This window comes from Triticum dicoccoides, chromosome 3A (assembly GCF_002162155.2).
Source record: "Triticum dicoccoides isolate Atlit2015 ecotype Zavitan chromosome 3A, WEW_v2.0, whole genome shotgun sequence".
Taxonomy (NCBI): domain Eukaryota; kingdom Viridiplantae; phylum Streptophyta; class Magnoliopsida; order Poales; family Poaceae; genus Triticum; species Triticum dicoccoides.
In genome coordinates this window covers 55,425,054-55,497,142 of record NC_041384.1, presented here as the reverse complement: position 1 = coordinate 55,497,142, position 72,089 = coordinate 55,425,054, and the positions used below count along the sequence as shown (strand labels likewise).

Here is a 72,089-nt window from a genome sequence, read left to right as displayed (position 1 = left end):
CAACAAACCAAAGTTGTCGTTTCTTAATGTTTGGGGATGCGATGCTTAGGGCTTCAGCTGGAGAAGCTCGAACCCAAAGCGGACAAACACATCTTCATAGGATACCCAAAGGTGACAGTTGGGTACACCTTCTATCTCAGATCCGAGGGCAAATTGTTTGTCACTAAGAACGGGTCCTTTCTCGAGAAGGAGTTTCTCTCGAAAGAATTGAGTGGGAGGAAGATAGAACTTGATGAGGTTGTCGAACCTTTACTTCAACCAGAGAGTGATGCAACACATAAAGATGTTTTCTGTGGAGCCTACGTCTATTGAATAGGAAGTTAATGATAGTGATCATGAAGCTTCAGATCAAGTTGCTATCGAACCTCGTAGGTCGACAAGGATATGTACTACTCCTGAGTGGTACGGTAATCCTGTCTTAGATATCATGTTGTTAGACAACAATGAACCTATGTGCTATGGAGAAGCGATGGTGGGCCCATATTCCGACAAATGGTTAGAAGCCATGAAATCCGAGATAGGATCCATGTATCAGAACAAAGTATGGACTTTGGTGGACTTGCCTGATGATCAGCGAGCCATTGAGATAAATGGATCTTTAAGAAGAAGACGGACGTGGGCGGTAATGTTACCGTCTATGAAGCTCGACTTGTGGGAAAGAGTCTTTTCACAAGTTCAAGAAGTTGACTACGATGAGAATTTCTCACCCGTAGCGATGCTTAAGTCTGTCGGAATCATGTTAGCATTAGCTATATTTTTCGATTATGAAATCTGACAGATGGATGTCAAAACAAGTTTTCCTACCAGTTTTCGTAAGAAAAGGTTGTATGTGATACAATAAAAGGTTTTGTCGATCCTAAGGATGCTAAAAGGTATGCTGGCTCCAGCAATCCTTCTATGGACTAGAGCAAGCATCTCGGAGTCGGAATATATGATTTGATGGAGTGGTCAAAGCTTTTAGGTTTATACAATGTTTGCTAGAAACTTGTATTTACAAGAAAGTGAGTGGGAGCACTACAACATTTCTGATAAGTATATGTGGATGACATATTGTTGATCCGAAATAATATAGAATTTCTGGAAAGCATAAACGGGTGTTTGAAGAGTGTTTTTTCAAAGGAAGACCTGGATAAAGCTGCTTACATATTGGGCATCAAGATCTATAGAGATAGATCAAGACACCTGATGGTACTTTCAAAGAACGCACACCTTGACATGTTTTTGAAGGAGTTCAAAATAGATCAGTCAAAGAAGGGGTTCTTACCTGAGTTGTAAGGTGTGAAGTTGAGTAAGACTCAAAGCTTGACCACGGCAGAAGAAAGAGGAAGGACGAAGGTCGTCCCCTATGCTTTTGTCATAGGCTCTATACGGTATGCCATGCTGAAGTACCACACCTGATGTGTGCCTTGCCACATGTCTGGCAAGAGGGTACAAAGGTGATCTAGGAGTAGATCACCAGATAGCGGTCAAAATTATCCTTAGAGGAATAAGGAAATGTTTCTCGGATATGGAGGTGATGAAGAGTTCGACGTAAAGAGTTACGTCGATGCAAGCTTAACACCTATCCGGATAGCTCTGAGTAGAGATACCGGATACGTGTAATGGAGCAACAATTTGGAATAGCTCCAAGTGGAACGTGGTAGCAGCATCTATGATATGACATAAAGTTTTGCGAAATACATAGGGATCTGAATATGGCAAGACCCGTTGACTACAACCTCTCTCACAAGCATAACATGATCAAACCCAGAACTCATCGAGTGTTAATCACATAGTGATGTGAACTAGATTATTGAGTCTAGTAAACTCTTTGGATGTTGGTCACATGGAGATGTGACCTGTGAGTGTTAATCACATGGCGACGTGAACTAGATTATTGACTCTAGTGCAAGTGGGAGACTGTTAGAAATATGCCGTAGAGGCAATAATAAATTAGTTATTATTATATCATATTTCATTGTTCATGATAATCGTTTATTATCCATGCTAGAATTGTATTGATAGGAAACTCAGATACATGTGTGGATACATAGACAACACCATGTCCCTAGTAAGCCTCTAGTTGACTAGCTGGTTGATCAATAGATGGTTACGGTTTCCTGACCATGGACATTGGATGTCGTTGATAACGGGATCACATCATTAGGAGAATGATGTGATGGACAAGACCCAATCCTAAGCCTAGCACAAGATCGTGTAGTTTGTAAGCTAAAGCTTTTCTAATGTCAAGTATCATTTCCTTAGACCATGAGATTGTGCAACTCCCGGATACCGTAGGAGTGCTTTGGGTGTGCCAAACGTGACAACGTAACTGGGTGGCTATAAAGGTTCACTACAGGTATCTCTAAAAGTGTCTGTTGGGTTGGCATGAATCGAGACTGGGATTTGTCACTCCGTGTAAACGGAGAGGTATCTCTAGGCCCACTCGGTAGGACATCATCATAATGTGCACAATGTGACCAAGGAGTTGATCACGGGATGATGTGTTACGGAACGAGTAAAGAGACTTGCCGGTAACGAGATTGAACAAGGTATCAGGATACCGACGATCGAATCTCGGGCAAGTATCATACCGATGGACAAAGGAAATTGTATACGGGATTGATTGAATCCTTGACATCGTGGTTCATCCGATGAGATCATTGTGGAGCATGCACTACTAGGAAAAGGGCTATAGATAGGATTGACACTAATGGCGCACCAGGGAAATAGTGCGCCATTACTATATACTAATGGCGCACCAGTTGGTGATGCGCCATTAGTGTGGAAGACACTAATGGCGCACCAGAAAATAGGTGCGCCACTAGTGATAATTTTTTTACATACATACTAATGGCGCATCCTACTGAAGTGCGCCATTACTAGTTCTAACTAGTAATGGCGCACCAGACATGGAGTGCGCCAGTACTGAACTTTTTTTATTCTTTTTTTTGCAAAACTACTAATGGCGCACCGCCTCACAGTGCGTCATTACTAGTTTAAACTACTAATGGCGCACCCTGTAAAAGTGCGCCATTAGTATATATATATATATATTTTTTACTTTTCTGCAAAACTACTAATGGCGCACCACCTGCAGGTGCGCCATTAGTAACCAGGTTTACTAATGGCGCATTTGTAGGTGGTGCGCCATTAGTAACCTGGGACCCCAACAAGATATTTTGGACAGCCCCACACCTACCCACTCACTTTCCCCACTTCATTTCCTCCACCTCCTTCTCCAAGCTTTCGGCTGCCTCCTCCTCCTCACCTCATTTCCACCATAGATTCATCAAAATTAAGTGGTGAAATTACCTTTTTTTTGATAGGTAAGTAAGGGGAAAGCTATCTTCATGATGTAGATCTACTTTTTTCTCCCTAGCTCGCTCCAACAACGTGCACATGCACTTTTTGTGGCCTAGCTAGATCTATGTATGTTTGTGGTGTTGCATGTGTTTGTGGTGTTGCATATATGTTTGTGTTTGCAGGTACCGGTATTTGAAATGCGATAGTTGCCAATATTTTGCCGGAATGTTGATTCATTTCCGTTACGGCGAGAATTTTGGCACTATGCATTCTTTTTGGTCCTATTTTTAGGGAAGGTCATGCCAAATTTTTTCTTGGTTCTAAAATATCGTTTTGCGCTACCCCGCAGGCGACCATGGTCCGCACGATGACCGAAGGCATCACGAATAGGTTTTTGAGCTCCGCGAAGGCCGAGATGCTTCAAAAGAACGAGACGGAAATAAGATGTCCGTGTCGAAGATGCAAGCTGAAGAGCCTTATTGCGGACCCGGATTCCGGGCAGGTGCGGGACCACCTGTTCTTGTGTGGTTTCATGGATGGCTATCGGTGGCAAGGTGATGAAGATGACTATGAAGTCGTCCATGGGGGCCGGGCAAGAAATGAGGAAGGGCAACAAGACAAGTACCACCGCGGCGAGGCCGGGCGAGAAGACGAAGAATCTCCAGGACATGATCACGACGGTGATGCTGTACATAGTCATCATGTAGAAGATGTCGTACATGATGATGAGGAAGATCAAGACGAAGGGCATGATCATGAAGATGAAGATGCCGGAGCAGACGACGATGGAGGCTGGGTGCAGGATCCTCATATTCAAGAGCTGCTTCTCAAGCAGACGGATAACGCAAGAGCTGCCGCCCGAGAGAAAGCCAAGCTGGATCAACTGGAGATAGACGCGGTTACTCCATTGTATGAAGGATGTAGGCCCGAGGATACCCGCCTAAAAGTAATGCTCATGGCTCTGGAGATGAAGGTAAAACACAAAATGACCGACGCATGCTTCAAAGAGAACATGTCATTCTGGCACGAACGTCTTTCCAAGGGGTACAAGTGCCCGACCAGTTTCGAGGAGGCAAAGAAAATCGTGTGTCCTCTGGATTTACCGCACATGAAATACCATGTGTGCATGAACAATTGCATCATTTATCGGGACGAGCACGTGGAGTCTACCATATGTCCGGTGTGCGGCGTCACTCGATACAAGAAGAGGAAGAAAGCTCCTCGAAAATCGGTGTGATACTTTCCGATCACTCCTCGTCTGCAGTGGTATTTCGCGGACCCTAAGGTAGCAAAGCTCCTGCGTTGGCACGCGGATAGGGAGGAGAAGAAGCGGGAAGATGACGGAAATGATCCGAAGATAAATAAAAAAGGCAAGATGTTGAGTCACCCTAAGGATGCGAGCCAGTGGCAAGCGTTGAACTTCGAATACCTAGAATTTGGGAAGGATCCAAGGAACATCGTGCTAGGTGCGAGCACCGATGTAGTCAATCCGTTTAGCAGCCAGAGAAGCACACATAGCACGTGGCCTATGTTTGTGTGGATGTACAACCTTCCCCCCTGGTTGTGCATGAAGAGGAAGTACATTCACATGAGTATGCTAATTGAAGGGCCGAAACAACCAGGGAACGACATCAATCTGTATCTGGGGCTGCTGAAAGAGGAGCTAGACAGGCTGTGGAAAACGCCAGCCAATACATGGGACGCCGCAGTGAAAGAATATTTCCCTATGAGAGCCGCACTGCTCATGACGGTGCACGACTATCTCGGTTACGGATATCTCGCGGGGTAGGTAGTCCACGGATTTTCTGGATGCGTAAGGTGCATGGATGACACAATGTATCGCCGGCTAGATAGAGATCCCGGGTCTTCGAAAACCGTGTTCATGGGACATCGAAGGTGGCTTCGCGACGATGGCCCGTGGAGGAAACGCAAGGATCTGTTCAATGGTGAAACCAAACCCCGAAAACGCCCGCGTACGAGGAGCGGCGAGGAAATAGACGAGCTGTTGAAAAATTGGAAAGATTGCCCACTATCGGGAAAGAAGCAAAAGGCGCTAGAGCCGGGAAAGAAGCGAAAGGCGCCAGAGCCGCCGCTGAAGGTATGGAAAACAAGGTTTGTTTTCTGGGACTTGCCGCACTGGAGATCCACTGTGTGCCTCACAGCCTTGATGCCATGCATATCACGAAGAACGTGTGCGAGAGTCTGCTTGGTACCCTTCTCAACATGCCAGAGAGGACCAAAGATGGGTCGAAAGCAAGGGCAGACTTGAAATCAATGGGCATCAGGCAGGAGCTTCACGCTAATGATGATGATGATGATGATGATGATGATGAGGTGAAGCAGGACACAGAAACTTGACGCAAAGGCAAAAAGGCCAAGAAGACCGGAAGTGACTACCCTCCCGCGTGCTTCACTCTAAGTCAGGAGGAGATCGAGCAGTTTTTCACCTGCCTCGTAGGAGTAAAACTTCCTTACGGTTACGCGGGGAAGATAAGCAGATACCTAGACCCAGCGAAGCAGAAGTTCAGCGGGATGAAGTCTCACGACTTTCACGTGCTGATGACGCAGATACTTCCAGTTGCAATCCGTGGGATCATGGACGCGCACATCCGTGAAACGCTATTTGGCCTTTGCAACTTTTTCGACGTCATCTCTCGGAAGTTGATTGGCGTGAGGCAACTCAGAAGGCTATAGGAAGAAATCGTGGTGATACTATGCGAGCTTGAGATGTACTTCCCGCCCGCATTCTTCGACGTTATGGTGCATCTGCTGGTCCATATCATGGAGGATATCATCCAACTTGGGCCAACGTTCCTACACAGCATGATGCCGTTCGAAAGGATGAATGGTGTCATCAAAGGATACGTTCGCAACATGTCACGTCCAGAGGGAAGTATAGCCAGGGGCTTTCTGGCCGAAGAGTGCATCTCCTACTGCATGAATTATCTAGGCATCGAGAACCCCGTTGGTCTGCCTGTCAACAGGCACCTCAGCAGGCTCGCTAGATGGGGTCACCGTGAGGGTCTCCGCGAAATGCATGTCGACTTCGAGGGTCGACTCGCCGACTTTGAAAGAGAAAACCTAGTCGCGCTACAACTCATAGACGTGGTCGATCCTTGGGTGGTAGAGCACAAAACCTTTATTGAGAAGACGTACAATGACCAAGGCCAACAGAGGACGGACGGAGATATAATCAAAGAGCACAACTCATGTTTCACGTGTTGGTTCAAGCAGAAGCTTCTGTCGTACCCTTTACATGAGGATTCTTCCGCGGAAGAACAACTCATATTCGCCTTGTCATAGGGCGCCGAGCACAACCTAATGACCTATGAGGCGTACGATATCAACGGCTACACATTCTACACTGAGGACAAGGACATGAAGAGCGATGGTTATCAGAACTCCGGGGTAACGATGGAATCCTACACTGGTAACGACAAGGACAGATACTACGGAAGGATCGAGGAGATCTGGGAGCTGAGCTACGCTGGAGAGAAGGTCCCGATGTTCCGTGTCAGATGGGCCAAGAGCGTCCTAAAAGAAGACCGGTATTTCACCACCATGGTTATACCCGAAGCCAAATCCAAGACCGCAGGCGCAAACGTCACCGTGAAAAATGAGCCATGGGTACTGGCTTCCCAAGTGGACCAATGCTTCTTCATTACCGACCCGTCAAAGCCCAGTCGTGTTGTCGTGAGGAGAGGCAAAAGGAAGATCATCGGAATGGATGGAGTAGCCAATGAGCAAGACTTCGACAAGTACGGCGGCCCGAAGATCGAACTAATGAAAAAAAGAAGTTACTAATGGCACACTAGAGGAGGGTGCGCCATTGCTATCAGAAAAAAAAAGTTACTAATGGCGCGCCAGAGGGGGTGCGCCATTGCTATCAGAAAAAAAACTACTAATGGCGCATGAGAGGAGGGTGCGCCATTACTAACATTCCAACCTCTAGCTGGATACCCCTTCGCCCGATCCCCCCTTCCCTCTCCCTCGCCAGATCCCCCTTCCCTCCCCCGCCACACCCGCTCCGACGACCCCCGCGCCCGCTCCACACCCGCTCCGGCTCCCCCGCGCCCGTTCTGACGACCCCCGCGCCCGCTCCACACCCTAGCACCTCCCCACTTCCCCTCCCCTCGCGCTGCTTCACCCGACTAGGTCGTCCCCGTCACCACATCGTCCCTGCGACCACCGTCGTCCCCGCACCCCACCAAGGAGTCCAGGAGCTCTGCAGTGTTATTCTACGTCATCTATGGCTAGCCATTCGAGCTCGACGACTCTGCATCGTGCGGATCGAGGTCTTCTTCCACCTCCGGCCACCACGGCCTCACCGTCGATCCGCGTCACCTCGTCAACCCCGGCCCCGCACGAGCTTGCCATCATCTTCCTCTCGGTGAGCTGCACCGGTTCCCCTCCCCCCTTTGATTTCGTCTTCCTCTCTGTCAGTGTAGCTAGCTGTTATCCAAGTCGCCACAGGGCCGGCCTTGTTTGTTTAGGAGCAGATTTATACTTCTTCTGGAAAAGAAACCTGAACAAAAATGATCTGTGCTTAATAGCAAAATTATATATGGCAGTTGGTTAAAACTCAATTTCATGACACATTCCAGGAGATTTGTTTGCTTTTGTGTGAAACATACTAGTATGTAACTATGTGCTCATGTTAATTGCTTAGTTTATGAAAGGGTAATTATGTAACAAAGTAATTGTGGCACACATAGGTAAACAGGAAATAACATCACACTTGAGCTAGTAAAATTTGAGAAAACTCCTAGGACATCAATGACACAGAACCACAACTGCAGCAAGCAAAGACCTATCTGGTGCCTCATAACAGCTAGCAACTCATATCTGTCTTTATTATTTTGCAAATTCAGTTTATACATTCCTTCGTTTCCAGACAAATGATTTGAAGCGATGATGATCCCAATGGCATATTATTAGTGGCTATTTGGCTATCAGAAAAGCAAGAGACACTAAGAACGATCTGCATATTGTTTGCTGAGTTTTGGAGAACATACTGTATTCACTCTAAGAAATAATTATGGAAACATCACTCATTTTTTTCATGGCCTGGCAAGCATGTAGGAGTTCTCACTTGTTTTAAAAAAAACCACATATAGCTCTCACTTAATCCAGTAGCTCCATGGAACTGTTAGGCATTTGTTCGTTATTGGTTGCAATTTTTTGGTCTGTGAGTGGACATAACAGTACACTGCGCTGTCCATGTAGTGAGATGAAGATGTTTGGTCAGAGAACAAGGCTATAGTGATCAATGCACATGACACATGTATCATGTATCAGTAGAGTAATTTGTACAGTCACACCAACTGCTTCACTAAATGAACACATGCTTTGCTTGTGTGTTCCTGCTGCTTGACTAATTGAACACCTGCTGTTGCTACTGTGGGACAATGTTCCTTCTTTTCTTCCTGATGTTGCTATTTCCATTGAAGTACTCACATGTGTTCTAGATGAGCTGCTGCTAGTTAGTTCCCTTAGACTACATTGTAGATTGCATAGCATAACTCCAGAATTTTGTCATTGCACACCTGCTGCTAGTTAGTTCTGTAGATACTTAAAACACATATCACTTGTCAGGTTTCGTTCGGTATATTAAATCCTATGAAATTATCAAAGTGGGTTGTACTATGTTGGACAGAATTTTACGTTTGGACTTGGGTGAATGTAACCAGACTTATACTCTCAGATTTTTTCATAGTTGATGGTGTGAGGACTTATAATGAGATAAAGTATATATGGTGTGAGGACTTATAATTTTTGTTGGGTGACCTATTAGATCTGGAATGGAAGCTCACATAAGTTGAGCTGATTTTTGTCCATATGCAAGCAGAGGACCATATGGTCTGTGGCCTTTTCATCCATATGAAAGTAGAGGCACATTGTGGTGCTGAATTTTCTGCTCTGATTGTTGCTCAAAGAAATTTAGCAAAAAAATGGGGTCCTGGGAGACGCCGCTGCTGCTTGAGGCCCTTGAGAGGCCCTTCGTGTCGTGATGATTTTGCAGGTACCCCGAGAGGCCCTTGAGTTTGCCAGAATGTCGATTAACTTCCGTTCCGGCAAATTCGGGTACTCCATATGTCCTATTTTCAGCAAAGGTCATGCTGAAATTTTCCGTGAATTTTAGCACGACTTTGCTAAAAATCGGACATATGAGGTACTTGCTACTGATGCATGGGCCGGGGTATCTTAGTACTTAATTAAGTAGGATCAACTGCCCCTTTATTCTTGCTGCATTAAACCATAGGTGGCAATAGAGCCAAGTGATTAGGCCCAACTTAGAAATTCTCCTCAGCATCGATAAACCCTAGATGATAAACCCAACATAGGTGGCAATAGAGCCAACTGATTAGTGCCAAGTGATTAGGCCCAACCTAGGGTGCCTCGACATCGATAAACCCTAAATGATGAAAACTTAGCATTTAGGGTGCCTCGGCGTCGACAAACCCTAAATGATGAAACCTTGGCTTTTAGGGTGCCTCGGTGTCGATGAGAACCTAAATGATGTAAGCTTAGGCTTTTAGGGTGCCTCGGCGTCGACAAACCCTAAATGATAAAAGCTTAGCTTTTAGGATGCCTCGGTGTCGACAAACCCTAAATGATGAGACCATGATCTTGTTCCTTGACAATAACCAACTTTTTGACCAAACTTTTTTCCTATTTAGAGCGAAACATGGCCCACAACAATGAGGCCGGCGGTTCAGGCGGCAAGCAATTCTGGGAACTGTCCCAGGAGTTGGAGGAAGAACCTCACCGCTATGAGGACGCCACGGAAGACACCGATCCTGACTACACAACGCCTAGTGGCGTCGGGGATGACACCACTGATGATGGCGCTGCGGATGCCACCACTGATGATGGCGGCGCACGCACAGATGGCAGCCAACCGAAGAGGCAACGGAAGGACCGGCGCCCGAACGTGCTCGGTACCGTCAGGGAGGAATTTACTGAAGTGAACTCCGACGGGCATCCGACGACGCCCAAACACGTAGTCAAGGGGTACTCGATTCAGCTCGGGTGCATTCTCCGGAGCACCGCCTCGATCAACACCGAGAACCTAAGGCATAAGGACCGAGGGAATTTGCGCAGCCTCCTCTTCACGAAGCTACACGAACGATACAAGTTCCCCGCTGAGTTCGCAAACACACGCCTCTCAGGTAATAAAGTGAACGGTGCCGCCCTCACGACGATGAGCACGGCCCTGTCTACTTGGAAAAGCGCGTTGAAGGCAATGATTGACAAAGGTGATAGTTATGAGAAGATCAAGGCGAAATATCCTTCGATGAGCGAAGATGACTACAAGGAGTTCAAGATCAAGTGCGAGAGCCCCGCAACCTCTGAATCAAGTCAGTAGGGGAAAGAAATGCGACAGTTGAACATAGGGGTCCACCAACTCGGTCCCGGCGGTTACAGCGTGGCGGAGCCTGTATGGGACAAGGAGGACGCAGAGCGTGCCAAGCAAGGCCTACCGCCCCGCTTCGAGAAATAGAGTGACAAGCAGACCAGGAACTTTCTCAGGGCCCGGTACAAGGAGGACCCGGTAACAAAGGAGCTTACCACGGATCCGAAGACCAAGGAGCTTGAGCTTGTTCTGGTAAGGAATACACCCCCACGTAATTAGCTCCATATGGTTGCATTCTAATTAATCCCCAATATTTCTAAATGGTTCACGTTCCTTCCGGAGGACAAAGAAAGCAGTAGCGTGGGGTCGTCTCAGAGCTCCCCTTTCGACACCCCTTTGAATAGGGCATTGAACGTAATGAAAAACAGGGATAAGCTCAATAAGCCGACGTTAGCTAGTCGTGTGGCCGGCAAAGGCTTGTTCACAAAATGGTCGTCATACTATGGCGCTGGTGGGCGAAAGGAGAAAAAGACCAGCTCGGAAAGCTAGTCGCGCGAGGTTGAAGCACTCAAGGCGCAAGTGGCGCGGATTCCGGAGATGGTCCAAGAGCAAGTGCAACAACAACTGGGATCGACGCTTACCGGCATTATGCCTACCTTGATTCATGGGATAACGACGTGGATTGCGGGTGGCCAACAGGGGCCGCCCCCGATTCCCAGCTTCACGGCCAGCAACTCACACAACATGTAGGCGGCGCCATTGGTGTCTCCGGCGACGGCGGTATTGGTGCCTACGGTGGCGGCGCCATTGGTGTCTCCGGCGGCGGCGGTATTGGTGTCTCCGATGCCGGCATTGGAGCTTAATGCACCCGGGTGTACGCCGGCCGGCACCTCGCCAGCAAGCGGCCCCTCCGTCAGTTGCATGCCCGCCGTTGGCGGTGCCTCGACATTAGCCGAGCTCAACGGCATCACGGTAACTAAGCCTCTCGGCCGAGGACTTCATCTCCTTGCCTTTGACTGGGCATCCCTGACGCCCTACATGTTATCGCAGGGCGCCGCCAACGTTCCTTCCACTCTCCTGCACTTCGTGGGCGGCGAGTTGGTCGATGTCGCCAAGGGCAGAATCGTTCAACTGGGCAACCCCGTGTTCCACGGTAATCCGATGCCACCCACAATGTATAGGGTTGAAGTGGTTCGGGTGCTGCCAGGCTGCGATGAGCTGTTACCTCCGATTCGACCCACTGGGGCCGACGAAGAAGATGAGATGACCCTCAGCGCCTGCGTAAGCTGGCCCCTGCTTTGGCCGAAGAGCCAGATTCGTTTGGGGGCGGGGGACACCACCCCACAGACAAGACCGCGAGTCGAGCCGGCGCCAAGCCATGGCAAGAACGCCGCAACGCTACCAGACATGCCGAACATCCCTATGGCACAGGATCCGGACATGCATATGGCACAGGATCTGGACGACAACGACAATGACGATGGTACATTTACCAACATCGATAAGTACTTTGCCGAACATGGGTACGGTGACGAGTTCTGTGGGCCTCCTTCTCAAGAACCCAAACAAGACGACCGCGATCTAGCTGGTACGGCGGAGAAACCCAATTGCAACAGGCGTCATCTGGCATTCAGTTCTCAGGAGACGCCTCCAGCTGCCGCCTTCACCGAGCCTTAGATGGCGGAGGTGCCAAATATTATCAGCCCCAACACGCTCAAGAAGGCGGTCTGTGAGCAGAACTCGGTCCCATTACAGCAGATCAAGAAGAAGGGCCGGAAACGGCCGACTAAAAAGGCCGCCGGTGCGAGCTAGCCGGCACCGAGTACGATCCGTGCTCAGGACGGGCCACCTTCACCTAAGGATATCTCAAGGAGGGTGCATGTGGCGGGTAGGGCGATTGTTGGGGATATTACCACTAGGTATAAACCGGCTTACTTGGGCCGGGTTAACTTCATTAGTGGTGTAAACAGATGAAGGCCCAAGGCCTGTAGACGGTTAGAACATATAGCCGTAAACCGGCCGCATGTATGGCTTGTATTGTAAGTAAGGAATAGAAAGATAGCAACCGGAGTACGAGTATGATCCGGTTAGGACTCTATGAACCGACGGGCGCCACCCGTGTATATAAGGGGGCGACCCGGTGGCGGTTCAGGAGAGACAACTACAACTCAAGCCTAGGCGAAGCTTGTTTGCTCCCTAGCCATCGAGATCATATCAATTCCACCACAACTAGACGTAGGCTGTTACCTTCATCGAAGGGGGCAAACTAGTATAAAACCCTCGTGTCTTTGTGTCCGCTTTAACCCCTTCAAGTAAACTCGTAGCGATGGCTCCACGACTAAGTCCTTTTGCTAGGACACCTGCCGTGACAAATCCACGACAGTTGGCGCCCACCGTGGGGCTATCGCACGATGGTTTGACGATCTTGGAGGGCAAGCTCAAGGGACTCGAAGGCTATGTAGTGGGCCGGATGACCAAGAGTCGTCGGGGCAGGATCTACATCGATGATGCAGGATGGGGTCCCGAGGCCGATTCGATCGAGTATGGCTACCGGGTCCCCTTTGGCAGCGTACACGTCTTTATCGGCAAGATCGGTGAGCCTGGGCCTGAGCCGGACATCTACATCGACCCCGTCGAGACGGCTCAGCGTGCGAGATCTACCCAGGTTAAACCGGCCATGAAGCGTGCCTTCGTTGGAGTCATCTGCGGAGGAGAGCGTGAGGACGAATCAGAGCACGGTAGCGAGACCGTCGTCTATTCCGGCGACGAGTCTTCGACCGGAGAGACCGAGTCGCTATATCGGATACAAGACGATCAGGTGAGGGGTTGTTCCGATGGCGACAGTATTCCGGACCCCCCAGGCCAGATCAACCGGGTTGGAATATTCATGGCTGGCACCCAGGCGGCGAATTATTCTTCGACTGCCGCAGCAATGCTCTCCGGATCCGCAGCGGCAGCGGCAGCAGGGGCAGGAGGCCTTGTGGGCCCGCCGGTTCAAGTTCTATCTGATTTGTTTGACGCACTAGCCACGCTTATGGCAGAGGATAATCCGGCGGATCAAGAGGCTCATAATGCAGAAATTGCGAAGGTGAGAGAGCAGATCGTGCAAGCCAAAGCGGATCTGGCAGAGGAAAAAGACCGGATGGCTGCAGAGCGGGCCGCTTTGGACGCACAGGCCTATAAACTCATGCTTGACCAGAATGCATCACAGGAGGTTTTGAAGCGGAAGCACAGATCACGCCTGCCGTTAGGGTTTGACCCCCGAAATCTCTTTCACACTCCAGGAGCTGGACCCAGTAATCCACCGCGGTACCAGGAGACAAACCGGATTGAGGCGCCAGGGCCAGGAGCAACGGTCCAACCTCGCCTGATGGAACCCCCTCACCAAAATATTGTGGTTCCTCCGCCGGTCCAGACGCCCCCGGGTCATTATTCGAATCCTATGGACAACCTTGTGGCGGCCGCAGCACGGTTAGAGGCCATCCCAGTCGAAGGGGATTATCCGCAAGCAATAGAGACGCGCCGGGTTAAGGAGCTTCTTTGGACCGCGCTGATTCAGCAGGAGGCATACTCATACAGCCGTGATCGGATTCATTCTACGCCCCGTCCGAGCCAGAGCTATAGCAGGCGCATAGATGAACCGGCCATATCAAGCAATGCGCAAGGCCGTGAAGCGGCCCGTGGTGATGACCCAGCAGGTGGTGTTGTCCGCTTAATGTTCCCTTGTACTAATAATGCAGCTGAGTATGAAGCCTTGCTCCATGGTCTGCGGATGGCTAAAGAGATGAATTTAAGCCGGGTTAAGTGTTTTGGTGACTCGAACCTAGTGGCTCAACAGGTGTCCGGCACTTGGGACTCTAAAGACCCTCTCATGGCTGCATATCGTCGGGAAGTGGATAATATTGCAGATTGTTTCAAGGGTTATCAAGTGGATCATGTGGACCATCGGAAGAATGAAGCGGCGGATGCTTTAAGCCGGTTGGGCTCTCAGCGTAAACCGGTTCCGCCTAACGTCTTTTTGGATGTGTTGCACAATCCGTCAGTCAAGCTCCCAGGTGAAGCGGATTTGGCTATTCCTGATCCGGAGTCCCAATTGGTGGCAGCCCTGCGTGTTATTCCGGATTGGACAGTTCCTTATCTTGCGTACATGACAAGGGGGGAGTTGCCAGAGGATGAGATTCTGGCCAGGCAGATAGTCCGGCGATCCAAGTCTATGACGATTGTCAATGGTGAATTACATCATTGCAGTGTATCAGGGGCGTTTCAACGATGTGTTTCTCCTGAGGAAGGCTGTGAAATCTTAAGAGAAATCCATGAAGGGGATTGTGGGCACCACGCCGGTTCAAAGTCTCTGGTTGCAAAGGCGTTTCGTCACGGGTTCTACTGGTTGACAGCACATGCTGACGCGGAGGACTTGGTTAAACGGTGTGATGGATGTCAGAAATTTTCAAGGCGTGCTCATGTGCCGGCTCAGGAATTGAGGATGATCCCAATAACATGGCCGTTTGCAACTTGGGGGCTAGACATGGTTGGACCTTTTAAAAGATCCAAGGATAAGAAAACTCACCTTTTGGTGGCAGTTGATAAATTTACCAAGTGGGTTGAAGCGGAGCCTGTCAGCAAGTGTGATGCAGCAACAGCGGTACAGTTCATCAAGAAGGTGATTTTCCGGTTTGGTTTTCCACACAGTATCATTACTGATAATGGTACCAATTTATCCAAGGGCGCTATGAAGGAGTTCTGTGAACGAGAGCACATCCGACTTAATGTGTCGTCAGTGGCACACCCCCAGTCCAATGGACAGGCAGAACGAGCTAATCAGGAAATCTTGCGAGGCATCAAACCCCGGCTTTTGGTCCCATTGCAAAGAACACCAGGATGTTCGGTTGAAGAGCTACCATCTGTATTATGGAGTATCAATACTACGCCAAACCGGTCCACAGGATACACGCCATTTTTCATGGTCTATGGAGCAGAGGCAGTTCTCCCTAGTGATATCCGGCACGATTCGCCTCGTGTGGCAGCTTATGTTGAGGCAGACAATGAGACAGCAAGACAAGATGCTTTGGACCTATTGGACGAGGAGCGTGATATAGCGGCTGCCCGTTCGGCAATTTACCAGCAAGATCTTCATCGCTATCACAGTCGCCGGGTTAGAACCAGAACTTTCCAAGAAGGAGATTTGGTGCTTCGATTCATCCAAGATCAAACGGATATGCACAAGTTATCCCCACCTTGGGAGGGACCTTTCGTAGTCAGCAAGAATCTGCACAACGAGTCGTATTATCTGATTGATATTCGAGAGCATCTAGACTCACGTACATCAGAAGAGGAGACCGGCAGACCGTGGAATATAGCTCATCTTCGGCCTTACTATACTTGAGCCATTGGCTCTATCTATGTACATATCATGACAATGTATATATTATCTTTGATATCTCAAACCGGAGCCTCAGCTGAAGCGGGGTCTCTGTCTGTCTCATCATGCGAGGTTACACAGAGTGGTTCTGTTTAAAGCGGCCTCCGGTTTACCCCTTGACATTTGTTTTTATATATCACTGGGGGCCTTGGTCGTGTCCGAACCAACGAACACCCTTTGATAGGCGACAGCCACCAGATCATTTGGGGACTTGGTCAAGTCTGAACCAGTCACGCCTCTTGGTCGGCCTAAGGCCACAAAATCATTTGGGGGCATGGTCGGGCCCGAGCCATTGCTACGCCTCTTGATCTGGCATATATGCCACGAGTCATTTGGGGACCTGGCTGACCTGAATCATTGTCACTCCTATTGGGGGCCTTGATCCTGTCCGACCATGGTAATGCCATCTGAACAGCTCAGTATAGCATATTTTTGCAAATGGTTTTTATTATTACTTTTTGCTTCCATGTTGTTTTCATGGTTTGTTCGTTTTTTGTTTTTGTTGGATTTCTTTATGTCAACAAGTATATTTTTTCCGGGTCAGCCAATGATTTTTGATCCCCCTTCTAATCCGGAGGATTCTGCCCGGTTTACCTTTCCCCTGTTAACATCATGGAGTAACCAGGGGGCTCGTATTGGGTCAGTACGGTTTGTACGGGGGCTATTTTCTCCCTTTTTGACGGTAATGGTTTATAAAAACCACCGCTTCAGGCTTGGATAAGCCAGCCTTATACCCAAACATGTTCAAATCTTTCTGATTGCAGGAAATATGAGTTAAAGTTTTTCAAGCAAAAGCTTCAGCACTTATGCACGAAGGCATATTCCAGGCAGAAGTTTTAATTATCTTATTACAAGGCAACATGGTGCCAAGACAAACTCATTGTTTTTATGGAAGGATGTTGCAAATAGCTCTTCAAACTAGCTTCCGGTTCAAGCCTGCTCTTCATCCTCCGCCGCTTCAGCGTCCTCGTCTCTACCCATTGGCTGGAAATCAACAGTGGTCCAGTCGATTCCCATTAAAGCTTGGAAAACAGCCTCTTCATGGATTAGGGAAGACGGTTCAATATCAGGGGCGTAAGTGTGCTTACGGATTGGAGGAATCAGATTCTCCGCTTCAACAGTTGGGGCAGGCACTCGCTTGTTTTGATTATTATATTGCGCTTGATAATGTGTCAAATCTGCCTCTTAGCTAGCTGGCAAGCGAGAGGGCGCACTGCACGGTTTATGGCCCTTAAATCTTCTTCGTTGAACTCAGAGACATCTTCTTTTAGACTGGGATAGCCTTGAGCTGCTTCCACAGGATCAAAGTTGGGCACCCATGCCTTTGCCCGGATTAAGGCATTGATGGCTCCGGTTCGGGCAGCGGATTTTTTCAGCTCTTCAAACCGGGCTGGAATCATTGACAGCTTGCTAAGGGTGTCCTGGATTAAAGAGGGCGCCGGGTTGTTGTGAGAAGTTGTGGTGATGATCCGTTGGGCTCCGGTATACAGTTGTTCTATCAAGGTGTAGGCAGCTTTCAATTTCTTCCGCACGTCATTTCCTAAGTGCCCAATACGTGTGCCTACAACAAGATTGGAATGGTCTCAAACCGGACTTACGATACAGCAGATTCAAATTCATCACAGAAGTTACAAGGAGCTTACCAAAGATTGCAGCAGTCATGGAGTGTATTTGCCGCTGTACGGCCGTCAGTTCATCCACCACCGGTTTAAGGGCTGCTTCAGCATTTTCTGCTCTTTTGGTTAAACCGGCCTTCTCAGTGGCCCAGTCAGACCGCTCTTTCTTGAAATTTTCTTTCAGCCGTTCAGCAGTGCTCAAAGCGCTGGTTAATTCTTGCTTGGCCTTATCTGTTTCAGCTTGCTGGGTCTTCAGGGCCTCCTGCAAATCGGCAATCCGGTCCTCCTTGATTTTAATCTCAGCCTGCATACAGATGGCATTTTAAAGCTTTACACAGGCGAGCCAAGAAATTGAAGTATCAACCACATAACAAAGTTATATGCCTGATACTTGGGGGCTAATGTACCTTCAATTTTTTTATATTGCTCGATTACAAAGTCCCAAGCTCAATACAAGTATTCAACTTGGCACTTGGGGGCTAATGGCTATTTGATCAAGTCATGTTCTAAGGACAGCTTTTTATTTTTTAGCCCCGGTTTGCTTATGCTAAACCGACCTTCGAGGGTTATGCCGACGGATTTCAAAAACTATATATATATATATATATATATATATATATATATATATATATATATATATATATATATATATATATATATATATATATATATATATATATATATATTCAGGATCAAGTCCCGATTTGACCAAAGTCACAAACCGGCCCTTGGGGGCTACTGGGATGAATGCAATGGCAGAAAAGAAAGATGAAATTTACCTCAAATTTATCCCTCATCATTTTGACCAGACCAGCTTCACAGTCACGGCTAGTGTAAAGCCGGTTTAAATAGCCAGAGTGAAGATCTTGAGCATTCAGAGCGGCGTATGTTTCTAATTCAACATCCCATTTTCCTTTGTTCAAAGGGGAAGAATCCTCTTTGATGGTATGCCTGGTAAGGGTGGCAGGATTCCCGGGTTCAGAACGGCCTACACCGGTAATCACAACATCATCATCTTTTGACTCGCCGGTTTGGTTTGGTGCGGCCGTTTTGTCAGCAGGAGTTTGGGATTTTTCAATCTGGACAGAGCTGGCAGGCGGATCAGCAGACGCTGGGGTATTAATAAGACCTTCTTCAGGGATAACGTCATCTTGCAGAGGAGGATCATTGGGGATGTCTTCAGAAGTAAACATTTCATGATCCGGCGCCTGGTTATGTTCTGGGGCCACATTTTCTTCAGTTGCTCTATCCAGGCGGGCCTTCTTGCTTGGCTTCGGTTTAGCCCTGAAAGAAAAATAAAAATTAAGGAAAAGTGTAAACCATTGCGTAGTATACTGGAAGCATGTGTTCGGTTTAACTTACCCAGCAACTGTTTTCAAAGGTGGTAGCTGGGTGGCCGACGATTCACCAGATGATGAATGAGAAGTGACCTGATAATTGGAGTCGGATGGATTAAGAGGTTGACGGAAGAAACCCGCTTTACAATTTAAATCAATAAAAAGGTCGGAGACCTCAGAGCGGCGTTTTCGAACGGGACTGTTTGGTAAACCGGCAGAGGTAACTACCTGGCCACTGTGCCCGGTTGTGCGGCGAGCTTCGTGTTGCTGGGTCTTCATAAGAAATTGGGAATCCAGATAAGCAAGAGGATGAGAAAATTTAATTTTCCGGTTTGCCCGGCGAAATTTTGGCAAAGGCAGGATTTCTGAATCAGAAGAGAGAATGGTTACCTCAACGAAACCCGCGTTGCTGGCTTCAGCGTCATCCTGGCAAGCATTATCATCAATAAGGCGTGTAAAAAGCAAGCCAAGTGAATCAAGTTCTACCTCAAGATCCGGATTACCCACATCATCGTCAATGGCTGGGTCAGATGAAGCAGTGGTTTTTCTCTTATGAGCTGGTTTCTTGATAACATTGGTCTTGGGCCGGGTTGGCCGTCCTGCCTTCTCCATTTTGTCTTGAGGAAGTTTCTTACTCCAAAACGGATTATCACCCTGGATCAGCAGTAATTAAACATTGAACGTATAAAATAGTAAAACGGTTCAACAATAAAGCAATTAAAATATTACCGCTGGCGGTTTGTTGGTGGTGCAGTAAGGAAGCAGACCGGTTTGAGCACGGAGGTGCTCCGGTTCATTCAACATCTTTTTCACAGATTCTGTGACTTCGTCCTCAGGAAGTTGGATTTTAGTTTGTCGGAGTGGGTCATCGACACTATCAGTATACTCACACATCAAATTTGGGCGCCGGCTTAGAGGCAAAATGCTCCATGATATCCAGCAGCGTGCAAGGTCTATTCCTGTTAAACCATTGGCCATGAAGGCCCGGAGCTTGGACAGTTGAGGAGCATATTTAATTCTCTCCTTGGCGCTTAGCCTTTGTGGAAAAGGGTGAGTGTTGCTGAGCCGTTCCGGATGGAAGCCAGGCAAGGGATTTTCATTGGCAGGAGATGTATCCTTGCAATAAAACCAAGTTACGTTCCATTCTTTGGGGTGCGTATGGAGTTTGACGTGAGGGTAGGTGATTTCTTTCCTCTTCTGAATGGCCATACCGCCCAGTTCGGTATTAGGGCCGTCAGTGAATTCAGTACGACGGTTCAGATGAAAGAGATCCCTAAATAACTCGACTGAAGGCTCCTCTTGAAGATATGCCTCAGAAAGTACTTGAAAATGACAAAGATTGGTGATGGAGTTGGGGCCGATATCCTGTGGACGGAGTTGAAAGTTGGCTAACACATCCCGATAAAATTTGGAGCTGGGCGGTTTGAAGCCAGTTGGCTAACACATCCCGATAAAATTTGGAGCCGGGCGGTTTGAAGGCCCGGGCCATATGATCTGTGAAGACCACGACCTCTCCTTCCTGGGGCGTAGGAGGACATTCATCTCCAGGAACCCTCCAATGAATCGTGTTTTTGCTATCCAAAGCGCCAATCAGGACTAGATCGTTCAGCTGTGATTCTGTGACACGGGAGGGAACCCAGTTGCACTCGTACACTTGTTTGGCCATGACGAGATCTACAAGAAATAAGTGATCCGGTTCAAGAACATGCCGGATGAAACGGTGTTGATCTAATTACGGTAAACCGGAGGCAGTACCCATAAACCGGTCTTCTACAATGCAGCATCAGATGGATTCTGGCGGTTCAACCAGGGGACTAATGACATATATACCGGTCTAGCAATTTTTTCTCTATGGTGAAGTTAAACCGCCTGGCCTAAGCATCAGAAGCAATTGAAAATATGGATAACTGGTTATGCAGAAACAAGTTTCACAAAATTATGTTACAACCGCGGATCTACAGCAAGCTCATAAAAATAGGAAATATTTCGAAGACTAAGGCGGAAACAGAAGTGAACCATCGAGCAGATATGTGCAGGAGATTTATGAGCTTTGATGAGAAAAAGCAAGCGGATACTAAAGGGATCGCTATTAAGCACAGCAACAGTTCACAGATGCATTCAAGGACAGAGAACAGCCATGAACGCGCAATGAACATAGCAAGAACATGGAACCCTAAGAACAGATCTAGGTTAAGAAGGAGAGAGGACTTGCCGGGAACGGAGAAGATGCGGGAAGACGCCGCAACACTCTGGTACGTTCAGGTTGATGCAGCGGCCCGAGACGAGGCAGAGGTCGACGATGGTGGCGGAGCTGCAAAGCCGGCAACGTGAGGAAGAAGAAGAAGAAGAGACGAAGGGGAAGAGAAAGGAAATGACCCTTCGGTTTTATTTATAAGGCAGCCGAGCTAGGTCAAACGCGTGAATCCAGGAGCTGTCATTAAGAGGGCGTTATGAATTTCATGATGACGTCATGCCGGTTTACAGTAACCAAAACTGATGACGTCATGCCGGTTTACAGCAATTAAAAATAATGACGACATGGAGATTTGCCAATTAACAGAAGATATCCAAGACGCAAGATGGTGTGAAGGATTGACATGAACCAGTTCAAATCAATCTGGGGCCTAATGTTGGGGATATTACCACTAGGTATAAACCGGCTTACTTGGGCCGGGTTAACTTCATTAGTGGTGTAAACAGATGAAGGCCCAAGGCCTGTAGACGGTTAGAACATATAGCCGTAAACCGGCCGCATGTATGGCTTGTATTGTAAGTAAGGAATAGAAAGATAGCAAACGGAGTACGAGTATGATCCGGTTAGGACTCTATGAACCGACGGGCGCCACCCGTGTATATAAGGGGGCGACCCGGTGGCGGTTCAGGAGAGACAACTACAACTCGAGCCTAGGCGAAGCTTGTTTGCTCCCTAGCCATCGAGATCATATCAATTCCACCACAACTAGATGTAGGCTGTTACCTTCATCGAAGGGGCCAAACTAGTATAAAACCCTCGTGTCTTTGTGTCCTCTTTAACCCCTTCAAGTAAACTCGTAGCGATGGCTCCATGACTAAGTCCTTTTGCTAGGACACCTGCCGTGACAAATCCACGACAGCGATGCTACCGACAAATATGCTCAGTGCTGCAACCGGTGCTATGCGGAGTCTGCACGACAATGTTCTTTCTTTGGAGAAGCGGCGTCTCAGAGAGAATGATGTGGCATACCTGGTTTTCGTGGCCAAGGTGCCAGAGGGCAAGGGCTTTATGGATGGTGCCATCGGGGGTACGATCGTCCTGCGGTTTGATGACATCTTTGCTATGTTCAACCTTCATCCGCTGCACTACACCTTCATTCGGCTGTTTTCGCTGAGTATGGAGATGCGGATCATTAGAGACAAGACCCCGGACATCGTGATCGTCGACCCCTTCTACATGCGTGCCAAGCTCTTGAGCAGCGCTGGGGACCGCCAAGTTGCGAGTTCACACCTCGAAGACGTCATTCTGGCAAACCCAGATAAGGATAACTTCCTTGTGCCGTACTTTCCTGAGTAAGTCATCCCTTAACCGCCCCGTAACATATGATTTCTTAGATTCCGATTGTTCTTTTTTTCTAACATTCCATGTTCTGTGCAGTGACACACATTGCACACTCATCCTCTTAAGCCCGAAATATTCCATGGCCACGTATTTCGACCCGAACCGTAACTCCAAGATAGACTACACAAATATCAAGAAAGTTCTTGATGATGTTCTCCCTGGTTACGCCAAATCTGGAGGCACCTTCATCAGGGCAGTTCGTAAGTACGGCAAGCATGTGTTCGCCCACAATACGATGTTCTGCTGCGTCAAGCAGCCGCCTGGCGGTCAGAAGGATGCCTACTACGCCCTCCATCACATGCGGGCGGTCGTAAGGGACCATCATCACCTTCTGCTACCAAATAATCTCAAAGATTGGGCCGCGAGCTTGTCGGCAATCCAGGACGCGGACATCAGACAAGAATTCTTTCGCATCCAGTTGGAGTTTGCGAACATCATCCATCAAGATGTCCTTCATACCTCGGGGCAGTTCTTCCTTAGATATCAACCGTCCAACATTGAGATAGACGGAATGCCACAAATGCAGGCTGACAATGCCCGCGATTTCATGACCATCACGACAGACGGTGGCTTCATCCACGCTCCTGTCCATGAGTCGAGTCGAAAGTAGTGATGTGTAGTTCTGAAACATTGATTGGCTCATGTTGTAATTAAAATTTAATGAATTGTATGTATCTTTGGTTTGGACAGTCATTCAACTTAGATGTAATCGATGCTATTTATTAGTAGGACCATGAATCGTGCTATTAATGTCTTGCTTTTCTCTTCCGATCCTTATGTATGTATTGTCTATTGTTTGGCTTGTGCATAGAGATGCCGTCGTATGTCGTGTACAAGGGTAAGGTTCCCGGAGTCTACGACGACTGGGAGGAGTGTCGGAGACAGGTTCACCGTTTCAGCGGTAACAGTTACAAAGGGTACACCACTAGGATGGAGGTCGAATCTAGATACGCCCGCTATCTAGCGGGAGAGAGGAGGGAGCGTTGGAGGAACCGGATGAAGACCAGTTTGATCGCGATGATGCTCATTGTGATGACCGCAGCTCTCTTCTATGTGATGGTAGTTTAGATGATTGATATCGACTTGTAATGTGAAGACAAACTCGATACTCGCGGTCTCGAGACTTGTAATATTTTATCTTTGTTCGGTCTTTTGAATTCGGAGACTAATATGATGAATTGTATTCGGAGACTAATCTTCTATTGTATTCGATGAATCTACTGTTGTTGTGTGCTACTGTCTATATTCTGTCAAATAATATATTTTGTAACCTGTGCAAAAATCAAAAAAGTAAAAAAAACAAATATTCATACGAATGGCGCATCACCACAAGGTGCGCCATTAGTATGCCAAAGGATACTAATGGCGCATCAAGACAGAGTGTGCCATTAGTGTGCCAAAGCACATGGTTAAATATGGCCCCTGGGAGGCACACTAATGGCGCATGGTGTTATATACTAATGGCGCACTGGATGGTGCGCCATTAGTATACCAGATACTAATGGCGCACCAATGGTGCGCCATTAGTAAAAAATACTAGTGGCATGATACTAATGGCGCACCAGTGATGCGCCATTAGTAGGCAAAACTAGTGCGCCATTAGTAGGCCTTTTCCTAGTAGTGATGTGGGAGCCAACATGGGTATCCAGATCCCGCTGTTGGTTATTGACCGGAGAGTTCTCTCGGCCATGTCTGCATGACTCCCGAGCCCGTAGGGTCTACACACTTAAGGTTTGATGACGCTAGGGTTATAGGGAATAGATATACGTGGTTACCGAATGTTGTTCAGAGTCCCGGATGAGAACCCGGACGTCACGAGGAGTTCCGGAATGGTCCGGAGGTAAAGATTTATATATGGGAAGTCATCATACGGTCACCGGAATAATTCGGGGGGTTACCGGTATTGTACCGGGACCACTGGAGGGGTTCCGGGGGTCGACCAGGAGGGTCCACCTACCCCGGAGGGCCCTATGGGCTGTGTGTGGAGAGGGACCAGCCCCTTAGTGGGCTGGGCGCCTCCCCCCTAGGGCCCATGCGCCTACGGTTTGGGGGAACCCTAAAAGGGGGGCGCTCCCCTTGCCTTGGGGGGCAAGGCAACCCCCCTGGCCGCCGCCCCCTCCTTAGATTGGATCTGAGGGGGCCAGCCCCCCTCTCCCTTGCCCCTCTATATATGTGGGGGGTGGGAGGGCAGCCGCACCCAAGTTCTGGCGCAGCCCTCCCCCTCTCCCAAGTCCTCCTCTTCTCCCACGGTGCTTGGCGAAGCCCTGCAGGATTGCCACGCTCCTCCTTCACCACCACGCCGTTGTGCTGCTGCTGGATGGAGTCTTACCCAACCTCTCCTTCTCCCCTTGCTGGATCAAGGCGTAGGAGACGTCACCGGGCTGCACGTGTGTTGAACGCGGAGGCGCCGTGGTTCGGCGCTTAGATCGGAATCAACCATGAGCTGAATCGCTACGAGTACGACTCCTTCATCCGCGTTCTTGCAACGCTTCCGCTTAGCGATCTACAAGGGTATGTAGATGCACTCTCCTTCCCCTCGTTGCTAGATTACTCCATAGATTGATCTTGGTGATGCGTAGAAAATTTGAAATTTCTGCTATGATCCCCAACAACCGACCCCTCCACCAAATAAGCGCCGGCCTAAGCCATGGTGCACGCAGTATAGCCAGGACCTCAGGGAGCATTTGGCAGCGGACAAGCAAATCGCGGCCGCACGCGAGGATGAGGTCGCGATGGCTGCCATTCGTGCCGACCCCCAGATCTTGAAGGAGCACTTCGCCGTCGAGGTCACCGTTGATGCCTCGTGCACCGACGCCGCGACGCGGTTGGCTGCATTAAACGACAGTTCGTGGCGTTTTCTCGAGGCCACCGTCGGTGCCTTTGACGAAGACTACGAGGTGTTTTCTCAGTGTGCACGTGCTTACCTCATCTCGAGAGCCAGCGGGTTGGTGTCCGGAGCGGCTCAGGCAACTCACCACTACAACGAGGGCACCCATGATGCGGAGGCCTCGCCCTCTTCCATGTCCAAGGAGCCAATCGTCATCGATATCTCTGACAATGAGGAGTAGCTTGTCTTATTAGCTCAATATAAGGACCCATGTTCAGTTTGCTAGCTACTGCCTTTCCTTAACAAATTCTAGTGAATTGTGATATCTACTTTTACCATGCAATCTTCTGCTATAGTGTATATGTTCTATATGTCGTGCAATGTGGTGTTCAATTAACTGCTTGGTTCAATTCTACAAATGTGATGTTCAATTCTTCAGGGTGCAATATTTCCAAGTTGTCAAGCATGTTTGTTTTGGTTAACTGTCTGATTATCTATTAGGAGTATGTTATATTGTGCAATGTGGTGCTCAGTTAACGTTTGGTTCATTTGTTGTGGTGTTTAGTTAACTGCTTGGTTCAATTCTGCAATGCAATGTTCAATTGTTGTGGCTGCATTCTGTTATTGTATACCATGTGAGGAATAAATCGAATTTGGCTGCACTTAATACATGAGAAACATATACAAGTGCTATATTTCCTAGTTCTTAATCATGCTTGGTTTGGATAAATGAGTTTTCCATATGGCTTGAATTAATCTGATGAATCTGCAATGTGCATATTTATCATCAACATATTTTACTGATAGGATGTGAACCCTTACTTAACCTGATGACTAACTACCTTATATGTGTTGCAGGGAAACAATAGGAAGCACTGAGGTTTACAAGATGGTACTTGCTACCTCTTGAGCACTGCGTTGGTTTTCCCTTGAAGAGGAAAGGGTGATGCAGTAAAGTAGCGTAAGTATTTCCCTCAGTTTTTGAGAACCAAGGTATCAATCCAGTAGGAGATCACGCTCGAGTCCCACGCACCTACACAAACAAATAAGAACCTCGCAACCAACGCGATAAAGGGGTTGTCAATCCCTTCACGGTCACTTACGAGAGTGAGATCTGATAGATATGATAAGATAATATTTTTGTTATTTTTATGATAAAGAGAAATAAAGATGCAAAGCAAAATAAACAGCAATAGAAATAGCTAAGTGTTGGAAGATTAATATGATGGAAGATAGACCCGCGGGCCATAGGTTTCACTAGTGGCTTCTCTCAAGAGCATAAGTATTACGGTGGGTAAACGAATTACTGTCGAGCAATTGATAGAAAAGCGAATAATTATAAGAATATCTAGGTATGATCATGTATATAGGCATCACGTCCGAGACAAGTAGACCGAAACGATTCTGCATCTACTACTATTACTCCACACATCGACCGCTATCCAGCATGCATCTAGAGTATTAAGTTCATAAGAATAGAGTAACGCCTTAAGCAAGATGACATGATGTAGAGGGGTAAACTCATGCAATATGATATAAACCCCATCTTTTTATCCTCGATGGCAACAATACAATACGTGCCTTGCTGCCCCTACTGTCACTGGGAAACGACACCGCAAGATTGAGCCCAAAGCTAAGCACTTCTCCCGTTGCAAGAAAGATCAATCTAGTAGGCCAAACCAAACTGATAATTCGAAGAGACTTGCAAAGATAAACCAATCATACATAAAAGAATTCAGAAAAGATTCAAATATTGTTCATAGATAAACTTGATCATAAACCCACAATAAATCGGATCTCGACAAACACACTGCAAAAGAAGATTACATCGAATAGATCTCCAAGAAGATCGAGGAGAACTTTGTATTGAGATCCAAAGAGAGAGAAGAAGCCATCTAGCTAATAATTATGGACCCGAAGGTCTGAAGTAAAATACTCACACATCACCGGAGAGGCCATGGAGTTGATGTAGAGGCCCTCCTTGATCAATGCCCCTCCGGCGGAGCTCCGGAAAAGGCCCCAAGATGGGATCTCTCGGGTACAGAAGGTTGCGGCGGTGGAGTTAGGTTTTTGTGGAGCTCCTGGATGTTTGGGGGGTACGTGGATATATATAGGGGGAAGAAGTAGGTCGATGGAGCAATGAGGGGCCCACAAGGGTGGAGGGCGCGCCCAGGGGGTAGGCACGCCCCCTACCTCGTGGCCTCCTCGATTGTTTCTTGACTCCCACTCCAAGTCTCCTAGATCATGTTTGTTGAGAAAATCACGTTCCCGAAGGTTTCATTCCGTTTGGACTCTGTTTGATATTCCTTTTCTGCGAAACCCTAAAATAGGCAAAAACAACAACAATTTAGGCTGGGCCTCCGGTTAGTAGGTTAGTCCCAAAAATGATATAAAAGTATAAAATAAAGCTCATTGACATTCAAAATAGATAATATAATACTTCCTCCGTTCCTAAATATAAGTCTTTTTAAAGATTTCAAATGGACTACCACATACGGATGTATATAGACATATTTTAGAGTGTAGATTCACTCATTTTGCTTCGTATGTAGTCACTTGTGGAAATCTCTAGAAACACCTATATTTAGGAACAGAGGGAGTAGCATGGAGCAATAAAAAGTTATAGATACGTTGGAGACGTATCAGTACTAACTATTATACCTTGCATTTTTGTATTCCTTTACCCCATTTCCAATATAGAAAAGATATTTATGCACATCCTTATTTTCAGGCTTAACTGATGATTACCTCTCAAACCACCTCTGTGGTCAGGAGGCGAGGAAAGTTTTCATACAACACCCACGGTTCAATATTGAAGTGTTCCTGAAGAAGTCGAAGGATAGACGGTCAATCATCCACAGGCACTGGCCTAAAGTTGCAAAGACCTTCAACATGAATGAAGGCTTAATATTCGCATCCCGCTTCAGCAGTTTTCCAGATGAGATGCATCTCTCTATGTACCGTCTAAGATGCTAATTTCAAAAGGTTCTAGATGTTGCATTTGAAACTTGCTGCTAGTGCAGTTGTGTAATGGGGTAGCTGAGTGCTGAAGCTATATCATGTTGTACTCTGATGTATTTTAATTATGAAATCCTGCTTCCTTAATATGGAAATGGAATATATTATGTGTTTAATATGAATGTCAATTAGATTAGTAAATGGATTATTAATAATAGGGCAATTAGCTCGCTAATTGGTTAATTAGCTTGCTAATTGGGTTTTCTTATTGCAAACGGTTAATGAGAAACCACCGTGAGCGATGACCTCAGGTAACGCACACAGTTTTTAGGAATAAACCATGTTGGATCAATGAACAATTACACACGACATTCTCTTCAAAATTGTTTGCGTTACACCACCTTGCGCAAACGTTTTCCTTGGAGCGACTGTGTGGGATGTGCATACCAACGGAAACGTTTAGTGGAGACTAACTGTGTGGGATATATTTGGGACCGAAAATAATTTCGCCGTATAATTGTAATTTTTAGCTATATTGTATGTATTTACGTATTTGCGCGCTCGCTGGTCGCAGACAACCTTATTTTGCCGAACGTGTGTGCCAGGAGGGCATATCCCCAACGGTTTCAAGGTCGTGTGGGAAGGATCCCTTATCGCCCACACTCACTTGGCGATGGTTCCAGATGCCATCGCGGAAAGGGGTTTTAAACTGTTTGTTTAGGACCGACGCGCACCAATGCACATCTATAATTTTTCTCTGTCCATGTTACTTTTATATTATTTATACCATAGTTTTTCCATAAGTTTATATTAATTTATTGGATTGACCTACTAGTCCATCGCCTAGTGCTATTTTTTTTTCATGTTTTTGATTCTTTAGAAAAACACTGTTTCACAGACCAAAAAACAAAAGGAAAATACATCGCAATGTTTTGCAAGCCAAGGCACCAAGGGCCACCAGCGGGTGCCATGTGGGCTTCACGCACCCCTGCACAGTGACTTTGGGCCACATGAGGTGGGGCTGTGTGGATCCCTTGGCCCTCCTTTCCATCGCCTCTCAATGTCTCGTCCTTTATATTCCTCTGAAACCCCAGAAAAAAATTCTAGGGATTTTTCTGCCACCGCCACCTCCCGTTCCGTGGCGATGCAATTTGGAGTCCTTTTTTGGTACTTTGGCCAAGGGGAAAATCATCATTAGAGCCATCTTTGTCAACCCTCGTTGCCACCATGTCCAAGTTCGAGTAGTCCTCTTGGGACTATGATGGGTCCATAACAGTACCTAGATGGCACCTTCTCTCCATTGCCTCTCAATACAAAGATCACATGAGCTGCCTTATATGGTTGTGATTCATCTGATGTAATTCTTGGTGTGTTTGTTGTGGTGTAATAAATTGTCTGCTCTCCGATGTATCACTCTTTCATTGGCCTTGTTTGGATTGCTGATCTCCAAGAGGGAGTTGTGTATGTGCTTCCTCTCTATCAAGAAGTTGTTAGGGACTCAAGTGCAAGGGTTTGTAGAAAGCAGCAATTTTCCCTTAAGTGACCTCAAGGTTTATCAAACCAACATGAGCTAAGCGATTGTAGTCAATGACCACTACCTGCGCACACAAAACAGAACCTCCTTGCGCCCCGGAACTAGCGAGGTTCTTAATCTCACTAGCCTACTAGTTACAAAAGGGATTAAACATAACGGTGAAAAGATTGTATGGAGATTAAAAGAAAAGTAACTGCAAGAAAGTAAATTGAGATTAAAAGCTTTACGGATGAAGATGGGCCAGGTTCCATAGGTTCACTAGTGGTCTCTCTTAGAAGATAAGCAACATTGTGGTGAACAAATTACAGTTGGACAATGATTAAATTGCAATATTTATGAGTTTGAATTATTCATGGCATCTTCAACATATGAGCATCATGTGTGTAGATCTATAGACCGTTATTCAACTGCACCTATAGTCCACCCCAGGACCGCTATGCAACATGATTCTTAGAGTATTAAGTAAAATGGAGTATTGCAATAAGTACGACTAGCAAAAAGGCCCGTGCGTTACAACGGGAGAAAAAAATACCACACACTCGTAATTTACGAAAAATGGTCTGTAATCTGAGAATTTGTAGCTACCGCCCAAACAAAGATGGTCTTAACCTATAAAAGTGCAGTTTAAGATTCTACAAATGTTCTATTTCAACATGGCTTGCATGTAGATTTAATTCGTACAAAGAAACAGGCAAATGATCAGGCATTTATTCATGCCATGTTCGAAATAGGGTGTTGTTACGGGCGAGTAAAGAAAAACGACAAAAACAAACGATGACACATTAACACACTACGGAGACATGTGTGCATCAATGACAGTTTTCAGTTTAAGAATCACCAGCCTAGGGTAACTTGTGAACACTTTTCTTCACATGCATATTTCTTAAATACATGAAGAGTTGTTAAAAAGGTTGTTAAAATGATACATGATTTTTTTATCATAAAAAGAGATATTTTTTGTTTGGAAAAGAACATTTTTGTATGGTCTCCTGTGGACGCGGGTACTTGTGCCCCTATTTCATCACTATTTCTTGCTATACATGTCATAGGTATTGGTCCCTGTTACATCACTATTTATATCTTATCAAACTTGTGCTTTTATTTTATTTTTTGTCATGCATGCATCCTTTTTACTTTTTTTCATGCACGACCTCTCTTTTTTCTTCTTATATATAGGAGAATAGCGCAACATCTCATCTTTATCGGACCTCCTCTTCATTTTCTCTTTTATTTCTTTTATAGCGGACATCCCATCTTTATTGGGTCCTTCTTTTATTTCTTGTCATGCATGTCCTTATTTATTGGGTGTCTCTAACAAATTTTTCATGTCCAATCCTAATTTTGCTGAGGTGTTCATCCCCAATCTGAATGAGTACGGGTTTGAAAAAAAAGACGGATAATGCATTGTTGATTAACATTGCAGCCTAGATAGTATTTTTTTAAATTGTTAACAGGTAAAATAACATCATAGTGAGATTCTACATATTTTTCTAATCAAATTCCATATATAGCATGTTAAATTTGGAGTTATGGTTTAGAAGATATGAGTATTTTTAAAAACATTTGATATGTACCGCGGGTTTAATGTCAGAAACATTAGAGGTTTTTCTATAAAATAGCAAAACGGACTAAGAATACCTATTTTTTTTATTAGTAGGTATAGATATGGATGACATGAAGTAGATGATATATTGTCTTCACCGTGCATTCAAAGGGAAACTACACAACCATCTTTTTATTCCTAGTGGCAACAACACAATGCAAGCCTTTTCCACTTTCTGCCACTGCGGTAGCTTACTTGCAAGATTGAACCCAACTATCATACACAACTCCCTCTGAAGATCAGACTCCAAACTTGGCTAGAGAAAGAGAGAATAGATCGAAGGGCATATATGAATAAGAATTATGCAACGGAGAAACCAAATAGATCTCATAAGAATTCATGAATAAAACTGATCATAAACTGATAATTCTTCATATCCCAACAAACACACTGACATAATTACATCGCATGGATCACAGTTATGTAATTAAGGAACCTCATGTGTTGTTTGTATTGATAAACAAGAGAGAGAGAGAGAGAGAGAGAGAGAGAGAGAGAGGGAGAGAGAGAGAGAGAGAGAGAGAGAGAGATCTAGCTACTACTATGGAACCATAGTCCAAAGGAAACTACTCACGGGCGATCATGATGGCCTTCAAGTTGGTGGAGATAGCCACCAAGATGACTTCCCCTCAACAAAATAGGCGTGTGCGGCAGCGAAAAACTTAGGGTGATAAATTCCTGAGGGTTTTTTGAAGTATATAAAGGCACGAGGACCGAGATGATAAACCGGAGCACGAGGGGCCCACTCGGCAGAGCCATGCGCCGTCCATGACATGAAATATCGTGATAGAAGTAAGGACGAGGAAATTTTCGCGGAGTTCCCGATCACGGTGGGTGGTCGAGGCCGAGCGATGCAGTGTGGTTTGCGCGTTTCTCTTGTACGCACGCGTGGTGCGAGCCGTGTCGCTGTAACTGAACCCGAGCGAGAGGCATTCACTTACTAAACCCGAACAATCGCCTGCTGCTACGTGCTGAAGCCAATCGATCGATCCCTTCGCTGCTAATTGAACCCGATCGATCGCTGCTACTGCTTACTGAAGCTGATCGAACCCCTCGTGAGAGACGTAGCTAGCCGGTTGGGTTGCCTTTGGATGCATAGTGCCCGTTGTTGCCGCACGCGTGATACATGGAACGAGTCGAGACGTGGTGAGTCGAGCCGGTTGGGTTGGGTGTGGATGAACAGTTCCCGGTGAGGGTTGGATGAACATGACCCCGTCCGTGTGTAGGCGGTTGTCGCTGGATGAACAGGACCCTGAGGAGGCCGCCACACACCCAGCCGGTTGGGGGTGGATGAACAGGACTCCGTGGAGGCTGATTGAACTGTAACCGATGGAGGCTGGATGAACAGTAGCCCGTTGATGAACAGTGTCTGGTGGAGGCTGGATGAACAGTAGCCCGTGAATGAGCAGTGCCTGATGGAGGCTGGATGAACAGTAGCCCGTGGATGAACAGTGACTGGTGGACGCTGGAGACAGTGGATGAATAATAGCAGATGAAGGCTGGAGGAAGTCGACTGTGGATGAACAGTAGCCCGTGGGATCCCGTTTTACGGTACGCCACACATCTCATGATGATCAAGATCATGTTTCGACCGTAAGAGATCGAAGAAAAATCCGTTTCCATCGTTTTGCGGTACGCCAAACCCCTCCCGATCAATATGACCTCATTTCGATCGTATAAGTTGAAAGAAGTCTGTTTCCTTCGTTTTACGATATGTCAGATCCTTCCCGATCAACGGAAAGGGAGATTGTTGTTTTTAGATAATAAGTTCATGGCATGAATTAAAGAAAACTGGCAACTAAACCGGCCGCTGCGGCCGCCGGAGGAGGTCGAGTCAGCAGTCTGTGGAGGTGAAAGCTGCTACACGTCCCGGATCCATCGCCCGTCGTCCAGGTCGAGCCATGCACATGAGACAACACCGGGCGCAGTCGATGCCGATGAGCTGCTGCTTCAATCATGGCCACATCCCGGATCCATGGCCCTCCGTCCAGGTTTGTTGTTGCAGCTCTCTCTCACTTTAGACAACAGTGAAAGAAAGAACGGAGGTAGAAAAAGCAGTACAGGGACAGATTGTTTTCTTGGCGATGAACGTCACCGGCTGCTCGTACAGTCCCGAGTCTAGCTCAGCTCCAACAAACGGACTACAGAATATATACCGGGCTGGCGCACAAGACGCAGCCCACCCCGCCCCGCTGGATGCCCAACCACGCATGCCCACAACGCGATCAACGCGCATGTCGCGTCCGGCCCGCAGCAGATCTCTAACAGTCTAGTCTGTCTACCGTAGCGACTACGCCACAAACACGCTATGCACTGACACACACGCTTCACACATACATACGTCACACTTCCGCTGCGTCCTGCCCGTTCCGCGCGCACCTGACGCGCCCGACGAGCTCGACACCACCAGTGCGTCCCGCACGTCCCGCGCGCATCCGATGAGTCCGACCACACCACGCGACGTGGCTTATCCCAACACACACTCCCTAAGCCACGGCCTAGAGGAGTCTGTCGTCGTCGACGTTGTGGCCGGCCAAGAGAGCCTCCTCCACCGCTGGACCTTTCCGCAGCTGTGGGCACTTGCGTCGGAAGTGTCCGTGCTCCCCGCACTTATAGCAGCGCCTGCGCCTGTTGCCGCCGCTCCCCGACACCATGCTGCGCCCGTCGTCGTCGTCCCGAGCACCGCCGTGTCGACGCTCCCGTGCTGCCCACTGTGCCGCCGTCATGAGTAGCTGCTCACCCCCGCGCTCGCTGCCGTCTTGTCCACGGCGCCGAACACGCTCGTCGAACGCACGCAGCCGCCCGAGCGCTTCGTCGAACGCCATAGTCGTCACGTGTGGAACTGCTCGATGCCGGCGACGATGGGGAAGAGACGATCCGGCACCGTATCCAGTAACTTCTTGACAAGTGCTGCGTCGCCCAGCGTCTCCCCGAAGTTGGCATACCTCGCCGCCATCGCCGCGAGCCTCCCTCCGTACACGTCGAGCTCCTCGCCGTCCGCCATCTTCATCTGGTCGAATTCGCCGCGCAGCGTCCCCAGCCTCGCCGCGCGGACCCGATCAACGCCGACGAACCTCACCTTCAGGGAGTCCCATACCTCTTTGGCGGTGAGCTTCATCGACACCTGCAACAGCACATCCTCCGGCAACGCCCTGAGAAGCAACGCGCGCGCCATCTTGTCCTTCCGCGCGTTCACCGCCGCGTCGCCCGGCCCCACCGTCTCCCATACGGTGTGGTCGAGGATCGCATGCGCCTTAATGGCCCAGACCATGTAGTTGTCCGCGGTCAGCATCGGCATCGTCATCGTCGCCGATCCACCCGCGCCGCCGCCATGTGGGACGAGCGCCATGGTCGCCCGAACCGAAGCTCTGTATACCAATTGTTGTTGCGGCTCTCTCTCACTTTAAACGACAGTGAAAGAAAAAACGGAGGTAGAAGAAGCAGTACAGGGACAGACTGTTTCCTTGGCGACGAACGCCACCGGCTGCTCGTACAGCCCCGAGTCTAGCTCAGCTCCAACTAACTCAAGGCTCCAACAAACGGACTACAGGATATATATACCGGGATGGCGCACAAGACGCAGCCCACCCCGCCCCGCTGCATGCCCAGCCACACATGCCCACAACGCGATCAACGCGCACGTCGCGTCCGGCTCGCAACAGATCTCTAACAGTCTAGTCTGTCTACCGTGGCGACTACGCCACAAACACGCCATGCACGGACACACGCGCTACACACATACATACATCACACTTCCGCTGCGTCCTGCCCGATTCCGCGCGCATCCGATGCGCCCGATAAATCCGACACCATCAGTGTGTCCCGCACATATCCGACGCATCCGACAAGCCCGACCACACCACGCGGCGTGGCTTATTCCAACAAGGTTGACCCATGCACAGGAGAGAGGAGACGACACGGGACGCATCGGCTCATCGTCGATGCTGACGAGCTGCTTCATTGTGAAGTCGAGGGGAGCGCCGTGTGCTACGGACCGCGCGCCCGCTAGGGTCGGCCATCGGCAACGGGGAAGGACGGCTAGGGTTTGGATAGGGAAGAGGGAGAGACCGCTTGCGTAGATTTTTCGTTGATTGCGAAGCATGTCGTGCTCGTCCGTGCGTACCGGAGAGTGGAGCCGTGCCTGTCGGATCGCATGGAAAGTGAACAAGTATGAGTCCGGTTGGGAGTCATCGATTATTTTAGTGCTTGTTCCGTTTAAAAAAAATTGTTTTTTTTAGAAATAAGGGGATTTTGGCCCCCGGTTCCATTAAGAATGAAACCACGAAGTCTTACATCATACTCCCAGCCGGGGCATGTCTCGCGAGAACAGTTCAACATAGAATGGAAATCTAACTACGTTTGGCCTCCAGCCACCCTAATCAGACTGTTTATATTACATTAACAACGAGGTTCTTAAGAAACATCAACAGCTCCTTGGCATCAACTCTGGTTCCGTCCCATGGGCAGCGCAACCTGGCCAGATTGCCTTGTCACGAGCAATCAGCATCAGCCTCGCCATCTTGATCTGCTCTGCGACATCACCTTTCATCTTCTTGAGCGGCTGGGTCGGCGAGCCAGGCATCTCCAGAGGCGTGACTGGGCTTGATGTAACTTGAACTTTTTTCTTCAACGGAAAATCCAGCACCCGGGTAGTGTTAAGCTTCCAAGGATCCTCACCCGTTTTCAGTGACAGATTAGCGAGCTTAGAGGTTTGAGAGACACCTTCAGTGTCCATTTCACCATCATTCACCCCGCTGTCAACTGAAAAGGGGCTGCGAGAATGCTGGACACCCAAAGTGAGATTTGCTGAAGCTTCTCCAGCGCCTCCCCTTTGTACAGGATCATCCACATTTTGAGAGTTCTCCAGATTAGCCACCATATCTGTTTCAGGTCAAACCACACAACGTTGTTAAACACATGATTATTTCTAGTTTTCCATATGCTCCACAAGACACAGGCCACAAAAGCATTCATAGTTGTGTGTTTTTTGTTAGCCGGCCAAAACCTGGCAATGGATAGATAATTTTCACCTAAGTTAATGGAGAAGAATTTTGAAATATCACTCCAGATTTTCTTGGCAACTACACAATCAAAAAACAAATGATCGACCGTCTCATGCTCCAGACAGAAAACACATTCTGGGGTTTTTTCAATCCCCCTTTTGAGCAGGTTATTTTTGGTCATCAACTTGTTGTGTGCTAGTAGCCACAGGAATACATGCACTCTGGGTGGAATTACCAAGGACCATATGAAGGGGATACAAACAGGCGTCACACCCCTAAAATTGATAATAGCATAGAGAGAGCTAGAGGTGTAAATCCCTTTCGATTCATACTGCCAAATCATAGCATCATCCTCCTCAGAGAGGGGAGTTTGCCTTATGATCTGTTCAAGACAGTACCAATCCTCCATCATGGCAGTGGTAAAGACTCTCCTAAAAGTTAACTTGATATTCTCCCCATCCCAAACCTCAGATACTGCCATACATTGTTGGTGACAGATAGAGTACAAGTGCCAGAACTGCACAGAGAGGGGTGAGGTCCCAAACCAGATGTCTTCCCAAAATCTGATTTTTGTCCCACTCCCAATTTTCCATCTATACCCAAATTTCAGTGCTTTTGCAGCCCACATCACACCTTGCCAAAAAGTTGAGGCTGATTGTGGTCTGCTAGCAAAGATATTAGGGGCATTTCTAACATACTTATTATCTACAATGGTCTTCCAGATTTTCCCATCATCTTGAGAATATCTCTTGACCCAACTCCCAAGCAAACAAAGATTTACATCCTTAATATTTGGCACTCCTAGGCCTCCATGTTCTTTTTTCATGCAGACTAAGTGCCAGTTAGCTAAGTGAAGCTTCCTATTCCCCTCAAAATCACTCCACAAACAGTGTGCCATCTGGCTATTGATTAAGTCTAAGGCCCATTTTGAGAATTTAAAGAAGGATAATAGGTATACTGGAATACTTGCTAAGCAGGCTTTGATCAGTGTAAGCCTAGCTGAATAGGAAAGTAATTTACCTCTCCACCCAGCCATTCTTTTCAGGATTTTGTCTATAAGTGGCTGGATGTCCCCCCTTCTCAACTTATCATAGTGTAATGGAATCCCTAGATATTTAATGGGAAAAGTACCTACAGTACACCCAAAGATATCAGCAAACGTTGCTACCTCCCCCTCATCTACTCCTAGGGGGATTAGCTCACTTTTAGAATAATTAATTCTCATACCTGAGACATTTTCAAAACAAGTTAGGATTTTTTTTAGGTTGGCTGCTTTTGTTTTATCATCATCCATGAACAGGATAGTGTCATCTGCATACTGCAAGCAGATGACCCCTCCTGGGATGAGATCAGAGCCCAGCCCTCTAATCAAGCTATGTGAGGATGCTTTAGCAAGCATTCTAGTTAATACATCTACAACAAGGTTAAAAAGTAAGGGAGAAGCAGGATCCCCTTGCCTTAGTCCTTTGTTTGTTATAAAGAAGCTACTCTCTACTCCATTTACCTTGACACCCACTGACCCCATATGAGTGATTTGATGGATCCATTTAATCCAAACAGGGCCAAAATTCCTTAAATGCAGGATGTCCATCAGAAAGTCCAAGTTGACTTTATCAAAAGCCTTCTCATAATCTAGTTTGAGCACCAAGCCTGGGTTGTCAGAGTGGTAAGTAGAGTGCAAGACCTCATGGGCAGTTACAACACTCTCTAGGATGAACCTCCCTTTTATGAAGGCTGATTGATTATTGGAGGTTAGAAAATTCATAATAACAGCAAGCCTATTGGTTAGTACCTTGGTGAAAACCTTAAAAATGCAGTTTAACAAGCTAATTGGCCTAAACTTTTTCATACTGGTGGCATCTTCCTCTTTCGGGATAAGAGTTATCATGGCAAAGTTGAGCCTGTAGATGTCTAAATCACCAGCATGAAAATCCTTAAACATTGCCATTACATCTTTTTTGATGATCTCCCAAAATTCCTGGAGGAATAGGAAAGAGAGGCCATCTGGCCCAGGGGCTCCATCAGAGTAGGAATCAAATATGGCCTCCCTCACCTCTTCCTCAGTAAATGGAGCTTGAAGAGCTTCATTTTTCTCATCTGAGATTTTCTCCTCAATGGAGAAGAAATTTTGATTTAAAGAGAATCCAAATCTATCTTCTTTTTTAAAAAGATCCTTATAGAAATCAGAAGCTATTTTTAACATCTCATTGATGTCAGATGTGGTACCATTTGGCCCTTCTAAAGCATGTATCAGGGTCTTCCTCCTTCTTTGATTAGCTACAGAATTAAAGTATTTGGTATTTCTATCTCCCTCCAGGATTTCTTTTTCTCTAGATCTCTGCCTGGCTTTAGTTTCTTCCTTCAGCCAGATGGCCTGAAGTTCTTTAAGGATGTTCTGCATTCTATCATTTTCTATATCAGACAGATGTGTAGTTTCAGACTTGATATCTAGCATATCAAAATCTATAGTGAGCTCATTCTTCTTTTTCCTAATATTAGCTTCTAAATTTCTACTCCAGCCTCTAGAGAATTCTCTAAATCTCCTTATTTTTTCCGGCCACACATCTATAGGTTTAGTCATCTTAACTGGAACAGCCCAGTTTTTTGCAACTAGGTCTTTGAAATCTTGGTGTAGTAGCCACCATTTTTCAAATTTATAGCTGGATGTTCTAGGGGAGTCCCCCATGCCTGAATCCCAGAGCAGGGGAGTGTGATCACTGCCTGTTCTGGGAAGGGCTTGAGAAGTGCTCAAGGGAAACAGAGCATCTAGCTCAGTAGTGCAAAAAATCCTGTCAATAGTAGACATGACAGGATCACCCTGGTTATTAGCCCAGGTGAACTTCCTACCTGACATCATAATCTCTAACAGACTCCAGATCTCTACCCATGCATTGAACTTATCAGCCCAATGATGATTAATATTACCATTATTCTTGTCCTGTTGATATCTAATCAAGTTAAAATCTCCCCCTATTAGAGTAGGAAGATGTTCATCTACAAACAAGCTATGCAGTTCTGAGATGAAGTCATCTTTTCCTTCATCATATGGGGAACCATACACAGCTACCACTCTAAAGCAAACACCACTAGTTTTAACTTTAAGATCACAAGAAACTGAAAAATTGAGGTGGCTCCATTGTAGGATATCAAAGATATCCACATCTACTCCAACTAAGACACCTCCTGATGTTCCCACTGCAGGGAGGTGGTGCCATTGGAAGTTTTTGTTGCCACTAATGGATTTCAAGAAAGATGTAGATAACTCTTCTTTTTTAGTTTCCTGAAAAGCTACTATGCTGGCATTAGTTTTATTGAGGTTGTCAACTATACATGTTTTTTTCCCATGTGTAGTGATCCCTCTAATATTCCAGAAGAGGCAATTCATATGAAAAGGGCTTTCTTAGGGTGCTTGCCCCGTCCATGTTTAGAAATTTTAGACCAGATCTCACTCTGATCTATTAAAAAAAATTTGTTTTAAGTACTTGTCCGAGTTGAACTAGGAACTCTAGTTCCAGTAGTAGTAGGAATAGGTAAATTATATACTGGTTTTACTCAGTACGTTGGTGCCTATATAAGCATGAGCACCGTAGCGTTGTAGACCGGATTGTAACGTGCGTGAGGTCGCGAGAAGTAATAAAGAGATTGAAAGAGGCACAATACTGCCTTTGGCAATAGTGTTTGTATTATTTTGGTGTGATCAGATCGATCGATTGAATTGATCTCTCATCAACTTTGCTCTCCGGTTTGTAGTATGTCTAAGCGACGACGGCAGGACGAGGAGGAGGGCCAGGCGGCCAACTACCACGGCCGCAGCGGCAACAAGCACAAGAGCCTCTACCTGGTTCTAGACGACTGGCACCGGGGCTTCACCATCCGCAAGCTCGACGCCAACAACCCTAACCTGGACGCGCCCCCCGTCTTCCGGCTAGCGTCACCTCTGAACAACCATGCCATGGACTTTGCCGCTCTGGGCAGCAACATTATAGCCACCAGCAACCGATGCGCCGCAACCGTGGTCTTCGACACGGAAGCCGGCGCGCTGGCCATCGGCAATCCCCTCCCGGACGCGCTTCTCAACGCCCTCAACTTTTTTGTCACCGCCGACGACATGCTATTCGCGTTTGCCTACTACTTCACGTCACGGCCTCCCGCCTTGGAAGTCATGACCGCCGCCGCCATAGACGAGATGCATTCTTTGTGCCCTAGCACTGACTGGTCCTGGGAAAGCATCAAAGGGTTGCATCCTACGCCCTTCACCCGGACGGACGCACCGTATTTGTGTCCGTGGATGACAGAAGGGTCAGCGGCACAGGTACATTCTCCTTTGACAGCGAGAGCGGCGAGTGGAGGCGCCATGGGGAATGGATGCTCCCTTTCCACCGCCAAGGGTACTTCGACGCCGAGCTAGATGCATGGGTCGGGCTACACCAAGATGGCTACGTCTGCTCCTGCCAAGTTCCCTCCCTCGGCGGCAGTAGCAGCAGTAGCAACGCCATGCAGCAGCAGCCGAGCTGGAAGATGGCCAAGGAGCAAAAACTATGGAGCCCAATGCAGCAGGTGTCTAAATCCCAAGGGGCCACTCTCACGTGCATGGGCAACTCCAGGTTTTTCCTTGTTGATTGCGTGGTGGCCGATGGATTCGAGTTCCAGGACGCCTTTGACGACCCTCATGGCTTCGTGCTCAACATGACCACGTTTCGCCTCAGGTATAATCATGAGGGCAAGCTGCGAATCGTCGACAGAAACACCACATCTTGTCCTGCATCTAGGCAGCTCTCGTCTTTTGCTCCCGTAGCGTTCTGGATGTAGCTAGCTAGCAAGGAAAAGAAATGCACCGGCTGTTTTCATTTATTTAACTGTATGTCATGTATACAGGCTATGTTCGTCGTACTATATCTGTGAGTTACTTCCTCCGTTTTTCTATATATACAAGACCACTTTATAAATTGGGTCTAACTTTGACCATTGATTTTGGTAATTCACTTTGGCACATGGAGCTTATGCTCCTTCCACGGGTAAAAATATTTTGAAATGTCAAAAAATCCGATCAAAAAATTTGCGCATACATCTCGACATTCTATGTGCCGCACACCAAGTTTCGCAAAAATTTGACATTTCGTGTCGCCCATGCAAAAAAAAGTCTCATAAAAAACAATTTTAAGCACCAATTTTTCTCTTTTTATACAAGATACAAAAAATGTGAACACATAGAATGCTAAGATGTGCACATAAAAAAAATATCCGAATTTTGTGACATTTCAAAATATGTTCAAATCAGATTTTAAAAACCAGGAGCAGCAAAGCGCCACCTTGCTTTAATTTTGAGCACAAACCATATGTTATAGATGCCACAAATTCTAGTGCATCCCTTGGTGGCAGCTCAAGTTATCTGCCTCAACATCACACCAGATATGCTGGAGTTCTGCCTCAAGGAGAAACTAGGGCCTCCTATTTGTCATTCCTCAGAGGAAATGATCCTGTTAGTTTAGTTCCCAAAACAGGCCAAAAACTACCTCATCACCTATCCAGTGTAAGAATGCTTCAGGAAAAAAAAATCCTGAACAGCTAAACTTACTTGGGATGACCTTGATATATGCGTTTTTCTTTCTTTCTTTTCTGATCCATTTGCACATAGTTGTTTCAGTTTCCCCCTGTTTTTCCTCGGAACAATGGTAACAGCAGGGGTTACTACCATCACCAGCGACCTGCCCAGTACTATTGTGACCAACTTGGAAGAAATGGGCAGCTGCCATTGCCATCCTCCTGCTGGAGCTCCCAGAACAACAGCATGCGGCCGACCTCTTCCTCCGTCCTCTGCAAGCGACCCGCCAACCCAGGCAACCCTGCTTGGACCTCCTTCCAGTTGCCGCCACCACCGCCTCCCTACACGGATGACATGACCCTAGTGTGCAGACCACAGTGCAAGCTCCAGACGGATGACCTGCTTGGCCTTGTTCGGTCATTTTCTGGCCACTTCGGAGCCTTCCACTGCCGAAGCGGAGTACCGTGCCATGGCACACTACTAGATAGATTGTATGGCTCCGTTGGTGACTTTCTGATCGCGGGTTTCATTTGAAAAACCCCAACGCCATTCATCTTGCGTCAAATCCGGTCTTTCATGCAAGAGTTTCATTTTTGGCCGCTACTACGTTCGTCGAAAACTTCTTGATGAGCTCAGGCAGATTGCCGCACAAGGCACAGACCACCCTATTCTTGTTGTGCGGCCAATGAGTCGGACAGCTTCAACACCACGTCTGCATCAAGCTTGCACCTTCTTGGGTTAGGTGCCGTCAATGGCGATGGCAGAGGGAAAGGCAATGAGGCACAGTCATACCAGGACTTAGCTGCAGCGGCCAAGGCGAAGGGGTCCATGAGGAAGCAGAGGCCGGAGACAGCCCAGTTTTGGCTGTGAAAGCGCGGGGCTTTGAAAGGCAAAGAGCTGAAGTCGTGCAGCGAACATATTAGTCCATGAAACAGATTTGCCCTTTGGGCCGATGAACATCAGCAGATCAAGGAGACAATAATAAACTCCAGATACAGGAGTATTTCATATATTGCCTATTTTAATTTTCAGAATTGGACAATTGTACTGCCATGGCCGGTTTATGTTACCTCTGGAATAGAGTATGAACTACCTGTAAACAGACATGAACTACATGTAAGCCATTCTGCCCACCTCCAGAGGCAGTCATGAACCAACTCGTAATATCCAACTACTTGTACCAGCACGGGCACAGGGCAAGCAGAATCAATAAAGCATTTCATCATTCAATGAGAATGAAAATCTGGCTGACTTCAGCTTTAAAATTGGTCAGAGGAGATCAAGAGAATGTCAATTCTGTTCAATACAATACTGGGGTGCCAACGCTAAAATATTAAGTACGCCCTCTGTCCCAAAATTCTGTCTTTGATTTGTCTATATACGGATGTATCTAGTCACGTTCGAGTGTTAGATATATGTTCTCATTGAATGAGTTTTCTGCCGCAGCCATGATAAGAAGTTGTCACATGTTCGGCTCTAATGATTGGGTACAATAATCAGCGATTAATGACCAATGCGAGCTAGACATCATGCAAAATGCTCTACGGGAGTTGGGGGGATGTCCTCCATGATCCCTTTACCATCAGCTGCGTCGTAATAAAAGAAATTCTTGATCGGATCGCCCTTACAAGATATTGACTTAATCACCTCCTGTTAGATCCAAAAAACAAGTGCAAAGCTGTCATCATTATGCCACAGAAAATATCCAAATATAAGAAGGCTTGAAATGAAAATAGATTCACACTCCTGCCGTTTTTTTTTTTTGCAGCAAAACATAAATGGAAGGTTTGTCTACCTGTTTCAGCAAACATCACAAGTTCTAATGCATCCTTCTTAGATCAATTACGTTTGTGTGCTTGATTTTTTTCTCTGAACAATTCATGTGGAAAATTTCAAACCACAGCTAGCTTCCACCAAGTGGTTTGTTAATGCAATTTCTAAACTTACCAAGAGCTATCCATAAACCATAGTTTTGAAAACCAAACCAGTGAGTACCTTGATCGGAATTGCCTTACATACGATTTTTTCTCATCCGATTCTGTACGACAAGAGAGAGGCTTGATTCAATCTGATGTGGCCCACAAGCCCAGATTACTTCGGATGAATTTTCATCGTACGTGTAGCACCACTCTACCTTGATTCACTGGTTCAGCGCTTGGAATGCCGGTTCATTCGTTTGATCGCTGGCCTAGCAAGTATAAAATTAGTAGTACTACTGTTCTTTGGTTATGGAGCAAGTAACTTTATTTCTGCATCACAATCACCAAAACAGCACAGCCAAGTTCACTAGGTAGGGGGCGCTAGCTCTGCACTGAAGCATTAGGTCATGAGTTTGAGTACTTGAGCCTGCAACTTTTTTTCTAGCACGAGTGATATGCAGCAGGTTGAACTGCTCTCCGGTGTGCAAACAGGCCTGGTTTGACCATGGTTTTGTTGAAGTGTATATGTGGGTTGCCTAGCCCCTTTCATCGGTTCGGACTTTTGGTTGCGTTGGCTAGTGCATGAAGCTTAACATGGTATCAGGGCCTAAGGTCTTGAGTTCAAGTCCACGTATAGGCCTCATGTAAATTTTAAATTGATTTAGGAAACAAACATATCAAACTATGTAACCAGACAAGTAATCCTTCTTTAATTATATTTTCAGTTTCTTGTTACAGAGATAGATACATTCACAGCGCAAGAACATTTTACAACGAAAAAAGAAGAGCAAAAGAAGTTAATTTGGAATAGAACTCAAATCCTTTCAACTCTCCTAAGAATCTAATCCCCTCTAACCAAATTCACTAGCTTGCTGAAGATAATGGACAAGTCAAATGCCTCTATTGAAACACACACATGACCGCTATTCAACTGAACCCGTAACTGATGCAATTTTTTATTAAACAAACAGTAGCATTATAAAGGCTAAAACAAATCCTACAGCTGGTAAACAGAAAAGCTAGTAACCTTTGCATCCGATCCAACAATCTATGCAGTACTTGTCGCAAAAACATAATTATATATAGACATGGACTCTTTAGGCTTGCACTATGACTATCTCACCCACTATTTGAGGGCTCACAGTCACATGTGGGAAATCACAAGAGAGATGTATTTTATATTATCATATTTCATATTGATACATATTTTGGTTGCCTTCCTTTCCCTGCTAGCACAAGTACAAATGCCCTAGACTGCGAATTAAAACGGAAACAGTCCATATATAAGAATTCAAAGTATCATCTCCGTATGTCGCCTACTTTTTCCTAGTAATAACTTAAATACCATGCGTTGCTTGAGATAACTACATTTTCTATTGAGCTACTATGTTCCGCATTTGAAGAAAAAAAAGACACTGATCTATACCTAAATTATATAGATTACTTTCTTATTTTCCGGCTATCACAAGAATTAAACAATAGAAGAAACAGAAAATAGCGGATGGGAGATTGGACCTACCTGACCAAGAATGCCACCAAGGATTGCACATACAGGAGGATGTTCCTTCTTTCCAGCTGCTAAAAGCCGTTCCAGGAGAGCCGTAGGAATTTGAGACTCACTTAAAGACTGCAGTTTACAGTAACAGGAAAAATATCTGAAGAAACGTGACTCAATTACTCAAAGTACGACAAACAACAAAAGCTGTACCATTCTATCACACATATCCTTCCTCCAAGCCAAAACTGCAGGTAGATCAGAAAGTCCTGTCTCACCAGGATTGCGCCCTTCAGATAATTCATAACTTTCCAAGACTGCAAAACGACATATTTATGCTAGTTACAAAACCAAGACAGCGAAAAATACACAGGTAACAGTCAAGAGGGTTCTGTATGGAAGATCAAGTGAACATACAGACCAGTAATTTTTTTGTTGAAAAATAAATATAGGAGTCCTACAGAAAATCTCAGAAAACTAATTGAATATAAGATGTTATGTTCTCTTTCTGTGAAATATCAGGAGCAAGCTCATTTGCTTTGAGGTACGAAAAAGAAAATAGTTAGTGAAACAACGACTCAATTTGATCTGTTCCACTACTGTACATCACAAATGAATCACATCGATCTTAAATCTTGCAAGGATATGGAACATGCACCCACCCCCTACATCTGATAATGTTTATTTATTCTGAAATTTCAACACCTGAATTTCACGAGTTTTCACCATAATCACATTTTTGCCTGATATTTACCCAGGAAAAAAGAAGGCCAAGAAAGTAAACAAACGCCCATTTTCAGTTGTCACTATTAGACGAGATAAACCTTAGGAACAGTAACTTAAGTTATCATATCATCACCTCTCATGGCGTAGTACAATTTAGTTGTTTTCTTGGGCAGATTCTTCCAGGGCACAGAAATAGCTTCCTGTATAAAAACAAACAAAATGTAAATGCAGCCATTGTACTTCAATTTGCAATACTTGACGCCTGAAGCATGCAGAAGGGTAGTGATACAATTGCAATCATCGGAATTGATTGTTATATTTGGCAATTGAAGCATCCTAAAGGGTTTGGTAACATCTCCTGCAATCAAATCATATACAGGTATTCCAGTAATACTTTATAACTGGACTACATGACAGGAGTAATATAGCATCATGAGTACAATAACAGATTGAACCAGTATTTAAGTGGTGACAGACAAAGAAAAAACAAGATAACATTAGCAATCATGCATAAGTATCAAGAAAGCACAGAGGCAGTGTAAAAAGAATAAAGACCAGACACCAGAGCTACCTCCAAGAAATGTTTTACACAAAAAAGAAAATGCAGGCCTTTCCAAATAAGGGTAGGTGGCATCGTAGAGCCACATCAGAACTAAAGGAAGAAACGAAAGGCAATAAAAGCATTTACTTTCATCTTTTTCCCTGCTGTCACGAAAAATAAAATGTTTATCGTAGGAGGTATCAGCATGTTTTTCATATTATAATATAAACACATAACTTGAATTGCTTCTGTGCATCATGTAATATGTATAAGTTGCAAACAAAATACTCCTGAGAACAGCACATGGCAGCAAAACAAGGATCACCAACTTGAGGAATACAAAACATGAGCATGCATACTGAAAGAGTTTGTCTCAACGAAGACCAAACTACCAAAAAATCAAATCAAACTTCCATACCTGCAGGCTAGCATATGTCAACTCCTGCTGTTCAGGTTCTCCTCCAGGCTTCTTCTGAAAAAATAAACACAATTTCAGAAATACATTTTAAGAATGAACTGAAGATAGAAAATGTGTTCCACTAGCTAACGACCTAACGTTAATTTGCAAAGCATAAGAAACTGAATCACCATGGTAATTGAACCAGAAGCGGTTTTTATAGAACTGAATCCCTGGTACCAGATTCGATATGTAAACTGTGCCCTGTTTAAGCACCATAAGGTGCCCACTTTTGTTTATCAGCCATTTAAGAATTGGCAGACCAAAATATAGACAGCCAGTGAGATCACCACAGGAATATTGGGTTTTTATATGCTGACAAGTTGAATAGCCCGCCATAATGCGACAATCAATCCAAAATCAAACATGCCAATGCAGAAGGTGCCACCATTATGTATCTTGAAAATAAAGTAGGCATGGCCCAAGATTACTTCGCTGGTAGCCTAGAGTCGAACATCAAAATAATCAGAAAGGCCATTTACTTTTAGTGGAGGGGAGGTAGATGGCAGTCGAACCATCATTGCCAACTCAATTATTTATAGGAGTATAGGAGTAAAGATATAGATATGGAAAAGATAACGAGATATTTATGAATTACAAGAGAAAAGCACAAACAACAAGAAAGCTTTTCAGTCCCAAACAAGTTGGGGTAGGCTAGAGTTGAAACCCATAAGATACCGAAACCAAGTCATGGTTCTGGCACGTGGATAGCTAATTTTCACGCACTCCTGTCCATGGCTAAATCTTTGGTGATATTCGAGTCCTTCAAATCTCTCTTTACAGACTCTTCCAATGTCAAGTTTGGTCTACCCCGACCTCTCTTGACATTATCAACATGCCTTAACCTCCCACTATGCACTCCTTAACGGATGCACTCCATAACGGCCCACTATTCACTGGCCCTTCTGGATGCCCAAACCATCTCAGACGATGTTGGACAAGCTTCTCTTCAAACGGTGCCACCGCAACTCTTATCCCGACCCGATCATTCCATCTCAACATGCGCAGCTCTGCTACACCTAACTGTTGGACATGCCGCCTTTTAGTAGGCCAACATTTAGCGCCATACTCAATGACCCTCTCCCATTGCTTCATTGCATGGCTCATCAGCTTAATTGCATGGTAATTAGTACAACTTTGAACATGCATGCACACAAGCAGGTATATCTTATTAGAGGTGACAACTGAACATAGAACAATCGCAGGCACACTTAGAAGGCATACATGTCCTTCAACTTCTAGTTGTGAAAAACAACGGAAGTAATACAAAGTTAAGTGATGTATCAATAGACTAGATGTCACATGTCCTTGAGTAATACATACCTGAAGATAACTATGGTTCTGCAAATCAACAAATATTTCACCACAAGAATCCTTGCACTCTACAGAGTAAAAGGCAATATGCTTGCTTCTCTTCCGACAGTTGTCATTAAGGAACAACTAAAAACATAACACAGATGCAAAAACAGTGAGGATAAGAAACAGAACACGTGACAAAAGAAACTGAACCTAGTGAAAATATTACTTTAGATAAGGATCTGCACCTTTGTTTTAAGAGATGCACAGCTAACTACAATGATGTCGAACCTGTCAACGAATCCTTCATCAATTAGTGATGGATCACCTGGAGGAAACAACATGATAGTCATAACTTTTCCAATCAATACTGTAAAAAAGAACATCAGATTTTATGGCCACCAAAGAATGGTTGAAAATTTCTCTGACAGAACTAATATTAGTAAAACAGACATAACAACTGCTTGTTCCTATCACAAAATGATCTTTCTTGTAAGAACTTTTTCAACTATAGCAGCATTATCAGTAGACACAATAAACTGAACGCCAATTCAAGAATACAAGACATGATCACTTTGTATAATGTATTTTTCTTAAATTTAATAACCAAACTAATTAAAAAGAAGTGCATCAAACTATACACCACACCTATTGCGACAGCAACTCGGACCATTGGATTGAAATCTTTCAAGGACTCGCAGCAAGCCTCAGCTCGTGAGCTAACACCTTGCATACATACGTCATGAGGAATTAGGAAGTTTGCACTGAGATCATCCTCAGTGACTATGTGATCATCCATCAAGGATAAACTGCCAACTCCTGCTAGAACAATATTCTTGCAGAACTGCGGAGCAGGAGAGAAATCAACTTAGTGTATGTGGGTACTTTCAGTAAATTAACTAAATTGTAAATGACATGAGAAGTTAAATTATTGAAATTCGACTAAAGTTCAGAAGAATTGGGGACCTCTGTTTGAAAAATAAGTGCGCATTGGCAAGATGGAACATGAGATGACAGAGGGCGAAAAGCTAAGTTAAGAATATGCCATCAGAAATGAAAGGAACGATGAGTTCAAATTTAATTCCCTTTATCTAGCAAAGAAAAAGATTAAGCGCTTACAAAGAAAAGTAGCAGTCTAGAACACAGACAGTTTAAAGAAACTAAAAATGGCTGAATTGTAACTTATTCATTTGAGCGATGCAAACACAGAACATTACCGCAAATACTAGTTACAACACCTTGAACCCTAATTTTTCAATGCTATCTTTTCATAAACAATAGGAGACCATCAAAGCTCCTTTTAAAGGCAAATTAACTGCGAAGCATAATAATAGAAGACAATTTTAGTTACCCACCTCAATAGTAGTACCGTTCACGCCGCACACAAGCACATGTGCTTTACTTAGCCTGTTCCAAGCAACACATATATAACAGTCAGTTAAAACAATGAATGCACCCAAACAGTGTTACAGAAGGTAGCAAAAACCAGTAAAAGACAGATGTTATAAATAAACGAAATAGAGCACAGAACATTGGCAGAAAAAAAAAACAAGTTTGAGAGTTTCTACCGAAAGGATAAAACCAGGTCCACATAATCAGGGGAAAGTCCATAGTCGTAGCAGAAGGTTAAGTTTCATATGATCCAAAAAGTTGAATCTTGGTTTGAAAATTCTCATAAGACCAAACGAGGTTTTCCCGACACAAAAACCCAACAGAAGTACAAAAATGATGCGGTAAAAGAAAGAAAGGGGAAAAAATAGCAGGAGCAGAGCTGGGGGTTCTTGGGAGGGGAGGGGCACACCTCTTCTGAGCATCAACGCCCCAGACGCGGATCTGGCGGTCATAGAGCGCTGTCTCCTGTGCCGTCAGCTCCTCCTCCGTGCCGCCGTCTCCTCCCATCGCACGGAACGCCCGGATCCTGAGCCTGAGACGCAAATCCAGTTAGCAGCCAAGGAAGGGAGAAAGACGCAACGGCTTTGGAGTTGTCAGAGAAAATGAGTTTCTTTTCTCTCTTCCCCAGAAGGATATCCTACAGGTTCAAGGACATCCGTCCATCCGTCCTGGATGGAGGGTCAAAATTTCGACTCATGCAATTTAGTAGCCAAACTACTAGCAGAAGATGATCCAAGCCATGCTTTGGTCTGGGACCATCAAATCAAACTAATAGTAGGTTCGTCATCATCATCATCATCATCATCTAAAAAGGGAATCGGGCATATACTTGGACAGTACATAGGAGATTACTGTTTAATTGTTTGGCACGAAGACTTAATTCGTCCACATACCTACGGAAGAAGGATATCAGATAGGTCACATACTTGGAGAGATCCATCATGCAACAACAAGCGAAACGAGAGAGAGAACGGTGCCTCCGGCCTCTATCTATATATGCTGCTCCCGTTGGTGTGAACAAATATGCGTGTGTACCGGTATATCACACCAAGAGACATACTAGCAGCTAGTAATCAAAGTGCGGCCCTTGATGTTCCACTGGGAGATTTGTGAGCAGTTAATTTTGTTGCGAGTGCTCGCGGAAATCAAAAGACAGACGGACATCAGGCTTCTCAGATTTCCCTCTGCACTAAAGCCTAGAGGCGGGCTTGGCAACCCAAGCAGCAGCCGGCATTAGTATTGCAAAAAATGGTAGAACTACTCCCCTCTGCCCTCCGGGAGCAGAGTAGAGGAGGGCCCCTCCCCGTCGGCCCTCTGTAAGCCGGCCGCAGCAGCCATGGCCTGCCTATCTATGCTGGTGACAGGACGCTAGCTAGCGTGCGGGCCGCGGTGCCAGCGCCGGACGGAATCAGGGAGGAGATGCAGAACCGAACCTGTTCGCCGGCTCCGCTGCTTGGCGCTGCCCCGCCTCTTGCCTGCCGCCGGTTCGCCGCCGCGCTAGGCAGGAAGGAGGAGATTGGGGAACCAAACGAGGAGCGAGGTTTGGTCGGGGTACTCCGGGGGGACGGAAAGGAACGAAACGAGTGTGCCTGTGGGCTTTGGGCTCAGTTGTGGCCTTGTGGTCCGCTGAATTAATCAAAGGCCTGTATATATCTGCCATAGAACAGCAAGCATCTTCCTCCTTGAAAGTTGAAACACCCCTCAAAAAAAAATTCTTCCTTCTTCAACTGATTCGGCAGATGAACAGCAGCAGATCAAGGGGGCAAAAGGGAGCTCCAGATACATTTCACGTATTGCTTATTTCAAATTTCAGATTTGGGCGATTTTTTTTTTAGCATCAGTACAGACACAAGCGCTCATATACACGCGCATACACTCACCCCTATGAACGCACGCACGCACACCCTACCCCTATGAGCACCTCCAAGAGACTGAGCCAGCATATCATCTTGAGATTTACAAAGTCACCGTAGGCGCCTCGTCGTCGACGGGAACGTCTCCTCCCACTGAAAGCGCATTGCCGAAAATCCTAAAATAAATCCAAGAATACTGCGAGCACCGGGATTTGAACCCTGGTGGGTTGGGATATCACTGTCCACCTAACCAACTCAACCACAGGTTGATTCACAGATTTTGGCGATTTTAGTGCCATGGCAGATTTATTTAGGTTACTTTTTTCTCAAAATGGCAGTTATCCTGCATTCATTAAGAAGAAAAGAGTTGCTCGGTTAATTAAGAAAAACCGAGCGAAAACCAGATTGCCCAGTTAATTATGGAGAACCGGGCAAAAACCATCACAACCGATGAGCGGCACACATAAGAAACCCCACACACGCCACTCCAAAGAGGGCTTGGCGAGACAGCACGCAGGGGTCATCGTCATCACTCCTTCCCTAGAGGCGTGAAGATGTTGGGTCAACTGACAAACTGCTTTTGCCTGGAAAAAATCATTATGATTATTTTGTCCAGTAATAAACTTGCTGGTAGGGGTGGGCATAAAAACCGACCAACCGAAAACCGAACTGATACCGAAACCGAATAAACCGAATTTTCGGTTTTTTATACTGCCACAATTAAATTCGGTTTTTACGTTTAATAACTGAATTTAAATCGCTCAGTTCGGTATTAAAACGATAATAACTGCATGTGTTTCAGTCTGCTATTGATGACTGCAAACTCAGGGACATGGGGTTTGTAGGAGATCGGTTCACGTGGCAGCGAGGCCGGATTAGAGAGAGACTAGATCGTGGGCTGATAAATGATGCATGGTCGATGCTATATCCACATGCAGTTTTGCAGAACTTGAATTATAACCACTCCGACCATAGACCCTTATGTGTGGATACGGAGTATTATACCCAGATAGGAGACAATGGCGGACACACTAAACGGTTTGAGGCACGTTGGTTAAGAGAACAATCTTTCTCGGATGTGGTACAGGAGGCGTGGGTCTCGGCGGGTGCTGCCCCGGGTTTAACCACCGTCCATGAGAAATTAAACCGCATGCATAATATATTTCATGATTGGGATCAAAGGGTGCTCAAGAAGCCTAAGAAAAGGCTACAGAAGGCACAGAAAGAGCTTGAGCAAATTATGACTGGACCCATCAATGATGAAAGTGAAGAGAAGAGGAAAGAGTTGTCGGAACTGATTGAGTATTTGCTGGAACTTGAGGAAATTTATTATATGCAGCGCTCCCGAGCGGGGTGGCTAAAAGATGGAGACCGTAATACGGGATTTTTCCAAGCCTATGCTTCTGCGAGGAGAAAGAGGAATTTTATTAAAAAACTAAAAGATGGAGATGGTAATGTGATAGAAGGTACGGCTGCTCTTAACCCACATGTACAGAGTTATTTTCATAGCTTATTTACTTCAGAGGTGCAACATGTGGATCCTTCTATTACAAATAAAGTCCAAACTAAGGTGACTGAACAAATGAATGATATGCTTTTGGCCCCCTATACCCACGAGGATGTGCGGAAGGCGGTTTTCAGTATAGGTGATCTTAAAGCACCTGGGCCTGATGGGCTTCATGCCATTTTCTTCAAAAAGTTTTGGCATATTTTGGGTGATGAGATTTCTCAAGAGGTTTTGTTTGCAATAAATTCAAGGCAAATTCCAGCAGAATGGAATGATACGTCCATAGTTCTAATACCCAAAGTGGATTCACCCGAATTAATCACACAGTACAGACCTATCAGTCTTTGTAATGTCTTATATAAGATAATATCAAAGATGCTCGCTGCTAGGTTGAAAGGAATTTTGCCTGATATTATTTCTCCTACTCAGAGTGCTTTTGTTCCTGGACGGTTAATTACTGATAATGTCCTTATTTCCTATGAGTGTATCCATAAAATAAAAAACACAAGAGCAGGGCGAACAGGTCTGTGTGCAGTGAAACTGGACATGCACAAGGCTTATGACCGTGTTGAGTGGATTTTCTTAAGAAGCATGATGGAAAAGCTAGGGTTCCACGCCCTATGGATTGATATGATTATGGCTTGTGTATCCTCTGTTAGATACAAAGTAAGATTTAATTCTCAAGAAACAAATATGTTCACCCCTACTAGGGGGATTCGACAAGGGGATCCCCTCTCCCCATACTTGTTCCTTCTTTGTGCAGAAGGGATGTCTAGTATGTTGCAGTATGAAGAAGAAGTTGGTGGCATGGATGGAATTAGAGTGTGCAAAAATGCACCGTCAGTATCACACATTTTATTTGCTGATGATTCTCTAATTCTCATGAGAGCAGATGTGTTAAATGCAACTTCCTTACAGCAAGTACTGGATACCTATTGTGCAAGTTCAGGACAAATGGTGAGTCTGGCTAAATCAAGTATATTTTTCAGTCCTAATACCAGTGTCGTCTCTAAAGCAGAAATTAGTCAAATTCTTCATATTGATAAAGAAGCATTGTCAGATAAGTATCTTGGGCTTCCAGCTATAGTTGGTGCAGATAAGAGTGATTGTTTCAGACACTTCGTTGATAGAATCAAAACAAGGTTGATAGGATGGATGGAAAAACAACTTTCTATTGGGGGCAAAGAGATTCTCTTAAAGGCTGTAGCGCAGGCTATCCCAGTTTTTGCCATGTCTGTCTTCAGTCTTCCCAAGGGGATTTGTAAAGAAATTACAGACAGTATTGCTCAGTTCTGGTGGGGGGATGATGAGGAGCATAAAAGAATGCATTGGATGTCATGGTGGAAATTGTGCATCCCAAAGAGTGAAGGAGGTATGGGCTTTCGCGACCTATATTCGTTTAATTTAGCTATGTTGGCAAAACAATGTTGGAGACTCATCACTGTCCCAGATTCCTTGGTAGCAAAAGTGTTGAAGGCCAAATATTACCCCAATGGAAGTATACTAAGTGCTACCCCAAAAAATGGGTCATCCTTCACATGGCAAAGTATACTGAAGGGTCTTGATACATTCAAAAGAGGATATATTTGGAGAATTGGTACGGGTGAAGAGGTAAACATTTGGAAGGACCCTTGGATCCCTTCGAGTTCTGACATGAAAGTGATCACACCGAGAGGCCAATCAATTATTACTAAGGTCTGCGAGCTAATTGATCCAGTGACCGGGACATGGGATGATGCGCTTCTAGAAAGCATTTTTTATCCAGTGGACGTGAGAAGGATACTTCAAATCCCTGTTCACTTCCAAGCTTTTGATGATTTTGTAGCATGGCAACCAAACAGAACAGGCATCTTCTTTGTTAAAACAGCCTATCATTTGCAATGGATGCATACTTATAGGTCCCATGCAAATATGATGGAAAGACCAGGTGGATCCACACCTTTGGCAGTATGGAGTAATCTTTGGAAATTATCTGTTCCACGTAAAGTTCAAATTTTCATTTGGAGAGTGTTACGAGGGATCGTCCCGCTAAGAGCCATCCTAACTAATAGGCACGTTGGCTCCAACGGCGCCTGTCCTATCTGCCACCAGGGCGCGAAGGACATCCGACATCTCTTGTTCCAGTGCGTGCATGCGAGGTACCTATGGACCAGACTTGGTATGATGGATCTCATTGACCATTCACTGTTGGTGGATAGATCCGGTTCAGTTATTTTTGAGCATTTACTTTCACTGCCGGAGATCCATTTGCTTATACACCCAAGTATAAATTTTAAAGAAGCTCTTGCAGTGGGAGGCTGGTATCTTTGGTGAGGCAAGTAACACATAATGAACCGGTGCCACCTTCATGGAAATGGTCGATCTCGGTTCTTTCTATAGCAAAAAACTTCCAGACCGCTACAGCAAGATCACATGATATGCCTGAAACAAAATGGTGCAAGCCAGACCCAAGATATACAAAATTAAACGTTGATGCAGCTTTCTTTGCAGATGAAGGAAGTGGTGCGACAGCTGCTGTCCTCAAAGATGATAGGGGTAAGTTTATCGCCGCGCAATGTAAGTTCATTCCAGTTGTAGCTGATGCAATTACCACGGAAGCGACGGCTATGAGAGACGGCTTGGCATTTGCCAACTCTCTTGGTTTCAATCGGATTGAAACGGAATCAGATTCACTTCAAGTAATTAATTTTTGTTCTGGTCATACAAGATGGTGGGATGAAGCTGCAGCACTATTTGCAGAATGTGTGGACATAAGTACTGCAATTGGGGAGGTCTTTTTTAAGCATTGTATTCGTTCATGTAATCAAGCGGCTCATGTGCTAGCTAACTATGGCTTTTATAATAAGTCTACTCTTACTTGGTTGGACGAGCCTCCTGACTTCATTGTCAGCACGCTCGTAGACGATGTAAACGTTTTCATGATTTAATAAAGCTAGCCATGATGGCCTTTCCTTAAAAAAAAACCCGATAATAACTGAACAAAAAACCGAAGTGCAGAGTTCTCTACTTCCTGACTCTGTGTACGAGGCTCCCTCCGTACGCTCCCGTCCCGCGCGTAGCGCCAAAACACTGGCGGCCGCGTGCGCACGTCCAGGCCACAACCACACATCTTACGAAGGCCCATGCATGCTCTTTGTCCCACGTTCTGACTACTACTTCTACTTTTCTTGATCTACTAGGCCCACCACTAAAGCTCTTATATTTCTTTACGGAGGGAGTACTTCTCTTAGACGGGGGAGTGTGCAGCATTTGTTTAGTCCCACATCGTTTGCGAATACTCAACGGGCAAGGCGCTGGGTGATATAAGTCCGTGAGGTGCTTACTACTAAGACTAGAAGCGCTTGCTGCTGCGTAGTATAAGCAGTGTTCGGTAATAAACCGAAAACTGAACCGAAGTCTCGGTTAACCGAAAAACTGGTTTGCAATTTTAGCTTGCTATTTTTGGTTTCTAGTTTCCAAAACCGAATTTAAAAATAAACCGAATGGTACAAACCGAATTTTTGGTTTCTACCGAATGCCCACCCCTACTTGCTGGTATATATTTCCAGAAGATCTTTCAAGTCAAGGAGAAATGTATACCCGCAGTGGCTACACACAAGGAAGATAATACAACGCCATATTTGGTAAAACTGTTTTCATCTATGCTGACAGGTTACAAATGTTGCATCTTTGGTATGGCAAGATGTCCCTCTAAGAAACTTGGACTCACATCAAGAGTGTAACCATACTAAAAGACTAAAAGTACAGTGTGTCAAAGTACATAGTTTCAGATTTAGAGAAGACCTCTCTGATGTCTGTATCAGGGTTCTTGTAATACTGCTACATCAAAAGATCGCAATATCCTGCAGGGAAGCTTCACATTGCCTTGCCCGATTCTTTACTGTCCGCCTTTTCCTTTTTATCGACATAGGGGTACTCGGCAGGCGAACTCCATAGGCCGAACAAGATGAAGAGGTGCGCGAACAACAGAAGTAGTGACGAATAGGCGGTAGAAGGATAAACGTTCCAGCAGAGCTCGACGGCAACAAATAAAATTATCCTGAAATGATGAAGGATATGACATAACAGAGGAAACCAAGGATGAATACTAGAAAACAAAGGAAGCACCTCTGAAGAAACACATAAACTTTAAAAATTGCAAACAAAAGAACTTCTATTAGAATTTACCCTAAACCCATAACTATGAGTAATTTGTTCAAACAGCTACTGCTCATGATTATTATAAAAATTAAGGTGGAAAAAGGATGTAAACATGCTGGTGCCTCACGGAACAGAAGCACTCAACATGCTTGTTCAAGCAGTTACTAAGCGCTGATTTGAGGTGGAAAAACGATTAAGACGAGTGTGTTGCCTTACCTTACTACTGTTGGAAACTTTGTTCTCCACAACAGAAAAGGCAATGAATAGAAGTACCTGCAAACAAAAGAATAAACTTTAGTTCCAGCATCTGTAGGTACCGGGGTACATTTGGGCGGTGGCAGTGGTGGTGGTGATGGGATACTTACCAAGAATAAAACTGGTAATGTAATGAACGGGCACACACAATGCCAATGAAGTTTCCAACAAACATCACAGTCACAATATCTGGATTGAAGTTTATTATCTCATTAGTCTGGTAAAAGAACAGTTCCAAATGCTGTGAATACAAGTAATTCAAGCTTTAGAGTCAACATACGCTCTTTACTGAGAATGGACTGTCTGGGCTTGCACGAAATGAGCTGTCGAATTGATGTAGCATCTCTAAATCTGGAATGCACAAAATGGAACAAACCACCTTCATGCCTGTCAACAAGTGCAAGAAGAGTAAGTATCGGGAAGAACCATAGAGTTTAGAGAACAACTGTGGTGAAACTTTTACATGCATATCTTCACCACAATTCTAGCATGTAACAACTGATTAGACCCAATATAAGTATACTCACTTAAACCACTTGTAGTGTGCAAACACCATAAGAGTAGTGAGGTGAAAAATCAATAACCCAATAGCTAGCTCTTTTGATACAAAATACTTCTCAGGAACAAACTTAAAGTTGACAGACCTGAAAAGCATAAAACAGGTAAGATTGTATCAGTGGCGTGTACGCAATAATAAATATAATAAATCTATGAAGCCACAGCTAGGAATGTGATATACTGGTATAGTTATAGTGCTGCAATGGTTTGAAATTCAAGAAGTATTGCATAAGCACCAGAAATGGATGAAGACACGCCCAAGATTGAAAGCTCTTGAGATGTACTCAACAGGATGCGACAATAAGAATGGGATACCCAACAAAACCTAGAGAAGAGAAATGCAAAGCGTTAGAGACAAAATGAGATACTTCTTATCCACTGGCAATCTAGCCACTTCACAAGCAACATAGAGCATGGTACTACAAAAAGTTCATGGTTTCCTGAGGACATTGTTTTATCAACAATCGCTAGCTTTTCCATGTAGAATCACAATATCTTAAGACAGTCTCATATACTAGAACTGAAATTTGCATTTAGCAGAAAATTATAATAATCAAACTGTTCAAATGAGGGTGAATTTGATCCCTTACGATGCACTACTGGAAGATGTCACTACAACTAAAAATAAAAAACGCAAGACCTAGAAACATTCAGTTTTACCGTACATAGCTTTTGTGAAATATAAACAACTCATGTTGGCATGCTAGAAGGAACTATCAAGCATAGGCGCATAGCACAGCCTAAATGTGGTTAACACATGGTGATCAGAAAACCATTCAAGAACTTGTAACAATGAAACTAAGATGACAAGTATGAATAAAGTAAAGCACGACACACCTGTACTCCTGCAGCTCCCAACAAAGCAAGAAAAACTCCTTTGATACTCATGGCCTTTATCGAGAACTTAGTAAGATAAAAGTTTATAGCATAAGTTGTAAGGAACAGAGGATGGTCATATAACATTATACCTTCAACATTAGTAGAAACAAAGATGGAGCAAAAAGGAGCACGTTCATCTTAACTGAGACAGCTCCACTGCAGCAAAAGTAGTTGCAATAGAAAGTGAGCAAAAGGCGTGTACTAACGGTATGGTATGTTAGTACTCCCTCCGTAAAGAAATATAAGAGCGTTTAGATCACTACTTTAGTGATTTAAACGCTCTTATATTTCTTTACAGAGGGAGTACTTTGTAAGAAACAAGCATGGATGAAATGATAAATCAATGTCATACTCACGCAGTTTGTAATCACCTGAAAATAATTAGGCCGAGGTACCACTTGTGATAGACAATCAAGACCATAGCAGCATGGAGCAACGTCATGGCAACGCAATCGTTGAAAAGACGGAGCACAAAGATGGAGTGAACTCGCTTTGATAAGCAAAGCAAACCTAAAGCCCACCAAGGAAGCTGGTCGTCATGATCAAGAAACAGGGAGGCATCAGAAACAAATCTAGGTAAACAGCTCTGCAGAAGTGCTGCCAATGGAAGCCTGGGCGTACAGATTTGCTACTCCCTCCGATCCATATTAATTGACGCAGCCTCTATACAACATTGTATAGAGGTTGTATAGAGGCTGCGTCAATTAATTCGGATTGGAGGAAGTACAATATTTCTTACTGTTAAAAGAACGCTTAAACGGTTTTGGAGTCCCTTGCAAAATTATAATTGGAGTTATCCCCCATTGAACTAAACAAACTAGTGTTTTAAGTTTGGAATTGTGAAACTGACGCAGAATTAGGTGAAACGCATCATGAATTTCGCACTCATACCACTTCAGTCTTGACGTAGAGCAGCAGAACAAGGCTCATGTTGACAAGGTACAAGACGCCGAACAGAATCTGCAGACACAAACACAAAAGCGCATTGAATCAGCACAGCTACCGGCATGACTGATGCTGGCAAAACAAGCAAAACAAGACGATGCTGGCAAACAAATTTAGCACTGAAAAGGTGACCTGAGCAGGGAACACTTGGCCTGCAGTGAGGAACTTGATGGCGGAGTAGACGTAGAGGAAGCCGGCCGGGTAGACCAGCGGCCCGGTGTCGCCCTCGATCTTGGTGTAGTCCCTCTCCCCCTCCCGAAAAGCGTCCACCTTCCACGCGAAATCAACACTCGGAAGTCAGAACCTCTCTGGTTTAACCCGAATTCGAGATTCTCCGCCCAAAAGAGGATAAAAAAAACGAGCTTGGTGCTCGATTGCAGGTACCTGAGACATGTAGGCGTCCCAGTCGATCTTGGTATCTGCACACGGAAGCAACAACGAGGAGGTGAGCTGCGAGCGGGGGATGGCTGGGAGGGAAATAGGGGGAAGGGGCAGGGCGCGAACAGGGGACGAAGGCGACGATGAGGGCGACGAGCGCGGCGTCGGCGAGCAGCAGGAAGGCGGCGAAGTGGATCGGCCGCCTCCGGTCCGCCGGCGTGCTCGCGGGGCGCTCTTTCACCAGCCGCGCCCGCGCCATGCTGGCCGGCGACGAGGCGACGCGGCCGCAGATCCAGAGGCGGCTGAGACGATTTTGGCCGGCCGGTGAGCAACTCGCCGGTTGGGTTGGTGGAGCTGTTGCGCGTTGTGGGCATTGGGCTTGTACGCTCTTACGGTTACGGGTTACGGTCTGCTCGGCCCATGGAAGGAGGTGGGCTCGAACGACAACCGCCCATGGAACGTTTGGGTTTCAGGCCATTATTCTTCTCTGCGTAAACTGGAACAGGCTCGGCCCAAAACCAGCTTATTTACTTTATTATTTTATTATTCCAAAAAGTTTTTACTTGAAAGATATTTGTACTAAAGTAAGTTATTTAAAATGCACAGAAATTAAAATGTTCATGTATCTCAACAAAAAATGTCCATATGTTTGGGGAAAAATGGTACCCTCGTATTTTGAAAAGTGATCGTGTTTACAGAAGAAATATTCATGTGTTAAGGAAACTCATGTATTTTGAAGAAATGATCACTGACAACTGGGGAATAAAATATGTTTATATACTTCTGGAAGAAATGTTCGCGCGTGTGCCGAAAAGAACATAAATAAAAAATAGGATAAAACTTGTAAAATCGGAACAGGCCGCCAGGTGTTGTGCTAGGGTGCGTGTTATAGGGGCAGTTTATTCCTGTGAGTGTAGAATACGAATTTCCTTCATCGCTCGATTTATATGCATCAGGAGCTCCCTACTAAATGTAAGTACGCCTATGTATATGTCGAAAGAAAAAGAAATATATAAGCGTCTGTGTAAATGTCATCCTCAGGTATAAATTATTATATTATGTGTGTGCCAAAACTAACATTTTAGTGGTGCCTAGACAACAAAAAAGTATTAAACTTTTACTTAACCATCTGACTGGAAGTTAAACGTCAATGCCAACCTCTAGATTGGGAATAAATCCTATACAAACTACTTCCTCTGTTCCAAATTACTCGTCATAAAAATGAATGTATCTAGAACTAAAATACATCCAGATATATCCATACCTGCGACAAGTAATTCGAAACGGAGGGAATAAATGACTAGGATTTTGACCTCAAGAATCTATTTTAAGCTGCCGATGACCTTAGCATGCAATAAAGGAGTTTCAACTCAAGGAGAGTAGGCCATGGTTGCCGCTCGGGCCAGCCCCATCCTGGCCTCCATCACCACCATCCAACCATTGTCACAATCACCGTTGTCATGCCCCTGCCAGCCAACACACAACGTTGTCACTCCCTCCCTCTGTTCCGAATTACTTGTTTTGGATTTGTCTAGATACGGATGTATCTAGACTCATTTTAGTGCTAGATACCTCCGTATCTAGACAAATCTAAGACAAGTAATTTGGAACGGAGGGAGTACAAAGCAGTAGCATCGTGACCTTGCCGCCCATCTTGCCCTGGCCCTCACCGATACTAAGGGCATATACAATGATTGATAAGATAGTTTTATCTTAGGTCTTGCATGTAATTAAAAGATGACAAAAAAAGATGTCTACAATGGGTCATTTCTTAGCCTTATCTTCATAACTAGTTATTCCTAAAAACATGGTGACATATATTGTGCTAAGATATCATCTCTTGTCTTATCTTAAATAAGAAAAGACAAGCCTTTTCTTATGAGTTCTCTCTCCTCCACCTCATCATTTATCCTACATGGCACTCCTAAGATAGCACCATTGTACATGCCCTAATGCGCCATCCCAAGAATCTTTATAAAATCCTAATCGCGTCGTCTCATCCATATATTATCGCCCATGGTGAACGAAAGCATTGGTGTTCTAATCAGATCATCCCTCTTTTTTTATAGATCTCACCCACTTTATTAATGCAGAATGTTCATAGGTAGAAGCGTTATCATTATAAGGATTATCCAACCAAATACAGTGTCCTATGTATAGATTACATGCAAACATGGCGATATTGTGTGCTACAAAATTAAAATTCCTACGCTCGAAGATAAATTTACAAGATTGAAACCCAGTCTTGTGCTCCAATATTTCTTGTATAATTGAACCTTGACTTCCTCCGGAGCTACTGAATGTCCTACACCACTAAGCAAAGTTTATGTACGCCTAGATCCTCCACAAGTGACATAATGTCGTCTCGACAAGCCAAAGCTTCAAGTGTTTGTTGGGTCAGTGATGCCACTGAATACTGTCGCCGAAACTCCTTGGTAAACACCATTGGCATCTCTACAGATTGCCGCCGCTATTTCTCTACGGCCATTGCTTTCTACAGCCCTATCCACCTTGAATTTCATATAACTCTCCGCATGTGGCAACCAGCGTTTTGAGAGATCCCCCGTTTGACGGACAGGTCTGTGCATTGTCGCTGCCGGTGGTAGTGATGCTAAGTCCATCGGGTACGTGTTGATGAAGGAGTTTGTATGTCGCATACCAAATTGTCCACAAAGTCATAGCCAGCCTTGTGAACTTCTCATGGGATAAACTCTCAGCACTTCGCATTAGGCTCAGTGTTGTCGACCATCCGCTCAACCAAATCCTTGTCAGACAAGGCCCATGTGCGCAACCTATCATTGCATGGCGCAACCTATCATTGCATGGCGTCATGAGTCCAGAGTACTCCCCGCCGCAAAGAGGGCATGCATTAACACATGACATGTTCCTTTTGTGGAAACGCCCGTCGTCGGGAGCGAGTGGCAGGGAAAGTCGCCACAGAAACACCTTGACCTTTGAGGGGACCGAGATGTTCCATAGAGACGTCCAAGCCTTCTCCTCCATCGCATTATGTACCCATCCGACATTTTGGAAATCATGAAATATGATAATCGTCCAGAAACCCAAACTGGCGCCCTGAGCGGAGTGCTTATCTTTATCTTTACCTACCAATAAACCAGCTGTTGCTTTTGGTCGTCCGTCGCGGTTGTTTTGCAAAAACGCCCCTCGGTTTACAGGAAATCAACCCGCGGTCCCTGTTTAAGTGGATCTGAGAAAACGCTTCATTTTTTCACAAAACACCCTGCCATTTGAAGCATTCAACCCGCGGTCCAAGCAAATTTGTGTAAAGGAAAAAAACGCGACCACAAAAGGAGCACGGGCTCGCCTCCTCTCCCTCTCGCACATTAAGTCATCGCCGCCGCCAAAGAGCAAAGGTGGGCTGGGGTTCAGGGATCTACATAGTTTCAATCTTGCCCTACTGGCCAAGCGGGTATGGAGACTGTTGGAGAACCCGGAGTCGCTGTGTGCACAAGTCTTAAGAGCGAAGTACTATCCGAACGGAAAACTATTAGAAGCGAAGATGAAGAGTGGGTGTTCTTTCACGTGGCAGAGCATTTGTGCAGGAATTAACACCTTCAAAAGAGGTGCCATTTGGAGGATCGGTGACGGTTCTCAGGTTAATATTTGGTCTGACCCGTGGATTGCTGAGAGCGCGGACGGACGTGTAGTTACCCCGAGAGGAGCTAATCTGCTGCCAAAGGTGGCCGACCTGATCGATCCGGTGACAGGTGTATGGGATCGAGATCTTGTAATGGATACGTTTTGGCAGGTTGATGCAGAGAGAATTCTGGCGATCCCGCTCGCGCCGCAGGGTATGATGGAGGATTTCGTGGCCTGGAGATTCACGAAGAACAACATGTTCACAGTCCGGTCGGCGTACCATGCTGAGTGGGATCACCAGTTTGGACGATGGTTTGAGAGAACGGAAGGCCAACAATCACAGCGTTATCCGGTATGGGCGAAGCTGTGGGAGTCCTCATTGCCGGGAAAGATCAAGATTCACGCATGGATGGGTTCGTTCCATGCTTCGGAGTCCTGGCAAATCGACATATTGCTATGCCTAGGAACTGTCCTACGTGTGCAGGAGGATGTGAGGATGTCAAGCATGCACTATTTACTTGTCCAAGAGCGGCGGAAATATGGAGGTGTCTAAAACTAGATGGATTGGTGGAGGAGGCAAGTAATGTAGACAGAGCTGGTTCTTTATGTATGCCGACGAGAGGAAGCCTGCTTCCAGAGGTGAGCGCACAAACATTAATCCTCGTTGGGATATGGTATATATGGTGGGAGAGAAGGCAACTAGTTCATGGAGAAGAGGTCCAATCGCCAGCTCGGTCAGCCTTGTCAATTTCTGCCCTAGCTGCAAATTATACGCGTGCAAGGAAGAAGGAGACATGGGTGAACAAGGAACGATGGATCAAGTCTATGGAGGGATGTGTTAAGCTCAATGTTGACGCAGCATTTCATGCAGAAACTCTCAATGGAGCAGTCAGAGCAGTACTGAGAGATGACAGAGGGGGATTCATAGCGGCGTCCAATGGAAAACTAGAGCATGTGACGGACGTGGCAACAGCGGAAGCATTTGCTTTGAGACATGGGCTCCTACTGGCGCAACAGGTGGGCGTGAACAAGCTGGTGGTGGAGGCGGATTGCCTGGAGGTGATTAACACGATGAACTTGGGTGGATTCACGGCGACAGGAGCGGCGGCAATTTATGCAGATTGCAATGTACTCATAATAGGTTATACTTCGGTGTCTTTCGTTCATTGCCCTAGGGAGGCAAACTGTGTCTCTCATGAGCTAGCTAGGCTGGCGGTCTCCAACCCACCCTCGCTGTGGGTTGAGGAACCACCGGCATCCATTGTAAGATGGCTGGTGGAAGATGTAATGGTTATTTGATCTAATAAAGAGGCCGGAGTTTCAAAAAAAAAGTCATCGCCGCCGCCGCCACCCACGCCGTCCGCTTCCGGCGACCTCCAGCGCCGCGCAGCACGCCCCGAGCTCCCCACGGTCCACGCCTCCCTTCCCTCCGGCGATATTCTCCGCTCCCGTTCTCTACCACCCGCTCGCCCGTGGCTAGGGTTTCGGGCAGGGCTTCATCGGAGCCACGAGCGCGATGACGGCGGCGGTGGCTCAGAGCCATGAGCGTGACGGAGGCTGGGGAAAGAATAGAAACACTACTGCTCGCGATGACAGGATGGTGCCGTGCGTGCGCTGCCCCAAGGCTGCAACTGCTTCCTCCAGTCGTCCCCCCTCCATGGCTACATCTTGGTGAGACCCCTTCCACCCAAGCCTCTCCCCCTTCCTTTTTTTAAACTGATTCCCAATTCCTTGATCAAACCATGCACCTCTGCTCCTGTAGATCTCGCTTAGCTACCAGTACAGTGCAGATTGCTTTCTCTATTCAATTGATTTTGTTGTCTATGTATTACCTGAACTCCAAAGGAACCAACTTACATGGCGTAATGGATGGAGGTCAGTAGATGTTTTCCTGATATGTTCACTTGTTTTTAATAGTTCCCATCAGATTATAAGCATGGGCTTTGTGCAATAGGCAGAAATCTGTTTGTAATCAATCAAAGATAATGAGAACGTTTACTGAAATCTTTGTAATAGTCAATCCTATGAATTGCCTTGATTGGAAGTCCGACGATGATCTCATATTATTAGGAACTCACTTTTCAAACATATGCATTAGTAGTTTTTATGTCTTTGCTTTTGCCTTCTGAACATACTGGATTGCACTCTGTAGGAAATGGCACATATTTCTCCTTCTGAACATGGTATTAAACATTGCAAACAACTGATTATAGTAGTTAGCAAATGCAGATCATTGTATATTGTTAGTTACGTGTCTTTTCATATGAAATACTATTATTTTGGGAAAAGGCATCTCGCTGAGTTTAATAAAACTCCTTAGCTATGGTGAGATTGTCTTCAGCAAACAAGATCTGTATTGTTATTGGGGTTCTTTTATTTTTGTTCTAGGTGTTATTGGGGCGTATTTTTTCATGGTTGGAAACAAGATGTTGCTGCTGTTGGAGCTCACAGAGAATGGTGTTATGATAGTCTACTTACTTCTGAAGGTGCATTAGAAGATAAGTGGGTGTCCAGATTCCTTGGCCTCAGAAAAGTGGTGATAAAAATCTTGAAGTATTGTTAGCATTTTCCTCTAAAAATGGAAAGAGAACATACAAAGAAGGTACACAGTGATGTTCATTGTCATGGAAAATTATTATCCTTTTGTTATATTGAGTAGTTGTTGTTGGATGTTATTTGTCTCTTTGAAAAACATCTGATGTAAATTTGGTGTACTTCAACTCAAATGCCTACTACTAGAACCAAAACCTACTACTAAATGGTTCCAAAAACGTTGCATGTTATTGTAAAAGTCTTGGTCAATATTCTCGTGTTACTGTGATGTAGTAGACAAATTTTTATGCTTGGACATTTTTAACTTTTCTTATAGCAACTATTGCTCTAAAATTCTTTGCTGGTCTCTTACTTCTATTGATGGCAGAAAAGAACACATTTGGGTACACCTACCAGGACAGTTTGTTCTACGTTTATCTTGCTTTGAGGTTGCAGACCCTAAGATATCAAGATAGCTCTTGATGGTATAACATGACATTGGCAGGAATTATCGATGACTACTTTGATGGGTACTTTTCTGAAGAAATGATTGTCCCAGGTACTGTGATGCTCGCAGTTCTATCTTTTTCAATACTTGCATATGCCATTGTGATACAAGATACTGCTACATTTTGCAATGTCCGTGATTCAGATTGACCATGATTGCTACTGCTGTTTAAGATCATAAACTTTGTCATGGTTGATTAAATAGGCACAGCTGATTTTAGTCACAGACCCTAAGATATCAAGAAAGCACTACTACAAATTTAGAACTAGGATGTAGTTTTAAATAGTTCCTGTCAAGTATGCTTATTTGCAATCTAGGATCACAGTTCTAAGGTTAATACTTTTAGTTGTGTAGCATTGTGAATCTCGGCTCTTGAAAATTTTCCTACCATACCAACACATTTGGTAGGATTTGCCTTATTTTGTAATGAGGAAACAAAAAATGTTGTAAATATAACAAATAATTATGTGCAGTAGTACATGGTTGGAAATTCCTTTCCTGTTCAATGCATATTAGAGTGGAATTTGTACTGTTTGGTATGCATTCACAATCAACATGGGGTGCTGTAGTGTAAATTGTTTGAAGTTGCCTTTTGGCCAGTATATATAAGGATGGAGTATTGTACTGTTTGGTCTGCCTTTTTGAAAATCGGAAGCGGTTTTAACATTTCACATCATGATATTGTAGTTTACGGTACTAAGCTTGACGCTGCTCGGTGTGCTGTTGTTCTTCGTCAGCGTGGAGCTAGCCGTCGCCACATATACCCGTTGCCTCCGCTTGACGTAGTTCGCTATGGACATAGACATGGGAAAGTCGCGACGGAGATCCCCCACTTCAACCCACGGATCCAGGGTGGCTGTGGCGGTCAGCTGGTGACCGAGCTCAAAATCTGGTTCAGCATCAATGGTTGGCTGCGCTCCAGTGCGAGGGGTGGTGGCGCTTCGAGGAGACAGCTGCGTGCCTTCGTCAGTTGCTTTGTGTACTACTTTTCACTTTCAGAATAAATTCGTGATTCCATAGTGAGTCATTACCAACGAAATTATGGGGGGTTTTGCTCTAGGCATCAGATCAGGAAGCAACAAGCCCCGTCTCTTTGGTGGTCTCTTTGGTGCTCCAGTAGTGGATATTGCTGGAATAGCTGAAGGACTTGGTTGTAACACTTGCTCTGACCTTTACTCACCAAGCAAGTTTTCCAAAAATTGAAGTCGGATTTTTTCAAGGTTCCTATACATATACACAAATAGTGGGAAATTAATCGCCCTTAGATATTGTTGTGCTCTTTTGAAAAGCAGGTCTGTGTATACAACATACAGTGTATATATATATATATATATATATATATATATATATTCTAGGACCTATGGTGCCCAGCAAGCATAAACAAATTTAGCTTGCAGCTTTGTTAACGCATCGCTATGCTTTGATACAAAGTTTAGGCGTAGTGCCAGTCTATTGATAAATAATCCTCCGGCAAGGTTCATATCTAAGTCTTGGTTGATCAACTGTTGCACGCCTAACTAAAATCTTTCCTTCAGGATTTCCTAAAAGATTTTTCATTAATCGCATCATTGTCCATACAAATGACGTACTGAAGTAGGCCATGGACCCTCTCGTCTAATATAAAAAATCCATGAGATCTAGCATAGCTAGCCAGCCCATGATCTACTTGGTTACACTCTCGACGCATCAGGGATGTGCATCACTACTGAAAACGAATCATCTGCTCCCTAATATCCACATACCCAACAAACAGTCTTGATCTGCAGGTCCCAGTGAATTGTAGCACCTCAAAAACTGCGAGCTGTCGATTTCCAAGATTACCGGGCCAGTTACCAACTTACCATTCATGTGGATGAGTGAGAGCAAGAAACAGCCTCAGCTTTTGCTTCCTCGGTGGTGTCCGAGCACTGTCGGAGTTCAGCTCCCAGCGAAAACTACAGCTGTCCTTTGTACTGGAATGATTATTCCTGTTGCAACGTACTCCTTAGTACTTCCCATTATCTATGGATATGTAATCTTAATGAAAATAGTATGTTTCTGAATATTGCCATGTATGCCTCGCTTGATTTTTCCACACACCAAAGTTTTTATCAATCAATGTGTGCGCGGGTGATTAGATTAGAACAAAAATACAGTTTTGAAATTTGATAAGGAGTCCTGATGGACGTGTATATATATGCATGTGTTGTTTATATTTGAATCGAGAGAAGGTACAAAAACAATATACACTTATGGCAAATGTGTTAGTTGGTCTTCTTAGATGCAGAGCCTGGGAAGATGGTGGTCTTCTCTCATTCTCTTCTAAACAATGTATACACTGCAGGTAGGGGAGAAGTAGAGAAGTATTGTACTGCTTGGAGAAAGATATGAGAAATCAGCAGGCATAAAGTTGACTAGGTATACAGGCTCATGCCGCTCTGGTGCCTGCAGTATGGCGTGGTATTCTACCCAGAACTTGCCGCGGAAAAGGACAACCGCGCCTGCTCCGTCCCCTACAACAGGGGCTCAATTCTTCAATGGGTGACTGAATGAGACCACGGCCAGTCTCACTCACAGGGTGGCCCTGCTTCACCTACATCGACGTGTACTCCACCAAGTATAGGCTCATTAGTCGGGCCAAGAAGCTCGGTAAACGTTTGATGTAACCTCACCAAAGAGAGTTAGCTACATGCTGCGATGAAGTTTGGAAGTCAATGTCGGTTGCTAGAATTTGCGGCCAGGCATCAAACTGGTAATGTTCAGTCTTCAGTCTGCAGTCTGCACTCGAAACTATTACCGTGCATCGACGGCAGTAGAGCCTCGGCAAGACATATTAACTTCCAAAGTCTGAAGGCCAAGCAAGGGACTGGCCCCACTTATTAGTATGTCGTTAATTCTCATGAATCCACTCATCTTTTTAATTAATTTTTTCTTCCTGTATGTTTAATATGGCTTGCACTTTATATTGCTAATGTTCTGCTCAGTTTGTCTCACTTCTGCTATGTATTATATTAACAATTTTCGGATCACATTTAACAAGAACGACATTGTTAGATATTGATTTCTCATTTGCATATTGTTTAGGATTCAATGGATTTGATTTTTACAGTTACATGCCTACGCCTTGGTGGAAGTTCTATCCTACTGCTACTTCGGAGAAGATTAGGTTCCGGTGCTTGACAATTAGGTTGAACACAGACACATCTGTTTCTAGAATCTTGCACTCTTGTTGTATGCAAAATAAACTATTGTACTCTACTAAACTGAATCTGTGCAATGGTTTTTTTTTTTGAACGAGCCTGTGCAATGGTTGTTGACTAGCAAAGTTTGTTTAAAGGCTTTCCATTTTATTTCCATCCTTTGAACCATAATTAAGAGATTTTGTGGAATTATTTGAGTTGATTCATCCTAGCTTATTGTTTATTGTCATATGACGAAGTACGAAATATGATAGTTCTACATTCTCTCCATGGAGAGACATGATGCAAGAGAGGACTTTACTAGAGATGGCGAGCATTACTATTTAACCGGCTGAGAAATTAACTAATTAAATTTTCTTTTTAGTGGAACTGGCCAGTTAGTATTTGATTGGATAACTTTGAACTAGCTACTATTTTTAAAATGGAGTGTCTTGTTGAAATAGAGGGTGTGTATCTGTTTGGGCTCTTGAGTCATGTTTATTGGGCTTGGGGGTTTGATATTTTTTCTTTCATTGCAACGCACTGACATGTTTTCTATAATCTGTAATTTTCATAAAGCAAACACATGGGTTTTCTCTAGCTTGAGGTCCAATTTTCTACGAGCATAAGTTTTGTAGGTGTAACAAAACATACAAGATGCTCGCATTGCACGGCACATCCTCACGTTTTCATATGTTTTCCCAGTAATGAAGCACTACTAGGAAAAAGCCTAGTAGTAGCGCGGGTGCCTGCGCTACTACTACGGTGCTATAGCTAACTAGTAGTAGTAGCGCGGTGCATCTCGCGCTACTAGTACGTGTGTTAGTAGTAGCGCGTGTTTGTGACCCGCGCTACTACTATTAATTTGGAAAACCAAAAAAAAAATCTCGACCCCATGACGCGCGCACGTTGGCCGGGAGCAGGGAGATCTCGTCCATGACGCGTGCCTCGTGGAAGCCGTCGAGGGCGGCCGCGGAGGCCAGCCCGGCGTGGGCCAGGAGCTGGAGGACCTGCATCTTGGCATCGTGCGTGGGGAGCAACACCTCACGGCGGGCGTCGCCGTTGAGGTCGGCGACGAGCGACGGCAGAAGACGGTCCATGTCTTCCGGAACGAGAAGTCGCCCTCGTGCTGCCGGAGGAGGAGAGGGATGGGTCAGCTAGCGTTCTGGATCGAATCGGAGAGGGGGGAGGAGGGCTAACCTAGAGCAAGAAGAAGACGGTGAAGGCGGCGAGGAGGAGGATGTCGTGGTCGCGCTTCCGCATCTTGGCGGTGGCGAGGAGCTCCGGCGACCGCCCACCGAAGGGATCTCGAAGAGGGAGGGGGCGAAGAAAGTAGAGTGTACCAGCGGCGGCCACCGCTGGAGTATGAGGGAGAGACGGGGAAACTGAGAGAGGGGGAAAGTGAGGGAGAGAGGAGGGATTCGGCTGAGGATACGGGGATTTCACCTACCTCGTACTTAGTAGTAGCGAGGGGTGTAAAACCGCGCTACTACTATCAACTTAGTAGTAGCGCGGGTTTGTACCCCTCGCTACTACTATGGCATGTTCCGGGAGGGCACGGTAGAGACCGCTTAGTAGTAGCGAGGGTTAAAAACCCGCGCTACTAGTATCAAGTTAGTAGTAGCGAGGGTTAAAAACCCGCGCTACTAGTAAGTACCAGTAGCGAGGGTTATAAACCCTCACTACTAGTAAGCGTCTGTCTATAAGCTTTTCCCTAGTAATGAAGCATGGCATTGAGCTAAAGACATAAATGTCAAATTTATCGATTGAATAATATGTACATTTGTATACTAATGTAATTTGGAGTATGTTAGTATAATTATTGTAGGTATTATATTCTCAGTGGTTTGATTTGAAGGTGCTATTTTTTTATC

General features: G+C 45.4%; 1 protein-coding gene and 1 pseudogene across 1 annotated transcript; one reads left to right on the top strand and one right to left on the bottom strand.

Annotated features, from left to right (window-relative positions):
• Window positions 1-40,285: 40,285 nt before the first annotated feature.
• On the top strand, window positions 40,286-41,343 carry LOC119271921 (annotated as a pseudogene).
• Window positions 41,344-43,282: 1,939 nt separating this feature from the next.
• On the bottom strand, window positions 43,283-60,763 carry LOC119271920 (dol-P-Man:Man(5)GlcNAc(2)-PP-Dol alpha-1,3-mannosyltransferase-like). Its single transcript, XM_037553558.1, has 24 exons — window positions 60,544-60,763; window positions 60,424-60,458; window positions 60,172-60,309; window positions 59,986-60,054; window positions 59,466-59,623; window positions 59,184-59,250; window positions 59,053-59,106; window positions 58,452-58,540; window positions 58,185-58,301; window positions 57,938-58,044; window positions 57,768-57,846; window positions 57,619-57,675; window positions 57,122-57,301; window positions 51,336-51,545; window positions 50,312-50,434; window positions 49,866-49,917; window positions 49,159-49,354; window positions 48,759-48,838; window positions 48,538-48,654; window positions 47,176-47,229; window positions 46,350-46,416; window positions 45,704-45,807; window positions 45,515-45,622; window positions 43,283-43,726 (listed from the first exon to the last, which is right to left on the bottom strand). The coding sequence occupies exons 1-24, from the start codon at window positions 60,674-60,676 to the stop codon at window positions 43,604-43,606; spliced, it is 2,517 nt and encodes an 838-aa protein (XP_037409455.1). The 5' UTR covers window positions 60,677-60,763; the 3' UTR covers window positions 43,283-43,603.
• Between the last annotated feature and the right edge of the window lie 11,326 nt (window positions 60,764-72,089).

What these genes read in the sequence shown, in the direction of transcription:
- LOC119271920 (XM_037553558.1), bottom strand. Translation starts at nt 60,676, where the DNA reads ATGGCGCGGGCGCGGCTGGTGAAAGAGCGCCCCGCGAGCACGCCGGCG. An exon ending in CGTGTCTTCATCCATTTCTG is followed by an intron (nt 58,302 to 58,451) that starts GTGCTTATGCAA and finishes TATGCTTTTCAG; the next exon opens with GTCTGTCAACTTTAAGTTTG. An exon ending in TGACATATGCTAGCCTGCAG is followed by an intron (nt 46,417 to 47,175) that starts GTATGGAAGTTT and finishes GTTTTTATACAG; the next exon opens with GAAGCTATTTCTGTGCCCTG.